This window comes from Leucoraja erinacea, unplaced genomic scaffold, assembly GCF_028641065.1.
Source record: "Leucoraja erinacea ecotype New England unplaced genomic scaffold, Leri_hhj_1 Leri_815S, whole genome shotgun sequence".
NCBI lineage: Eukaryota > Metazoa > Chordata > Chondrichthyes > Rajiformes > Rajidae > Leucoraja > Leucoraja erinaceus.
Window position 1 is genome coordinate 21 of NW_026576746.1, and position 72,089 is coordinate 72,109.

Sequence of the window (72,089 nt, forward strand, 5' to 3'; positions counted from 1 at the left end):
CTCATCCACCTTATTACGAATACTCCTTGCATTGAGACACAACGCCTTCAGGCTTGTTTTTACAACGCTCTTACCCCTTATACAATTATGTTGAAAAGTGTCCCTTTTTGATTTTTGCCCTGGTTTTGTCTGCCTGCCACTTTTACTTTTCACCTTGCTACCTATTTGCTTCTACCTTCATTTTACACCCCCCTGCCCCTCTGCTCTTGTACCCATCCCCCTGCCACATTAGTTTAAATCCTCCCCGACAGCACTAGCAAACACCCCCCAAGGACATTGGTTCCATTCCAGCCCAGGTGCAGACCGTCCTGTTTGTACTGGTCCCACCTCCCCCAGAACTGGTTCCAATGCCCTAAAAATTTGAATCCCTCCCCCTTGCACCATTTTTCAAGCCACGTATTCATCTGCAATATCCTCCTATTTCTGCTCTGACTGGCCCGTGGTACTGGTAGTAATCCAGAGATTATTACCTTTGAGGTCCTACTTTTAAGCTTATCTCCTAGCTCCCTAAATTCATCCTGTAGGACCTCATCCTTTTTTTTACCTATATCGTTGGTGCCAATATGCACCACGACAACTGGCTGTTCACCCTCCCCCTCCAGAATGTTCTGCAGCCGTTCAGTGACATCCCTGACCCTTGCACCAGGGAGGCAACATACCATCCTGGAGTCTCTTTTGCGGCCGCAGAAACGCCTATCTATTCCCCTGACAATTGAATCCCCTATTACTATTGCCCTTCCACTCTTTTTCCCCCCCTCATGTGCCGCAGAGCCACCCATGGTGCCATGAACTTGGCTGCTGCTGCCTTCCCCTGATGAGCAATCTCCCTCAACAGTTTCCAAAATGGTATACCTGTTTAGGAGGGAGATGACCGCAGGGGACTCCTGCACTACCTGCCTGCTGCTTTGCTGACTATTGGCCACCCGTTCCCCTTCTGTCCTCTTACCTTTTACCTGCGGTGTGACCAACTCACTGTACGTGCTGTCCACGACTTTCTCAGCGTCGTGGATGCTCCAGTATGAATCCAACCGCAGCTCCAATCGTTCAATGCGGTCTGCCAGGAGCTGTAGCTGGACACACTTCCTGCAAACGTAGTCACCAGGGACACCGACCATATCCCTGATCTCCCACATGTTGCAGGCTGAGCAACCCACGGGGCCAATCTCCGCCGACATATCCTACTCCCAATTTAACTATATTAAATATTAAAAAAACACAAAACTTTATCCGTTAAACTTTACTAATAAATACTGTACCCTTAACTCCCAGAATCCTTAACTCCCAGAATCCTTAACCTAAAGGCAGAAATGTAAAAATGTAAACCAATCAGAGGCTTCCCCCAGACTCCTTCTCTGGAACGTTGGCGATTTGGTCGCAGGTACTCCTCCCCTCTCACCAACGGCTCCCTGGGCCTCTGTGGAAACAAGCCCCGCGGTGTATTTTATACTTACAGCGCAGGTACTCTCCTCCCCTCTCACCAACGGCTCCCTGGGCCTCTGTGGAAACAAGCCCCGCGGTGTATTTTATACTTACAGCGCAGGTACTCCTCCCCTCTCACCAACGGCTCCCTGGGCCTCTGTGGAAACAAGCCCCGCGGTGTATTTTATACTTACAGCGCAGGTACTCCTCCCCTCTCACCAACGGCTCCCTGGGCCTCTGTGGAAACAAGCCCCGCGGTGTATTTTATACTTACAGCGCAGGTACTCCTCCCCTCTCACCAACGGCTCCCTGGGCCTATCAATCTTAATACCTGCTGTAATCTCATTTCTTGAGCTCTTACTGCAATGCCCATATACTTCCACACATCTTTGTTAACAGCTGGCACACCTAGCAGAGCACAGTTATGCGGGATTTCATATTTGTTCATAACTTCATCCATTGTTGTATCTTCTGATTGATGGGAAAGCAGGTAATTTATACTCTCTGCTATTTCCTCTGGAAGAGGTTGTACCTTGTGTCTGGGACTATAGAACTTTTGGGCCAGCCCTGGCATTTTTCTTTTTTGCATTGGGTTCTGGCCCTCAACTGGTTCATTATCAGAGTATTCTGGATATTCCTCCTCATAATGGGTTTCACCTGGATATTCATCATCAGGTATTTCATGCAATGGTGTTGGCAGAGGTGCATTGTGCAGCAATTCTTGCAGCCTACCCAGTGCTAGACCGAAGATAATTCAGAGCAGTAAAAAACACAGTGGGGCATCCATCTTGTTCAAACTGGAAGAGAAACTTTATTTACACACTTGCTCACACATCAATTACAGTACCTCTCATTGGCTGTCAATAACAGCACCTCTCTTTGGCTGTTATCATTGTCAGTTACTATTGGCTGCTATCATTGTCAGTCATTCACCACCTGCACCAAGATTGTCTGAGTAACAATACAACATTAAGATTAACTTCTTTACAATTGAGAGCATATTTTTCATATATGTCAACACCCCCACTTGCTCTCGCATTGTTATCTTAACTCAAAATAAAACATCCTAAGGTTTTCTACCTTACATCATGTAGACTTTTACATACATGGTTACTCTCCAAACATAAACTTTGCAAACTCCATCAACTTAAATTTTGTTGCAGGTTTTGTCATCACATCTGCTACCATCTGGTCTGTTGGGCAATACTCCAAACTTATTTTGCCATGATACACAGTGGACCTCACGAAGTGATATTTTATGTCCACATGCTTACACCTCTGTCTACTTACAGGATTCTTTGCTAACGCAATTGTACCCTGGTTATCCTCATAAACCTTGGGTGTTGGGTACTGATGTCCATCAATACCTTCTAGTAATTGTACTAGGTACATACACTCTTGTAGTGTTGCGGCTAACGCCATATACTCAGCCTCACAAGTTGACAGTGCAACGGTGGGCTGCTTTTTGGTTTTCCATGAAATCTCGCAATCTATTGGTGCATGTAGGTAGGCAGTTTTGACATCCATCTGATGTAAAATCAGGTTTTCCTGTGCTGCTTTTTGCATCATCACTCTGATACTGGTCAGGTTAGCAGTAGGAGAAAATGTCTCCTCATAGTCTACACCCAATATTTGACTGTATCCTTTGGCTACATACCGTGCCTTGTATTTATCAGATCCATCCTCATTGTTCTTGATTGCATATACCCATCTACCCCCCACTGCTTTCTTACCCTCAGGCAAGTTGGTTAGGGTAAATGTGTCATTTTCTCTCAGCGACTGCATTTCCTCATGCATTGCGTTAACCCATTCCTTTGAGTTAGTTGAGGTTACAGCTTCCCTGAATGTTAGGGGGATGTTACACATCAATCTGTAGCAATAATCTATGTTAATCATTACATGATCATCACTCGCCTTGCCAGTTACATATTCACTTAAGTAACCTGGTTTCTTCCTCAATCTAGAAGGGTAACGTGCAGGCTCATGCTTGTTTTCACCTATCTGTGCTTGGCTATTCACCTCAGGCCTAGTTACTGGATCTTGGCCCTGAGTATGTCCTGGACTCTCATCAGTATTTTTTCTCATCCTACTGGCCCTATTCTGCACCTCAAAGTCATCGTCACTGGGGGTCATGTCAGTCTGTGTCTGCCTCTCTACAATTGTTTTGGTCACAAACTTCACCAGTCTGTGCTTCTTTACTTTCCCATTGTCAGGATAGTAAACCATGTAAGCTGGGCTATTCTTGTCGTACCCGACAAAGATTCCCTTCTCACACTTTGAGTCCAGTTTTCTCTTGTCCTGTTTATAGGCATAACACTCAGACCCAAACTTTTGCATCCTAGACAGGTTGGGCCGTTTTCTTGTCAGCATCAAGTAAGGAGTCTGCTTTGTGCGCTTGTTAAAGCATCTGTTCCTCACTACAGCTGCTGCCTGCACTGCATAGGTCCAAAACTGTTTAGGTAACTCACTCTCTATTAGCATACACCTGGCCATGTCAAACAGGGTGCGCCAATTTCGCTCAGCAGTACCATTCTGGTGTGGTGAGTATGGCGCTGAGGTCTCATGTCTAATGCAATTTCTGCTGAGTAGTGCCTGGTAATTCTTTCCCATGAATTCAGTACCATTGTCAGACCTCATACATTTAATCTTCCCGTATGGGGCTGTGTCAGCAAGAAACCTCTCGGTGGCTTGCACTGTGTCACTCTTATTCTTTAGAAAGTACACAAACACTGCACTGGAATAATCATCAGTGAATGATAGCGCAAACCTGTACCCCTCTCTGGACTCTGGGTCTATCGGTCCCGCTAAATCTGTGTGTACCAACTTCAAAGCTGCTTTGGCTCTTACATCAGGGTCCCTGTTCCTAGTTTGGATAAACTTTCCCTGAGTACACACTTCACAGTGTAGAGCAGGTTTGTCTGTTTTGCCCTTAATTGCCATACCTTCAACAACATTCTGTAATTTTTTAATATCTTCATAATTACAGTGCCCTAGAATCTCATGCCATGTCTGCATATCATAACTGCTCTTACATTGGTCATCACATTCAACGTTTACCGTGTGCAAGTAGTACAGTCTGTTGTACTCATGAATGTGGAATTTTGTACCGTCCTTGTGTTGTAGGACGTCTTCCCCGTCCCTGAAGATTACGGTTGCTCCGCTGGAAGTAGCTGCTTTTACAGAGAAGATGTCCTGCGGGTATGAGGGGATGTACAATGCCTGCCTCAGTGTTTGTGTTGTGGCGACGCCCTTGGCTGTCGACCAAGCAAACCTCCGCGTCTCCTCTGCGCTCCGCGACTCCATCACACCTTGTGCCGTCAGCCAACTCCACGCAGTGTGTCTCGGACTGGAACATAACGTCGAACTTCTTGAACCTTGCTATATCAGTGATGATATGCGAAGTTGCCCCCGTATCGACCATCAGCCCTTTCAACTCGACTCCACGCTCTGACTGGATCTTCGCGTCCCTTTCACTCACCAGGAATGCATATTCCTTGTTGTTAGTCTCCCCGGAAACTTGTCGTGCGTTGTCCCGCCGCTGTTTCCGTCTGCAGGTTGCGTCCCGATGTGTGGTGCTTTTACAGTGACTACACCACTGCTTGCGTTGACATGCTCTGGCTTTATGTCCTTTTAGGCCACACCTGAAGCACACGATGTCCGCTCTCTCCGCACTTGTACTTGTCGTGTCGGGTCTCACACTCGGTTGCACACGTGCCTTCATGACATTGTCGTCGGATGCTGCTGCACGCATCTTTTCCGTGTCTTCATAGCTCCGTAGTTTAGTTTTAAATTCGGCAAAAGGCATTGCCTGCTCACTTTGCGTGACATGGATAGCAAATGGTTTGAAAGATTCAGGCAGTCCCTTCAGAATCATTGCAATTAACAGTCCGTCACTCAATACCTCACCAGCGTTTCTCAATGCTGTGATGGCTGTCTCTGCCCGTATAACATATTCAGTTACACTCTCGCTGCTCAACTTTTGAAGTGAAGTCAGTTCTGTATACAGACTTATTACACGTGGCTTTCCCTTACCCGCATAATAATCTCTCAAAATAGTTAGCGCTTTCCGCCCCTCGTCTACTGCTTCTCGCATTACCAGCGACAAACTCTTGTCATCCAGAAACTGGATTAGCTCAGCAAATGCCTCTGCATTTTTGGCCTCGTCTCCTTCTTCATTGTCGGTAGGCTCTTCCAAGATAGTATCCTTTAGCCCTTGTAACCGAAGATGGCCCAAAAATTTAGTCTCCCACAGCTCATAGTTCTTTTCATCTCCGTCAAAAACTAGCCGAGACCAGCGGCTACTCGACTGGGTGCTCCGTCTACTCATGGTGCTAGCTTAGCCAGTTAACTCACCGGACATTTCTCTCGGTGGTAAATCCCTGGGTAACTGTCTCTGGGTACCTCTGGGTAACTCTAGGTAAAGCTGGGTAAAGCTGGGCCCATAACCTGTTGGCAGAGGTGCATTTTGCAGCGATTCTTGCAGCCTACCCAGTGCTAGACCGAAGATAATTCAGAGCAGTAAAAAACACAGTGGGGCATCCATCTTGTTCAAACTGGAAGAGAAACTTTATTTACACACTTGCTCACACATCAATTACAGTACCTCTCATTGGCTGTCAATAACAGCACCTCTCTTTGGCTGTTATCATTGTCAGTTACTATTGGCTGCTATCATTGTCAGTCATTCACCACCTGCACCAAGATTGTCTGAGTAACAATACAACATTAAGATTAACTTCTTTACAATTGAGAGCATATTTTTCATATATGTCAACACAGCCCATCATGTCAACTCCACCATTTAATCATGGCTGATCTATCTCTCCCTACTAACCCCATCCCCCTGCCATGTTCCATATCCAGTCTTTTGAGAGGTGCTGGGTGTGATTGGGAAACTTACTGCAGTGAGATGAAAATGGTGAAGTTCCCATGGGATGTGGACATTGTTACGTTTATGCAAGCCTTTTAAAGAGACGTTAATTAAATATGGAAGCAATTCTTTAGTATATTAATGGAGGAAAAGAACTCCATGGGGTGGCAAAACACTTTAACTCCCCTTTCCATACCCACACTGACCTTTCTGTACTAGGCCTCCTCCACTGACAGAGTAAGGCCCAGCGCTAATTGGTGGAACAGCGCCTCATATTTCGCTTGGGCAGCTTACACCCCAGTGGCATGAACCTTGACTTCTCCACTCCACTGGGCTGGAATGGAACCAATGTGCTTGGGGGAGTGTTTGCTAGTGCTGTCGGGGAGGATTTAAACTAATGTGGCAGGGGGATGGGGGCAAGAGCAGAGAGGCAGAGGGATGTAAAACGAGGGTAAAAGCAATAGGTAGCAAGGTGAAAAGTAAAAGTGGCAGGCAGACAAATCCAGGGCAAAAATCAAAAAGGGCCACGTTTCAACATAATTGTATAAGGGGTAAGAGTGTTGTAAAAACAAGTCTGAAGGCTTTGTGTCTCAATGCAAGGAGCATTCGTAATAAGGTGGACGAGTTAAATGTGCAGATAGTTATTAATGAATATGATATAGTTGGGATCACGGAGACATGGCTCCAGGGTGACCAAGGCTGGGAGCTAAACATCCAGGGATATTCAATATTCAGGAGGGATCGACAGAAAGGAAAAGGAGACGGGGTAGCGTTGCTGGTTAGAGAGGAGATTAACGCAATAGAAAGGAAGGATATTAGCTTGGAGGATGTGGAATCGATATGGGTAGAGCTGCAAAACACTAAGGGGCAGAAAACGCTAAAACTTTGCTAACGCTTGGAACTGAGTGAAATCCAGGTTAGCCGAGAAGTGGTGTTAGGTAAATTGAATGGATTAAAGGCCGATAAATCCCCAGGGCCTGATACGTTGCATCCCAGAGTACTTAAGGAAGTAACCGCAGAAATAGTGGATGCATTAGTGATAATTCCTCAAAACTCTTTAGATTCTGGAGTAGTTCCTGAGGACTGGAGGGTAGCTAATGTAACCCCACTTTTTAAAAAGAGAGGGAGAGAGAAAACGGGGAATTACAGATCAGTTAGTCTAACATCGGTGGTGGGTAAAATTCGGGGGTCAGTTATTAAAGATGGGATAGCAGCACATTTGGAAAGTTGTGAATTCATTGGACAAAGTCAGCATGGATTTATGAAAGGTAAATCATGTCTGACGAATCTTATAGGATTTTTCGAGGATGTAACTAGTAGAGTGGATAAGGGAGAACCAGTGGATGTGTTATATCTGGTCTTTCAGAAGGCTTTCGACAAGGTCCCACATAAGAGATTAGTATACAAACTTAAAGCACACAGTATTGGTGGTTCAGTATTGATGTGGATAGAGAACTGGCTGGCAGACAGGAAGCAAAGAGTAGGAGTAAACGGGTCCTTTTCACAATGCCAGGCAGTGACTAGTGGGGTACCGCAAGGCTCAGTGCTGGCACCCCAGCTATTTACAATATATATTAATGATCTGGATGAGTGAAATGAAAGCAACATCTCCAAGTTTACGGATGACATGAAGCTGGGGGGCAGTGTTAGCTCTGAGGAGGATGCTAGGAGGCTGCAAGGTGACTTGGATAGGTTGGGTGAGTGGGCAAATGCATGGCAGAATCAGTATAATGTGGATAAATGTGAGTTTATCCACTTTGGTGGCAAAAACAGGAAAGTAGACTATTATCTGAATGGTGGCCGATTAGGAAAAGGGGAGATGCAACGAGACCTGGGTGTCATGGTACACAAGTCATTGAAAATAGGAATGCAGGTGCAGCAGGCAGTGAAGAAAGCAAATGGTATGTTAGCATTCATAGCAAAAGGATTTGAGTATAAGAGCAGGGAGGTTCTCTTGCAGTTGTACAGTGTCTTGGTGAGACCACACTTGGAGTATTGCGTCCAGTTTTGGTCTCCTAATCTGAGGAAAAAAACATTCTTGCCATAGAGGGAGTACAGAGAAGGTTCACCAGACTGATTCCTGGGATGGCAGGACTTTCATATGAAGAAAGAGTGGATAGACTCGGTTTGTACACGCTAGAATTTAGAAGATTGTGGGGGATCTTATAGAAACTTTAAAAAATTCTTAAGGGGTTGGACAGGCTAGATACAGGAAGATTATTCCCGATGTTGGGGAAGTCCAGAACAAGGGGTCACAGTTTAAGGATAAGAGGGAAGTCTTTTAGGACCAAGATGAGAAAATCATTTTTTACACAGAGAGTGGTGAATCTGTGGAATTCTCTGCCACAGAAGATTGTTGAGGCCAGTTCATTGGCTATATTTAAGAGGGAGTTAGATGTGGCTCTTGTGGCTAAAGGGATCAGGGGGTATGGAGAGAAGGCAGGTACGGGATACTGAGTTGGATGTTCAGCCATGATCATATCGAATGGTGGTGCAGGCTCGAACGGCTGAATGGCCTACTCCTGCACCTAATTTCTATGTTTCTATGTTTAAAGTAACCCTTGCTTGCCCTCACTCTCCATCCATCCCCTTCCCAGTTGTCTTGCTGTCTCCGACTATATTTTATCTCTGTTTGCTTTGTTGTTACCTTCTCCCAACAAACAATGATCTATTCTATATGTTCCTTCATCTCTATTCCCTTTGTCCTGTTTTCACACCTTACACTTCCTTACCTATGTATCTCACTCTCCCCAGAAGAAGGGTCTCGACCCTGCGGTGTAATCTCCGTAGTTTACACCCCAGCAGTATGAACATTGACTTCTCCAATTTCAGGTAGTCCTCGCTTTCTCCCTCTTTCCCCCTCCCCTTCCCAGCTCTCCCACAGCCCAAAGTCTCCGCCTCTTCCTTTCTTCTTCCCGACCCCCCACCCCACATCAGACTGAAGAAGAGTCTCGACCCAAAACATCACCTATTCGTTCTCTCCATAGATGCTGCCTCACCCGCTCAGTTTCTCCAGCATTTTTTGTCTACAATCGGTTTTTCCAGCATCTGCAGTTCCTTCTTAGTAAGTGTACAGATCGTGTTATGCTGCACCCAGAAGTGGCATTGAAACGCAGCGTCTCAACTCGAAACATCGACCATTCTTCTGCTTCCACAGATGCTGCCTGACCCACAGAATTCTTCCAGCAGTTTAACCTTTGCTCGGGATTCCAGCATCTGCAGTCTCCACAGTCAGGCTCAGCTGCAGGTCCACACTCTGAAACTGCATGACACCGCCATCACTTGGTTAGATAGCAGTACTACAAGCAGGGTAGAAACAGTGACCCAGATAATAAAAAACGCACTCTCAATGTTGATAAATGCATCTCCAATAGGCCCAGACACATTAGCCTTGGCCATTATTCTGCATTCAGTGGACCAGAGTACTCTGTAAATACTACACTGTTTTGCCTGACTCTTCTGAATACTTTTTGTTTCTCTCTAACTTCTTTTGACATGGAACTGGAAGCAGAATATATGTGTGAGAGGGAACTGCAGATTCGAACCGAAGATAGACACAAAAAGCTGGAGTAACTCAGCGGGGCAGGCAGCATCTCTGGAGAGAAGGAATCAGTGACGTTTCTAATCAAGACCCTTCTTCAGACTGGTTAAGGATTAGGGAAAAGAGAGATATAGACGGTGATGTGGAGAGATGAGGAACAATGAATGAAAGATATGCAAAAAAGTAACGATGATAAAGGAAACTGGCCACTGGTGGCTGTTTGTTGAGTGAAAACGAGAAGCTGGTGCTGCTTGGGTGGGGGAGGGATGGAGAGAGAGGTCATGCCGGGGCTACCTGAAGTTAGAGAAATCAATATTCATACTACTTGGCTGTAAGCTGTCCAAGCGGAATATGAGTTGCTGTTCCTCCCATTTACAATTAGCCTCACTCTGACAATGGAGGAGACCTAGGACAGAAAGGTCTGTGTAGCAACCAGGTCAGCTCCCGATGTAACTGTCATCAGGGCCCATACGCAGTCGGCCCACCTTTACGCATCATGGATATAAGCGCACGCTTATTTTGCACAATTTCGTAGAGAAAACTACATGGTGAACACCAAAATATACTAAACCGGAAGGTGCAAAAGTGAATTGCTGCTTCACTTGCAATGACTGCTTGGGTCCCCGGATTGTGGGGAAGGAAGAGGTTAAAAAGACAAATATTGTATCTCCTACAGCTGGATGAACGAACCACAAGGGGTGCAGTTGGTAGAAATGGAAGAGATACTGCCTGACCCACTAAATTACTCCAGTACTTTGTGTCTTTTTAAGTAGATCAGCATCTGCAGTTCCTTCCTTCTACTCTATAAACTGTTAGTTATTGGAGTCGACCCTACCCTGTCCACCCAGATCATGGCTGCCTTTAATATCCAGGCGTTCCACATAATGCCTTTATTATCCAGAAGTTCTACAACTTCTACTTTGTGCAACATGTTTATTTACCCAGCCTTAAATTCAATGCTCTAACAATTTGCAATTGGCTCTGGTGAAAATCCAGGGGCTATCAAATTTGAGGTTTTGCTTTCTAATTTTGCCTTAAATTATTCTCAATCCCTCAGTGGAACACTCTTCCTGGCCTTTAGTGTTCACGTGGACATAACGAGTTGATTATTTCCTTCTTATTCCAAGTTCTTCTCTATCCCAGAAGAGTTTGCCTTAAATAAAACACACAGAGCTGGAGTAACTCAGCGGGTCAGGCAGCCGGTCTGGAGAACATGGATGGGCAACGTTTGGGGTCAGCATTCTTCTATGGATGCTGCCTGACCCGCTGAGTTATTTCAGCACGTTGTGTTGTGCTCATGATTCCATCAACTGTCATTCCTTTTTTTCCACATGGTGCAGTTGCTCCCTGTCTCTGCTGCAGAGAGCAGCGTCCGTTCCATCGATCATGCCACCCTCTGTCGCCACTGCATTACTCTTTTCACCCTGTACTTGAATGGTCACATGTGTCATGGACAGTGTGCACACATTCTGTGTTATCCTCGCCCTTATCCAAACATGAGAAAGAACCGGGTACCCGAGGGACGAGTATTCTCCAACAACCCTCAGCATCTCTCCACCTGGTTCTTTATCAGTAATATCATCATGACCCCCACTGACCCTTTGCCCGTCTTTGAATCCTATTATCCCTGTTTTCACCTGCCTCTTTCACAACTGTTTCTTCTGGAGATTGCTATAACTGGCTGCTTAATTACAGCTATGTCCACCATAATGTCCATGTAACGTATTATTTTAGAGAAATCAAATGATTTATTTTGCTAGTGGAGAGGAATCAACAACCAGACACTGGTATTGAGAGCGTCAAGCATTTTATTTCATTTTATGAATCATTTATTATTTGATTACTGAACATCTACAAAGTAAATCAGGGGAAGAGATTACTTGGTTTTGGAAGAAATGTGTAGTTCGGATCTGTACTAAATCTTCTGTTTCCCTCTTTTGACTCCATCGGGCACCTCTCCCATTGCCCCACTGTGTCACCTCTCCCATTGCCCCACTGTGTCACCTCTCCCATTGCCCCACTGTGTCACCTCTCCCATTGCCCCACTGTGTCACCTCTCCCATTGCTCCACCGTCACCAATCCCATTGCCCCACTCTCTGTCACATATCCAATTTCCTCACTCCCTGTTGCCTCTCCCATTGCCACACTTCATGTTGCCTATCTCCTCCTCTGTTAGCGTCACCACATCCCTGACTCTCTCGATCACCGCTACCCACCCCCACCCCCTCCGTGATCTCTCTACCACTTTCTCTGCTCCTCTCCATTGCCTCTCTCTGTTCTTTACTCTGCTCACTTCTCTTCTTCACCATCGCACTCCCCTCTCCCCGTTGGCTCTGCCTCATTTCTGTCACCTCTCACCCTCTCGTCGTCTCTCTCCATCGTCTTTCCTCCTCACCAACACTTCCCTCTTTCCCTAATGTTTCTCCCATTCCCTGACACATGTGGTTCAGACGTCTCTCTCTCTGACTCCTTTCCCTCTATTCCTGTTTAACACCCTCCTCTGTTGAGTCGCTTACTCTTCTTTATTTCACCATCAACTTTTTCTCCTTCTGTTGTCACTCTTTCTGTCTCTGTCTTCTCGTCACCTTTCCCTTAGTTGTATTCCCTGATGGATATACTTACTTTGTTCTGTCTCCCAGTTGTCAGATATCCTGATCAATACTCAATAGGGTGTGTTGATTTGTAGCTTCTGATGAGCCTACACATTTGTCCCAGAGCACGAACCTAACTTCCCAACGAATCATCAAAGTTTGTACACATTAATCAAACCCAGCGCATCTATAATTGTTAATTTAAAAAATAGCTTATTTGGATTAAGCCATATATTCATTACAATGCAATGTCTACCAGTTATACATGCTTGAATATGCAGTAGCATCAACGTAATATAATAAGATCATTGAACATTTACACGTTACTTTTAAAAGGATAATGAGTCGAACAATAACTGCTGGAGTAACTCCGCAGGTCAAGCAGCATCTCAGTGGGACGTGGATAGACGATGTTTCATAATAGGAGGGAAAAAGGTTGATGATGGAATGGGGCGGGACAAAGTCTGTTGAGTGTCTCTCCCCATTTTCTCTCCATATTTCTCACCCCTACTACATTACTTTGAAGAAGGGAGCTATTGATGTTCCACATTTATCCTATTGCTTTTGGAAGACAAATGTTGTCAAGGAATGAAGAAAAGGGAGAATATGGAATAAAAAAATGAGTATTGGACAATACGTAAAAAATGCTTACAAAACAAATGGGGGCACAGAATATCACTGCTGACATGATTAAGGATTACACCAAAGCATTTAGGATGTAGCCAACAAATGGATAGGACCCATTGGGGACCAATCTCTTTCTGTAACCATGGGATGTGGATGAAATCTGAAATGGATAATTATCCTCTGAAAGGATTCCTCTTCACTTCCCACACTGACCTTTCCATCCTCAGCCACCTCCGTTGTCAGAGTGAAGCCAATCGCAAATTGGAGGAACAGCATCTCATATTTGACTTGGGCAGCTTCCAAATCAGTGGTATGAACTTTTATTTCGCGAACTTCAAGTAACCCCTGCATTCCCTCTCTCTCTCCACCCTTCCCCGACCCATGTCGCACAAGGTTCTCGTTCTCTCCTGTTCCATTTATCGTCATTACTTTTTAAAATATCTTTAATTTATTGTTCATTTTACATTTCTCCATATCAGCTGTCTATATCTCTTGTATTTTTCCCTTTCCCCTGACTAGTCTGAAGAAGGGTCTGGACCCGCATCATTACCCATTCCCCACTCCAGAGATGCTGCCTGTCCCGCTTAGTTTCTCCAGTACTTTTTGTCTTTCTTCGGTTTAAAGCAACATCTGCAATTCTTTCCTACACCTCAGTTTCATCGATGCTTGTATCCCTTGTCCCGGAGGTAGAACAAGACATCTGTAATGGAATATCCATGGAACCGGAAGCTCACGTCAAGGTGAAGTAGGACTCAAAGCTCAAGAACCGGTCTGGTGCAGTCCAGGATAGCCACAGCACAGGAGAAGCCATTCAGTCCATCGTGTCTGTGGAAGGACAGAGTCCACTGGGGTCCAACTAAGGTTTTCCTTTACCAGTTAGCTGGCCACCTAAAATGTACCAGTGCCATGGAATCTGTACTGAACCACATTCAAATGACGGCGATATTGAGGTAGATGCCACACCCCACTCTATATTGATCAGTCTGGTGCCTTAGGGTCTGCCCCACTTGCAGATGGTTTCAGTGCTGATCAGGGGGGCATCTGGTTGGCTTTTCCCTGAGGCTGGTTCTCCATGGTGAAGGTCGATCGTCCCATCTGGTGATGGTGCCGAGGACATGGAAGATGCTCACTTCCCCCTGAGTGGTGAGCACACGGAGAGTGAAGTGAGGGAGCTCGCTGGTGTCTTGCTCCATATTAATGGTCCTTCTCATGCTGTTGGTGAGCCCAAAAATCTCAACCTGCCCTGTATCCCCCCTCTGTGTCAGTCCTTTGGAGAAGTTCCTCTGAGTGTTTACCGTCACAGTGGCGAGTCCAGGCGAGGTCTGAGCGCACTTTATCTCTTGGCTAGAGGCTGGAGAGGCTGATCAGATTCCAAGCGAATCATGTGTGGGAATACTTTGCCTCCCAACAGCTCATGGGATAGACTCCGACTGTGACTAATGAGGGGGATAGAGCTGGGAGAAGTTTCTCCACTACTTTGTGTCTTTCTTCGGTTTAAAGCAACATCTGCAATTCCTTCCTACACCTCAGTTTCATCGATGCTTTTATCCCTTGTCCCGGAGGTAGAACAAGACCTCTGGAATCAGACCGCACGGGGAGAGTGGGTGGTTAAGGAGGGGGTAAGGGGTGGAGGTCGTGGCATCGTGTGTACTGAGGATACATGCTCTCTGATCCAGCTGAGCCTGCCGAGTGGGGGGGGGGGGGGGGGGGGGGGGGGGGGGGGGGGGTGGGTAGATAGATGTGAATAGATATTTGGTGCGGTCCAGAAGCAACGGCGTGGGACTGGGATGACAAGCAAGGGCATGTGACCCTCAAGTGGTGATTGACGCAGAGCGAGGGGAGTGACTCCCAGCTGGGTGAAGTTGGGGTACCATTGAGGAAGGAAGCTGTGGTGTGTAAGGATGTGGGCAGGTGGGGGAGGAGAAAGAGTGGGTCTGAGAACGGGGTTGATCCGTTGGATAAGTGTAACGGCTGTTTCCCAACTAACGAACGGCTGAAATGTTTGTCAGCTACTTATAGAGTGAACCAGTTCAACACATTAGAAAAGATTTGTTTAGCTGCAATTCGTATTGAATCTTCCTTCGGCTGCTCTGTTAACAACTCATTTTTCGCTACTTTTTCCTGTAACTCAGCCATATTCTTTACAGTCGTCAATGCCTCAATTCGACCCATGTAGCCAGGATTCGCATAATTTTTCTCATCCAGAATCATGAGGTCAATGTAGGCTGGGGTGGATAATGGGTTTGGTCTCAGAGCTATTTCATTAAGTCGTTTACGGCTCCTGGATAATTGTTGAATCAGCTCCATCACTTTGCCTCCAACCTCATCAAACTCCTGCTCAAGTGACTCCTTGACTTTCTGTTGGGTCATCTTCACTCCATGGGCCTTCTCATACCTTTCTTTCAGCTCACTGTATGCCTTTTTTTCCTTTTTTGTTTTGCAGACAACCCTGCTAAATTGTCTTTTGTGATCGGCCCAGCCACATTTCAGTGGACAGACTGTGCAGTTTCGCGATGAGTCCATCGATGTGCACCACTTCCCAAGTGACTTGACAGCAACTAAACAAGGAGCGTCGCATGTGAAGTCACATTGCTCACAGTTGTTTGAAAGGTAAGGAATCCATTTCCTTTCTTTAACAACAACATTAACTTCATACTCAAAATCTTTATTTGCATCCAGATTGACCTGGTTTTGATCCAAAACCTGTTGCGTCTTCCTGAGTTCGTCCAGTTTTGTCAGTCCTGCTTTGACCTGAATCTGCAATCCCTCCACAATAGCCTCCAACTGCTTACGTTCCTTCAGAACCTCCCTGGTCAAACGTAAGCTTTTTGCTTCCATCGTGTTCAGAGCTGTGAAGAATTTCTTCATATTGTTTGCTCCCATATTCCAATTCATTGCAGCAAAGTTATTATTATCATCTTCCTCTCTCCTGCTGTAACCGGATGTCCCCAAATTGCCCGTGTTTTCAGATATTGGACGCTGTGCAAAAATGGCTGAATTGTTAAACTTGAAGTACATTGGCATACCTGACTCGTCTTTGGGACACGGTACATCAGCTACATTCAAGGCATCCAGAATGGGGGGGCGCTCTCCATCTGCGAATGTCACAAAGATCCTAATGTTCTCTGCAATATCTTTGCCAAAGATAGCAAGAATCGAATCAAAGACATATTTCTGTGTGTGAGTCAGGCGAGCCAGGGCGGCCTGAACAACAAAACAGACAGCGTTGACCTGATCAATACCCTGTGTGGAAGTGAAGAACTCGCGGATATCATCAGTGATCTGTTTATCCCGGATGATGCCCCTAGTGTCCCCGAATCCTGGCGTGTCAATAATGGTCAGAGAGTAATCGATGTTAAATCCTTCCTGATGGTGGAGCTGGTAGGCAGTGATGGAGGATGTCTGACTCTCAGCCTGGGATTTTCCTGTCTCTTCCGCTATTAACTTGTATCTGAAGTTGTCTCCCCATTCCACGCCCAAGATGTAGTTGATCATCCCGTTGATGAGGGTTGTCTTTCCTGACCCAGTTGCTCCCAGAACCATAAAGGTTTTCATTTTGTGTGCTGTTGTGTGTTTTCCGAAGTCGAATTTCACAAACTGTCTGGAATCATTAACCACCTCCTTCTGCAGGTTTAGATTGTAAATGGAGGGGTTTCCTACGGATATTAATTGCGTTTCTCCTAGAAGATCCACGGCTATTCTGTTTTGGGGCAATTTCTATTTCTATTAAAGCCTCCTCACTTTCGGCACTAGATCCCGCTCCTCCACATTCAGCAGACACTCGGACTCTGTAGATGGTCTTGGGTTTCAATCCCACTAAGCGATAGTGGCATTGTGTGTCGGATGACTTAACCTTTTCCCATAACTTGACTTCCATGTTTGTTTTAACTGACGGTTCTTCTCTATATTCAATTCTGTACCAAAATATTTCAACATCAGCTCCAATCTGATTTGGTTCATTCCAGTGCAGTGTTGGGCTGGGTGAACAATCCTGGAAGACTGGTTTACCAGGTGGACTTGCTGGCCGGGTGATGCCCCTGTAGCTCTCACTAGCCTTGCTGACCCCTACCTTGGTCACTGCTCTGAATCGGAAGTGATACTCCTGGTGTGGCTGTAACCCAGGTATTGTGAAGGAGTGGCATTGATCAGGTGTATCCAGAATTGTCCATTCCTCCTGCTGGCTACCTCTGTACTCTACCTTGTAGCCCACAATCTCACCGGTACCACATCTTGGTGGCTGTAACTGCAGCGTTACACTGTCATGTGTCGTTCCACTAAGTGTAGGTATCTCCGGCTGTGACGGAGGAACAAAGCTCTCGTTCTCCAGAAACTCTCCCTCATACAGGTAAATGGATGCTCCCAAGATGCTGTCATTCTGCACAGAACTAACAAGGAATTTTACTTTTTCATCTGCTTTATTAACTGTGGCAAAATCTAGGAATGATTGGGATTGCGCCTTCATTTTCTGGGAGACAGACCGTGAGTTAAACCAGTGCTCGCTGTTTCCTGTTGCACAGGCTCCGTCAGCAGAAGGTGGTAGCTGCATTTTTGTAGCTGTGATAGATCGGAGGTAGTTGTTTGCCTCTGACAGGTAGACGTCCTCCCGATGTAATGTTGTAAACGTGAAGCAGACAACATAATCTGTTGCTAGTTCCATCAATTTGTCATCCAACTCGCCCTTTGATTTCACAATAGGTACATCTTTAAATACGCTGAGGTAACGTCTCACTACCTTCATCTCTCGTTCCTCGTCATCCAGCCACGTGGCCAGTGACCGGTGTTTGAATGGTGACTTATCCGTGTTATTTAGTATATTCGCTAGTAACCCTTCCTCCTCCCTGCCGCCCCTAATCGACGGCAATACTCCCGCTATATTTTCCTGGAAACCCTGTGTGTACTCCAGACACATCTCTCGGACTTGCTGTAACATTTGCCTGATCTCAGGAAACTGAGTGGCGACGCTGTCTTTCATCAGGTCATTGCACCTCCTGACGGCCTCACTGAGCTGTTCTAGGACACACTGGCAGCGATTGACCAGTCCCACGCTGATCCCTCTCACCAGCTGGGCAGCTTTTGAGTCGAGTTTATTGAGAGGATAGAGCCAGACTGTGATGGGCACTGAATGTTCTCCACCTGAGCCCAGGAGGTTTGGAAGTTTTGCGTAGATATTGATGGCGTCTTTGAAGGTGGTGGGATTGTTCTTTAGTGAGAAATCGCCATAAAACGTGCAGCTAAATTTCTCGGCATGTGAATTTTGTTCTTCTGTCATTTCTAGCGAGTCCTCCCCCTGCGTCGCAGTGCTAGGGAGACGTTTAATCATTGCCTCCATGTTACCCTGAATATCATGCATCTTCTCTGATGATGAAGCCATTTGGTCAAACACAAAGAAGGCCTGGGCCCCATACAGCACTGCTGTAACAACATGGGTGGCTGAGCCCTCATCAAACACACTCGGGTAGGTAATATTCTGTCTCCCTAAGTGATTCATCGTCAGTTGTTCAAACCTGGTTGTTGTTTTGTACTGAAGGGTAACTCGTGCTTGTTGCTTTGATTCCTTTGTGTCATTGAGATATTTTGCCGACCCATTCACCTCCACTAACCCACCCAGGAAACTCGCCTTCAGTGACCCTGACACATTGAGGGCAGCGGATTTGCTCTCCATGGAGTCTGATGCAATGATGTGAAACTCAGTGCTGGGCTGGTCACGACGATCAAGGTTGCTCTGCAGCGTCTGTAAATCCCACAATGTGACGCCTACAGAATAAAACAACAATCAAAACTAAAACTGAGGGAAATTGTGCAAATTAATCAAAGTGAGTAATGCTTATTCATTTTGTTCTCATTGGATAGATTCTCTGCATTAACTCCCACATTAAATTTTTGCAGCCATCTTATCAATCACCGCCATCTACCACCAAACTGATCAAAAAGGCGCAGCAGCGCCTCTACTTTCTGAGGAGGCTCAAGAAAGTTCACCTGTCCCCCCAGATCCTGTCCAACATCTACCGATGTACCATTGAAAGCATCCTGACCACCTGCTTCACGGTATAGTACAGCAGCTGCACCACAGCTGACAGGAAGGCACTGCAACGGTTGGTGAAAACCGCTCAGCACATCATCGGTGCCCGCGCTCCCTGACATGGATGACCTTCCACCGCCAACGGTGTCTGAGACGGGCCGGGAAAATCATTAAGGACCCCTCACACCCTAACCATGGACTATTTGCCCTGCTCCCATCAGGGAGGCGGTACAGGAGCCTCAGGTCTCCTACAAGCAGGCTGAGGAACAGCTTCTTCCAAAATACCATTACCCTGCTGAACTCACATAGCTTTTATACTCTTTTATCTGTATATATTTATTTGCCTATGTACTAGTTTAATTCATCCACATTGTACATATTGTTTTAACCAGTATTTTTACTACTTTGCACTCTGATTAGATGCTAAACTGCATTTCGTTTTACCTGTACTCGTATTTGTGCAATGACTATAAAGTTGAATCTAATCTAATCTAATCTAATCTAATCTAATCTGAGTTATTCCCCTTTTCATTTCCATCCCGCTCACACTTTCTCTGCGACTAAATTGTTTCCCCTCGTTCTTAAATGTGACGAGGATTTTCTGATCTGGAACATTTCCGGATTCTCTCTTGTAAGATGCTGCCTGATCCACTGAGGCTGACACCTCGTGTGTGATCTCTGTCTGGGACGCCGCTGCCTCCTCCCTGATCTCCCAGTGCCATCACCGATACATCAACTGGCCTTTCGAGCCACCTACATTAATGCGCATCATGTCATTCTTCTCACAATAACATGGCTCAGTTTTCACTGTCAGGAGAACTTTCTTCCCAGAAATAGTTTGTAAACCAACTTTGTTTTTTCAAGTTCACCTCTCACTACCTTTTAGACGCTCTGGAGGGAAATTCTCCGTCACTCTTGTTGAAGGTGTCAAATACTGTAAACCTTCACTATTCCTTGTTATCCAGGGTATTTTGGAATTGCTGTATTTACTTTCCCCCGTCATGGGAACAGTTTGGCCCTGAATGACTCCCACTGGGACTATAGTGCTAACCAGCCCAATGCCTCCCTACAGCTCAGGCCCTCGTGTCGTGGCAACGTCTTTGTCAATCTTCGCTGCCCGCTTTCCAACTTCATGGTACAATTCGTGTGGCACAGTGACCAACATTGAACACAATATTCCAAATGTGGCCTCGCCAATATCTTGTATAACTGTAACACGATGCCCCAACATCTTTAATCCTTACACTGACTGATGCAAGCCAATGAACCAAAAGCCTTTCAGGTATCTATGGCGGGAGGTCACAGCTGGTCACCAGAGGTCACCGGCTTCTGAATCCTTTCTGTATCCCCCGCCCGATGGTAGAACATGGTTGCTCCTGTCTCTCTCTCTCCCCCTCCCTCTCTCTCTCTCTCTCACTCTATCTATCTCTCTCTTTCTCCCCCCCTCTCTCTCTCTCTCTCCCACCCTCTCTGTCTCTCTCTCTCTCACCCTCTCTCTCTCTCTCTCTCTCTCTCGCGCTCTCTCTCTCGCGTGTCTGTCTCGTCCGCTCTGGGTGTCACTGTCTCTCTCTCTCTCACTGTCTCTCTCTCCCCCTCTCTGTCTCTCTCTCCCCCCCTCTCTCTCCCCCCTCCTTTCTCCTCTCCCCCCCTGTCTCCCTCTCCCCTGTCTCTCTCTCCCCCTCCTGTCTCTCTCCTCCCCTCCTGTCTCTCTCCTCTCCCCTGTCTCTCTCTCCCCTCCTGTCTCTCTCTCTCTCCCCCTGTCTCTCTCTCCCCTCCTGTCTCTCTCTCTCTCCCCTGTCTCTCTCCACTCCCCCTCCTGTCTCTCTCTCTCTCCCCTGTCTCTGTCCTCTCTCTCCCCCTCCTGTCTCTCTCCCCCCCTCCTGTCCTCTCTCTCTCCTCCCCCTCCTGTCTCTCTCTCTCTCCCCTGTCTCTCTCTCTCCCCCCTGTCTCTCTCTCTCCCCTGTCTCTCTCTCTCCCCTGTCTCTCTCTCCCCCTCCTGTCTCTCTCTCCCCCTCCTGTCTCTCTCTCCCCTCCCCTGTCTCTCTCCTCCCCCCTCCTGTCTCTCTCTCCCCCCTCCTGTCCTGTCTCTCTCTCTCTCTCCCCCTCCCTCTGTCTCTCTCTATCTCTCTCTCCTCTCTCCCCCTCTCTCTCTCTCTCCCCCCCTCTCTCTCTCTCCCTCTCTCTCTCCCTCTCTCACCCCCTCTCTCTCGCCCTCTCTCCTCTCTCTCTCCCCTTCTCTCTCTCATCTCTCACTCCCCTCAGTCTCTCCTCTCCTGTCTCTCTCTCTCTCTCCCCTGTCCCTCTCTCTCTCTCTCTCCGTCTCTCTCTCGCCCCTCCTGTCTCTCTCTCTCCCTCCCCTCTCTGTCTCTCTCCTCTCTTCCTCTCTCTCTCTCTCTCTCTCTCTCTCTCTCCCCCTCTCTATCTCTCTCTCTCTCCCCTCTCTCTCTCCTCCCCTGTCTCTCTAATCTCTCCCCTGTCTCTCTCTCTCCCTGTCTCTCTCTCCCCCCCTGTCTCTCTCTCCCCCCCTGTCTCTCTCTCTCTCCCCCCTGTCTCTCTCTCTCTCCCCCCTCCTGTCTCTCTCTCCCCCCCTCCTGTCTCTCTCTCCCCCCTCCTGTTTCTCCCCCCCTGTCTCTCTCTCCTCCCCCTGTCTCTCTCTCCCCCTGTCCTCTCTCCTCTCCCCCCCTGTTCTCTCCCCGTCTCTCTCTCTCTCCCTGTCTATCTCTTACTCTCTCTCTCTCTCTCTCCCCCTGTCTCTCTCTCCCTGTCTCTCTCTCCCTCCCTGTCTCTCTCTCCCCCTGTCTCTCGTTCTCTATCTCTCTCTCTCTCCCCCTGTCTCTCTCCCCTCTCTCTCTCTCTCTCTCTCTCTCTCTCTCTCTCTCTGTTCTCTGTCTCCCCCCCTGTCTCGTCCCTGTCTCTCTCTCCCTCCCTATCTCTCTCTCCCCCTCTCTCTCTTTCTCCCTCTTTCTCTCTCGCTTTCTCTGTCTCTCTCCCTCTGTCTCTCTCTCCCCCTGTCTCTCTCTCCGTCTCTCTCTCTCTCTCTCTCTCTCCCTCCCTCTCTCTCTCTCCTCTCTCTCTCTCTCTCTCCCCCTCCCTCTCTCTCTCTCCCCTCCTCTCTCTCTCTCTCTCCCCCCCTGTCTCTCTCTCTCCCTGTCTCTCTCTCCCCCTCTGTCTCTCTCCCCCCTGTGACTCTATCTGTCCCTCCCTCTCCCTGCCTGCCTGTCACTCCCCCCTCTGTCACTCTCTCTCCCACACACACACGTACGCGCACACACACACACCCCCCCTCCCCTCCTGTCTCTCTCTCTCTCCTGTCTCTCTCTCTCTCCCCTTTCTCTCTCCCCCCTGTTTTCTCCTCTCCCCCCTGTCCTGTCTCTCTCTCCCCCCTCCTGTCTCTCTCTCTCCCCCTGCTGTCTCTCTCCCCCTCCTGTCTCTCTCTACACCACCTCCTATCTCTCCCCCCACCTCCTCTCTCTCTGTCTCCCCCCCACTTCCTTTCCTCTCCCCTTGCCTCCCCCCCCCACCTCTCCTCCCCCCCCCCACCTCTCTCTCTCCCCCTCTCTCTCTCTCTCCCTCACCTCTCAATGTCTCCATCTCTCTCCATCTCTCTCTCTCTCTCTCTCTCCCTCCACCTCTCTCTCTCTCTCCCCCCCCCCCCCTCCATGTTTCTCCCCTCCCTGTTTCTCCCCTCCATGTTCCTCCCCCTCCCTCCTGACCTCCTCCCCCCATCTCTCTCTGCCCTCACTATCAACTCCCCTCCCTCTCTAGACGCCCCAGTTGGGGGCTATGCGTCAGTAGATGGGGTGATTATGGGGTAATAGGAGCAAATTAATATCATTAATATATTGACAAGGGGGGTAGTTAGCGCATGTGCGGGGGGAGGAGGTCATTAGTGTATGGGAGTGGTTAATGTTTATGTCGCCCCCCCCCCCCCCCCCCAACCGCACGTTGGGGGAACAAACCCAACGGGTCTGCACTTGGTCTAGTTCTCCTTAATTCTACCACAACCAAAGAAGAAGCTGCTAAACTATTGCCAACCTCTCAGATGCTCAGAAGCTGTACCTCATACAGAATCACTTTAAACTGGGTCCACATACAAATATTGTGCCTTCTATAAGAATGGATGCTGGCGAAGATTTAACCCTGACTGGTTACGAGCATACCCCTGTCATGTATATAGTAGTCATGTGGATGGCGTCTTTCGCCTACATAGAAACATAGAAAATAGGTGCAGGAGTCGGACATTCGGCCCTTCGAGCCTGCACCACCATTCATTTTGATCATGGCTGATCATCCAACTCGGTATCCCGTACCTGCCTTCTCTCCATACCCCCTGATCCCTTTAGCCACAAGGGCCACATCTAACTTCCTCTTAAATATAGCCAATGAACTGGCATCAACTACCCTCTGTGGCAGAGAATTCCAGAGATTCACCACTTTCTGTGTGAAAAGTGTTTTTCTCATCTCAGTCCTAAAGTATTTCCCCCTTATCCTTAAACTGTGTGACCCCTTGTTCTGGACTTGCCCAACATCGGGAACAATCTTCCTGCATCTAGCCTTTCCAACCCCTTAAGAATTGTGTACGTTTCTATAAGATCCCCTCTCAATCTCCTAAATTCTAGTGAGTACAAGACGAGTCATCCAGTTTTTTTCATATGAAAATCCTGACATCCCAGGAATCAGTCTGGTGAACCTTCTCTGCACTCCCACTATGGCCATAATGTCCTTCCTCAGATTTGGAGACCCAAACTGTACGCAATACTACAGGTGTGGTCTCACCAACACCCTGGAGAACTACAGTAGAACCTCCCTGCTCTTATACTCAAATCCTTTTGCTATGAATGCTAACATACCATTCGCTTTCTTCACTGCCTGCTGCACCTGCATGCCTACTGTAAATGACTGGTGTACCAAGAAACCCTGGTCTCGTTGCATCTCCCCTTTTCCCAATCGGCCACCATTCAGATAATAACCTGCTTTCCTGTTTTTGCCACCAAAGTGGATAACCTCACATTCATCCACATTATGCCGCATCTGCCATGCAATTGCCCACTCACCCAACCTATCCAAGTCACCTTGCAGACTCCTAGCATCCTCCTCACAGCTAAACACTGCCCCCCCCCCCCCCCCCCCCCCCCCCCCCCCCCCCCCCCCCCCCAACAACAGGAAATAATTTGTCGTCAAGTCAAGGTAAGTCAAGTCTATTTGTCACATACACACACACACAAGATGTGCAGCAAAATGAAAGTGGCAATGCCTGCGGATTGTGCAAAACAACGGAACAGGTGCTCCTGAATGTATATTGCCATTTACCACGACTACTACTAATGCAATGGCATTCGTTGGCCTTGCCCTGTAAACCAACTCTGGTTCCGCAAATCCTGTCATGCCATCCCCCTTTTTGAAAAGCTTCGTACGGGCCTGTATGTACCTGTACTCCTGTGCGCTCCCAAAGGCCGTACCATTCACTGTGATGTTCCTGCCTTGGAATGCAGCAACTCGTAATAATGTTGAAATGTTCCTTATTGCAGTTCAGTGACTTAGTTCACCAATCATCTTTATCCTACCGCAAGAATGCACTGAATCTAACAGTTGTAGTTACTATAGTCAAATAGGTAACCTAAACGGATGACACCACATTAACCATCACTGATTTCGTCTGGTGACATTCCAGTACCTGGGATCAGAGTGTCTGAGCGGCAGTCGTACAGCATTCCCAGCTGGAAAGGCCGGCCCAGAGCGGCCAGTTGCAAGGTTTCACTCATCACTGCACCGGGATTGGAGACACAGGAACGCCAGTGACCTGAAACAGAGAGTGGAATGAAGTATATGATGCACTATCAGAGAGAGCCCAGAATCAGTGAAACTCCGGTAATTTAGTACCGACACCCTTTTTAGTTAATTAAATTCCCTCTGTCTCCAAATATTTGGTGAGGCCGCATTCGGAATATTGTGTGCGGTTCTGGCCCCCCCATTACGGGAATGATGTGAAGGCTTTAGAGGGTACAAAGGAGGTTTCCAGAATGATGCATAGATCAGGAGTTATTAGATACAGGGAGAGGTGGAACGGAGTAGGACTGTTTTATTTGGAAAGCCGGAGGTTCCGGGGAGACGGGGTATAATTTAGCACCACGTTTGTTTTCTACATATGGTGTAGAATTCTGAAGAGTGTAAAATTATGTAAATAAAGTTAAAACACTCGCCCACCAATGTCTGCAAGTTTCAATCTCTTGTAACTCTACACCACCGCAGCTCTGGGCTCCCAGTTACATCAGCACAAGTAAATCAATGCCGGCACACCCAGCAACTTGTTCTGTGAAGCGTTAAGAGCAGATACCAAGGCAGGGTGTGTTCTATCCGGAAATGTATTTCGATGGCGAAAACAACATGAAACATGTTGCAACATGTATCCTCAGATATCCCAGCCCTGCTGTTCACAGCTGTAAAAAGCAAACGCCTGCAGTCCCCGTTTGATCTGCTTGTGTGGAGATATGTTCAGCCAGTTATATTGCCAAATTCTGATCATGTTGTCACAACGCGGAGTTACTGCGCACTGAGTGGAGGGAACATGGTCAGTACTGTGATGGCGGCGAATCCCTACATTCAGCAGTTAAATTCCAACATACACAGAGCTGGATACACACACGCATGACATAGATAGCCCCGTAAATGCGCAGAGCACAAAGTGCTGAAGGAACAGGGAGCAGGGCATGAACAGATGACGTACACAGTTTCCCCAGGGATATTATTTACATTAATCCCATAGATTTATTTTTGTGTTTCCCGGGATCACGCATCTGATTCACTCACCGGTCGAGGAAGCGTCCGTCTGTAGCTGTAGGGGGGTTGCAGCGTTGACGATGGGCCGAACTGTCTCGCCGGGAGCCCCCTCCTGCACTGTCAGTGCTGAAGTCAGACGCTGACCCTCACCGGACTGACACAAGCACCGCGCCGGGAGCTCTGATGTGCCGCCGCCTTGAACAAATCCCTGAGTCGACTCCAATGCCAGCGGTGATATCTGTGGGGGGACGATATTCTGAACCTGTTCAAGTGCTGCCGCGGGTTCCTCTCCGGAAACTGGACTGGAATGCGGAAATTATTCTATGAGTTTCAGTCTTACTGACTGGAGAGACCGAGGAACTACTCACGGCGCATCAAGCCACAAACGGCGACAAACAATGTCATAAGGTGGTAGAAGCAGAATTAGGCCATTCGGCCGATCACAATCTCCGCCATTCAATCATGGCTGGTCTATCTCTCCCTCCTAACCCAATTCCCAGGACATTGGTACTAATTAAGAATCTATATATTTCTGCCTATAAAATATACATGGACTTGGCGTCCACAACTTTCTGTGGCATTGATTTCCACAGTTTCACCACCCTCTGACTAAATACATTCTTAGGCTATAATTTTGAGGCTATAACCTCACGTCCTAGAATGTCCCGCCAGCGGAAACATCCTCCCCACATCAACTCTGGATGGCGATAGCAATGAGAAATCAACTGAAATAAATTATAACATGCCTCCTCAGACGGCGCCGTAGTAGAGGTGGTTCAAAACTTTAAATTCCAAGGAGAATTTCCTGCCTCTGGACAGGCTAGAGTTCACGATGTTGGGGGAGTCCAGACCCAGGGGCTACAGTTTAAGAATAAGGGGTAAGCCATTTAGAACGGAGACGATGAAACACTTTTTCACACAAGGAATTGTGAGTGTGGAATTCTCTGCTTCTGAGGGCGGTGGAGGCTGGTTCTCTGGATGTTTTTAAAAGAGAGCTAGGCAGAGCTCCTAAAGACAGCCGAGTCAAGGGATATGGAGAGAAGGCAGGAACTGGTGCTGATTGGGGATGATCAGCCATGATCACATTGAATGGCAGTGCTGGCTGGAGAGGCCGAATGGCTTCCTCCTGCACCTATAGTCTATTGTCTATTGAGAAGATATCACCAACCACTTCTCACACCACGCAATGGACAAGAAATATAGAAACATATAAATTAGGTGCAGGAGTAGGCCATTCGGCCCTTCGAGCCTGCACCGCCATTCAATATGATCATGACTGATCATCCAACTCTGTATCCTATACCTGCCTTCTCTCCATACCCCCTGATCCCTTTAGCCACATGTAACTCCCTCTTAAATACAGCCAATGAACTGGCCTCAACTACCTTCTGTGGCAGAGAATTCCAGAGATTCACCACCCTGTGCGTGAAAAAAAAAATTCTCATCTCGGTCTTAAAAGATTTTCCCCTTATTCTTAAACTGTGACCCCTTGTTCTGGACTTCCCCAACATCGAGATCAATCTTCCTGCATCTCTCCTGTCCAACCCCTTAAGAATTTTGTAGGTTTCTATAAGATCCCCCCTCAATCTTCTAAATTTTAACGAACACAAGCCGAGTCTATCCAGTCTTTCTTCATATGAAAGTCCTGACTTCCCAGGAATCAGTCTGGTGAACCTTCTCTGTACTCCCTCTATGGCAAGAATGTCTTTCCTCAGATTAGGAGACCGCAGTTGTACGCAATACTCCAGGTGTGGCCTCACCAAAACCCTGTACAACTGCAGTAGAACCTCCCTGCTCATATACTCAAAGCCTGTTGCTATGAATGCTAACATACCATTCGCTTTATTCACTGCCTGCTGCACCTGCATGCCTACTTTCAATGACTGGTGTACCATGACACCCAGGTCTCGTTGCATCTCCCCTTTTCCTAATCGGCCACCATTCAGATAATAAACTGCTTTCCTGTTTTTTGCCACCAAAGTGGATAACCTCACATCTATCCACATTATAATGCATCTGCCAAACATTTGCCCACTCACCCAGCCTATCCAAGTCACCTTGCAGCCTCCTAGCATCCTCCTCACAGCTAACACTGCCCCCCAGCTTCGTGTCATCCACAAACTTGGAGATGTTGCATTCAATTCCCTCGTCCAAATCATTAATATATATTGTAAATAGCTGGGGTCCTAGTACTGAGCCTTGCGGTACCCCACTAGTCACTGCCTGCCATTGTGAAAAGGACCCGTTTACTCCTACTCTTTGCTTCCTGTTTGCCAGCCAGTTCTCTATCCACATTAATACTGAACCCCCAATGCCATGTGCTTTAAGTTTGTATACTAATCTCTTATGTGGGACCTTGTCGAAAGCCTTCTGGAAGTCCAGATACACCACATCCACTGGTTCTCCTCTATCCACGCTACTAGTTACATCCTCAAAAAATTCTATAAGATTCGTCAGACATGATTTACCTTTCGTAAATCCATGCTGACTTTGTCCAATGATTTCACCACTTTCCAAATGTGCTGCTATCCCATCTTTAATAACTGACTCTAGCAGTTTCCCCACTTCCGATGTTAGACTAACTGGTCTGTAATTCCCCGTTTTCTCTCTCCCTCCCTTCTTAAAAAGTGGGGTTACGTTTGCTACCCGCCAATCCTCTGGAACTACTCCAGAATCTAAAGAGTTTTGAAAGATTATTACTAATGCATCCACTATTTCTGGAGCTACTTCCTTAAGTACTCTGGGATGCAGCCTATCTGGCCCTGGGGATTTATCGGCCTTTAATCCATTCAATTTACCCAACACCACTTCCCGACTAACCTGGATTTCACTCAATTCCTCCACCTCCTTTGACCCGCGGGCCCCTGCTATTTCCGGCAGATCATTTATGTCTTCTTTAGTGAAGACGGAACCAAAGTAGTTATTCAATTGGTCCGCCATATCCTGGTTCCCCATGATCAACTCCCCTGTTTCTGACTGCAAGGGACCTACATTTGTTTTAACTTTTGGTTACACCACAGGAAACTTTTGGTTACGCCACAGGAAACCCACCCTATTGAGGATGCCGGGTACCTGAGCCCAGAAAGGTGAGGCAATTCACCGAAGCTATGGGCATGAGGGAGCACGAAAATGGTCGGTGACTCTAAAAGACAATGGCGCTCAAACTGGCATCTCTAAATGTGCACAGTGTGAAGAGCACTGCGCGATGTGTTAATGCCTTACAGTACCTGGCCAAGGTCAAGGCAGATGTGACTTTTCTCTAGGAGTGCTGGTTGCCACACCTCCGCTGCTATCGGAGGTGGTCGCGATGGTGGCCCCACGGACTGTCGGTGTGGTCGGGGGGCAATGACTGTCGTGCTTCCGGCCTGGGGATCTTGCTGCGGGGAGGGAACTTCGCCATCACTGAGGTCAGGGAGGTGGTTGCGGGGCGTCTCCTCGTGGTGGATGTTATGTACCGTGGTTCTCCGCTCCGGCTGATAAATGTGTATGCCCCACCCGTGCGGAGCGAGCGGCTGGCCGTTCTCCAGCAGCTCCCAGTGCTGTTGGCCACGTCCCGGCAGCTCGTTCTGGCCGGTGACTTCAACTGCATCATTGATGCGGCTGGACGATCCGGCAGTGCCGACAACAGACTGGACATCACGTCCAAGTTCCTGATGGAAACGGTAAAAGACGCAAAGCTGCACGACGCCTTCAGCGACCCTGCAGGCGGGTCACAGCCGCGGTTCACCTGGTCGAGATCGGACGGTTCAGCCCGATCCCGGATAGACTTCGTCTTCACCACGAAGGCCATCACGGTGAGACACACCGACATCACGCCGGTGTTCTTCTCTGACCACTGCCTCCTTCAGGCTTCCTGTCACCTACAGGAGGACCGGAAGGCAGGCAGATGGACGTGGAAGTTAAATGTGAAGCTGTTGACCCCAGAGAACGTTGAGGAGCTAAAGAGGAACTATGCACGTTGGAGAACGGTGAAGCCCCTCTTTGACTTCCTGACACTCTGGTGGGAAGCAACCAAGGAGAACATTAAGAGGTTCTTCATAGTTAAAGGGGTTCAGAGAGCAAGACAGAGTCAGAGGGAATTGTGCCAACTCCAGACAGATTTGCAACAACTGCTCCTTCTGCAGTCGAGGGGGGTGGATGTGAGAGAGGAACTTAGAGAGGTGAAGGACCGGCAAGCTCGGCTCTTTAACTCTGAATCCTCCAAGATCATCTTCCAATCCAGGGTCCGCCATGTGGAGCAGGATGAGACGTGCTCACGTTTCTTCTTCCATAAGGTTCACAGGGGGAGCTCTGTGATCAACAGCCTTAGGGAGGAGGATGGCTCGGTAGCATCCTTGCAGACAGACATGCTGAGGGTCTGCAAATCCTTTTACACGGATTTGTTTGACAGAAAGGCCACAGACAGCACCGCCTCCCAGAACTTCCTGTCCTCTATCACGGAGGTCTTGGAGGACAGCAAGCGGGAGAGTCTGGACCAACCACTGACCCTAGAGGAGCTGACTGGCTCCATCCGCTCCTTTGACTCGAGTAAAACTCCCGGAAGCGATGGCTTACCGGCTGAGTTGTACTTGGCTCTGTGGGACTGGGTGGGCCCGGACCTGCTGGAAGTGTACACCGACATGCTTCTAGCAGGCAGCATGTCGGACTCCATGAGGAAGGGCAGCAACACCCTAATCTACAAGCTGAAGGGGGAGATGAAGGATATGCATAATTGGAGACCCATAACATTGTTGAATGTAATTACAAGATCCTGTCTAAGGCCATCGCCAACCGGGTCAAGTCTGCTCTGGGACGGGTAATCCACCCGGACCAAACCTGTGCTGTACCTGGCAGGAAAATCTCAGACAGCCTAGCGCTGCTGAGAGATACCATCACCTATGTGCAGAACAGACGGGTGGATGCCTGCCTAGTCAGCTTGGACCAGGAGAAGGCCTTCGACAGGATATCGCACACGTACATGAGGGACGTGCTCTCCAAAATGGGTTTTGGGGAGGGAATCCGAAATTGGATCAAACTGCTCTACACCAATATCCGTAGTGCAGTCCAAATCAATGGGTGGGAATCAGACAGTTTCCCTGTAAGGTCTGGAGTCAGGCAGGGTTGCCCTCTCTCTCCTATCTTGTTTGTCTGTTGTATTGAACCTTTTGCCAAGTCCATCAGGAAGGATGCGAGCATAAGAGGAGTGACATTGCCAGGCAGTGGGGGCATTCAAGTCAAAACCTCCCTGTACATGGATGATGTCGCCGTCTTCTGCTCGGATCCAGGGTCGGTCCGCAGATTGATCAGTATCTGCGACCAGTTTGAGTCGGCCACGGGAGCCAGGGTGAACCGCAGGAAGAGCGAGGCCATGCTCTTTGGCAACTGGCCCGACCGATCTTCCATCCCCTTCACCATCAAGCCTGACTTCTTGAAGGTGCTGGGGATCTGGTTCGGGGGGGCTGAGGCGTGCAACAAGAATTGGCTGGAGCGGATAGCCAAGGTGGGGAGGAAGCTGGAGCTGTGGAGGCAACGCTCCCTCTCCATAACCGGGAAAAATCTGGTCATCAGGTGTGAGGTGCTCTCGGGCTGCTGTACTTGGGGCAAGTGTGGCCTGTCCCTCCCCCCTACACCACAGGGATCACCCGGACCACATGGCGGACCCTGGATTGGAAGATGATCTTGGAGGATTCAGAGGTAAAGAGCCGAGCTTGCCGGTCCTTCACCTCTCTAAGTTCCTCCCTCACATCCACCCCCCTCGACTGCAGAAGGAGCAGTTGTTGCAAATCTGTCTGGAGTTGGCACAATTCCCTCTGACTCTGTCTTGCTCTCTGAACCCCTTTAACTATGAAGAACCTCTTAATGTTCTCCTTGGTTGCTTCCTCATACATTTGACATGTAAATCGGCATGGCATTCACAAAATGTAGTGGTGGCTCTGGGTTCATCCCAAAACTTCAACACTCTTGTAGGCCTGAGTGTGGTGAACACAGTTCAGAGGGCAAAGATAGGGTATATAGTAGGAAGCACTCTGTCTTCCCATTTTCTCTATCCATTGTCCTTGTTTTCGACGTGATTGTATTTTAGCTTAGCATTAACTGATCTGTTTTGATAACCTGCAAATCAATGATTTCACTGTAGCTCATGCCAATATTAAACCCCAACCTAAACTCTGTCGACGTGATAGAGGTATGGACCCCACTGCGCTGGCCAATAAAGGCAAGCAAAGGGTAACATGGTGGGGCAATGGGAGAGTTGTAGCGCCGGAGACCCGGGTTCTTGTTAGTATGGAGTTTGTACGTTCTCCCAATGATCCTGTGGGTTTTCTCCGAGATATTCAGTTTCCTCCCAGACTCCAAAGGCGTGTAGGTTTTACGTTAATTGGCTTGGTATAAATGTAAATTGTCCCTAGTGTGTGTATGATAAAGTTAGCTTGTGGGGATCGCTGGTTGGCGCGGACTCGGTGAGCAGATGGGCCTGTTTCTACGCAGCATCTCTAAACTAAACTGAACTAGACTGGAATGGAGCTGTGACGCGTTAAATTGCCACAGCTCTGAAAAAAAACTATCATGATCACAATCACTCAAAATATTTACAGGTGCGTGCTGGTGGTTGTCAGGAGGTGGACAGTCTTGTGATCACACAGAACCATCATCTCGCCGAAGACACTCGGTGAGTCATTGAGAACCCCCAACACAGACTGTCCTTCTGGCACCTGCCGCCCCGGGGAACAGTTTGTGAAGTCAAATGCTGCTCACGGGAGAAGTTGTGGTAAGAGACTGAACTCGAAACTAATTTCAGTAGGAATTTGCTTGGTGAGACACGTTCTTTTATCTTTCGCGTGGGCGTGTGGCTCCTCATGTTGCTGATCAACATCGCTCAGTCCGCCTGGATCAACCTGATCTCCCGGTTGCTAAAGACTTTAATTCTCCCTCCACATTAACTTTTCAGAGAAGGGCAATGCTAACCGCAAACTGGATTAACAGCATCTCATAAACTGGATTAACAGCATCTCATATTTCGCTTGGGCAGCTGACTGCGCAGTGGTATGAATATTGTTTTCAATAACATCAAGTAACCCCGGCATTTCCTCTCTCTCTATCCCTCCCCCACCCAAGTCGCACTAGCTTCTATGGCCTGTTTCCTTGATCATAATTACATTTTTGCATATCTTTCATTGGTTGTTCTTTCTCTCCACATCACTGCTTCTTAAACTATTTCAGTCTCATTCACCCTTGAGTTTTTAGCACCAAATTCAATTCACGCGTGACTACATTTTCTTACGTTTTTGGTAATTTTCGTCGTGCATAATTTTAGATGTCATTTATTTTGTCACATTAGCAAAAAACATGAATTAACTAATTTCTTAATGTTTATTTTATTCAACGTTTTGAACATCCTAAAAGCACGTAAAGAAAACTAGGAGTGAAAAAAAAGTTCAATTACCGCTGGAGTTACAAATTCATTCGATTAGAGTGATACAAACACATTCTAATGTGTAAACACTAAGCTTCAGCCCCATCCTACCATTTTGGGCTTTGATTACAGCAGTTTTTTACTTGAAAAACTAGCTCAAAAAAACATGGTCTTCCCTGAAAGGTTATATTACAGTAAATGTGGGAAATATCCTGCTATTTTGAAATTAATAAATCATAGGTAGAGAGAAAAAAACGATCAGAATTCCAGCTCCACTGCTATTAAAACCAATAAGAGCTAAGTAACCTCCTTAATGCCTATACCTTCATTTAAGTACAGAAAATATAAAAAAATATCTGAATACATAGATCCATACAGTGGCTTGCAAAAGTATTCATACCTCTTGAATTTTTCCACATTTTGTCACGTTACAACCACAAACGTAAACGTATTTTATTGGGATTTTAAGTGATAGACCAACTCAAAGTAGTGCATAATTGTGAAGTGGAAGGACAATGATACATGGTTTTCAAATTTCTTTAGAAATAAAACTGTGTCTTCCCATTTCCACTTGTTCTTTACTTTGTTCTTCCCATTGTTCTTGACTTTGACGTTCTGTGAAAAAAAATCATGATCACAATCTCTCAAAATGTTGACAGATGATAGGGGGACAGTCTTGTGATCACACAGACCCATCATCTCGCCGGGGACACTCTGTGAGTCATTGAGAGCCCCCCCCCCACACACACACAGAAAGGTCTTCAAGTAAACGGGAGAAGTTGTGGCAAGAGACTGAACTCGAAACCACTTTCAGTAGGGATTTACTCGGTGAGACATTTTCGCTTATCTTTCGTGTGCGCGTGTGGCTGTCCAAACTCCAAAATACTTGCCAAGACACTGCTTTTAAAGCACAGCAGAAATACAAACTTTCCGATGTTCAAAATGCTTATTGCTGAACTTAACCCTTTCAGTAGAACGACTGCTTACACTTATGTTAATACATTTTACCACCCACTTAACATGAGTAAGAAAAGCAATACAATGCATGTTGATCTGATCAAACCGCAGAAACCCATGAAAGCATAAAAACTGTGGGGAAGTTTCATTTACACGTCAAATCATAGCATGATGTCCGCTAAAGGACATCTATTGATTAATATTTTCTTTATTGTTGAAGAAAAACAGTAAACTATTCATCCAACCTTCTTCTCTGACTCGTACACTTTAATCCACGCCAAACTCCAGCATATCACTTTTAAACGTTAGACAACTCCTCATGTCTCGGCAAAACTCCACATGGTCGAAAAATGTTCCTTCTAGCCATGTTGATCTATAAAACTAAACTAATTAGAAAACAGCTTCTGCGCAAGAGAACCCAGCAGCAAACACACACTCGACCACGTAATAAATCTCACCCACATAATCACGGGCAGACTAAAATTTAAAAGCAAATGCCATAATTAATGACACACAAACTAAAGCCAAATGGCCACTACAGTTGGTTCAGTTGCCGGATAATAGCTGGGAAGAAACTATCCCTGAATGTGGAAGTGTGCCGTTTCATACTTCTATGCCTTTTGCCCGATGGGAGATGGGAGAGGATAGAAGGACAAGGGTGCGACTCGTTCTTGATCAAGCTACTGGCCTCGCTGAGGTAGTGTGAGGTGTGAATGGAGTCAATGGAAAGGAGGTTGGTTTGTGTGATGGGCTGGGCTGTCCATAATTATCTGCAATTTCCTTGCGGTCAAGGGTGGGGCTGTTCCCAAACCATGCTGTTACGCATCCCGACAAAATACTTTCAACCACGTGTGTTTTCCGGGAAGTGGTGTTAGGTAAATTGAATGGATTAAAGGCCGATAAATCCCCAGGGCCAGATAGGCTGCATCCCAGAGTACTTAAGGAAGTAGCCCCAGAAATAGTGGATGCATTTTAGATTCAAAACTCTGGAGTAGTTCCTGAGGATTGGAGGGTAGCTAATGTAACCCCACTTTTTAAAAAGGGAGGGAGAGAGAAAACGGGGAAGTACAGACCAGTTAGTCTAACATCGGTAGTGGAGAAACTGCTAGAGTCAGTTATTAAAGATGGGATAGCAGCACATTTGGAAAGCGGTGAAATCATTGGACAAAGTCAGCATGGATTTATGAAAGGTAAATCATGTCTGACGAACCTTATAGAATTTTTCGAGGATGTAACTAGTAGAGTGGATAAGGGAGAACCAGTGGATGTGTTATATCTGGACTTTCAGAAGGCTTTCAACAAGGTCCCACATGGTATTGGGGGTTCAGTATTGATGTGGATAGAGAACTGGCTGGCAGATTGGAAGCAAAGGGCAGGAGTATACGGGCAGGCAGTGACTAGTGGGGGTACCGCAAGGCTCAGTGCTGGGACCCCAGCTATTTACAATATATATTAATGATTTGGACGAGGGAATTGAATGCAACATCTCCAAGTTTGTGGATGACACGAAGCTGGAGGGCAGTGTTAGCTGTGAGGGGGATGCTAGGAGGCTGCAAGGTGACTTGGATAGGCTGGGAGAGTGGGAAAATGCATGGCAGATGCATTATAATGTGGATAACTGTAAGGTTATCCACTTTGGTGGCAAAAACAGGAAAGCAGTTTATTATCTGAATGGTGGCCGATTAGGAAAAGGGGAGATGCAACGAGACCCGGGTGTCATGGTACATCAGTCATTGAAGGTAGGCATGCAGGTGCAGCAGGCAGTAAAGAAAGCGAATGGTATGTTAGCATTCATAGCAACAGGCTTTGAGTATATGAGCAGGGAGGTTCTACTGCAGTTGTACAGGGTCTTGGTGAGGCCACATCTGGTGTATTGCGTACAACTGCGGTCTCCTAATCTGAGGAAAGACATTCTTGCCATAGAGGGAGTACATAGAAGGTTCACCAGACTGATTCCTGGGATGTCAGGACTTTCATATGAAGAAAGACTGGATAGACTCGGCTTGTGTTCATTAAAATTTAGAAGATTGAGGTGGGTTCTTATAGAAACTTACAAAATTCTTAAGGGGTTGGACAGGAGAGATACAGGAAGATTGATCTCGATGTTGGGGCAGTCCAGAACAAGGGGTCACACAGTTTAAGAATAAGGGGAAAATATTTTAAGACCGAGATGAGAATTTTTTTTTTCACGCACAGGGTGGTGAATCTCTGGAATTATCTGCCACAGAAGGTAGTTGAGGTCAGTTCATTGGCTGTATTTAAGAGGGAGTTAGATGTGGCCCTAGTGGCTAAAGGGATCAGGGGGTATGGAGAGAAGGCAGGTACAGGATACAGAGTTGGATGATCAGTCATGATCATATTGAATGGCGGTGCAGGCTCGAAGGGCCGATTGGCCTACTCCTGCACCTAATTTATATGTTTCTATATTTCTTGGTCATTGCGTGGTGTGAGAAGTGGTTGGTGATATCTTCTCAATAGACAATAGACTATAGGTGCAGGAGGAAGCCATTCGGCCTCTCCAGCCAGCACTGCCATTCAATGTGATCATGGCTGATCATCCCCAATCAGAACCAGTTCCTGCCTCCTGCCTAAAATCATAAAGTTCGCGGACGACACTACAGTGGTGGGACTCATCAGTGGAGATGACGAAACAAGGTACAGGGAGGAAGTAGAACAACTGGTGGACTGGTGCGGCAAAAATAACCTGGAATTGAATGTCGACAAAACTAAGGAGATGGTTGTCGACTTCAGGAGGGCGCAGCCAGAGCATACACCGCTCAACATTAGTGGCACTGCAGTGGAGAGAGTGGAGAGCATAAAGTTCCTCGGTGTGCAGATAACGGACAACCTCACCTGGTCCAGGAACACCACTGGGACCGTCAAACGGGCCCATCAGCGACTGCACTTCCTGAGGAAACTAAAACAGGCCTCACTCCCCACCAACATCTTCAGGACTTTCTACAGGGGCACGGTGGAGTCTGTACTCACGTACTGCATCAATACGTGGTACTGCACCTGCAACTGTTCGGACAGGAAGGCTCTGCAGATGGTAGTAAGGGGAGCAGAGAGGATTATTGGCGTCTCCCTACCCTCGGTACAAGAGCTGTTCCAGAGCCGCTGTCTGAAGAAAGCACAGAGAATTGCCAAGGACAAACTGCACCCCCTCCACACACACCTGGATCTCTTGCCATCAGGCAAGAGATATCGAAGCATCAAAGCCCGGACTACGAGGCTGCTAAACAGCTTCCTACCACAGGCTGTGAGGCTGCTAAACAGTCACTCTGCACTCACAGTCACTTGACTTGACTCTGCGGCTGGCACGGACACTTTAATAACTGGCACTGGCCACTCAAATCAGCGGCCCCGGACATTTTTTTATGATTGGTTTACTGTATTTTAACATTGTGTTTTTTACCTGATTTTAACTATTTATTCTGTTCCATCAGGGACTGGATTGTTTTTTTTTTTTTTTTAGTGTTATTATGTGAGAAGTGTTTTAAATTTCATGTGCGAGGCTCCGCTATTCACTGGGAAACGTCTTTTCATTTTGCACTGTACTTGTTGCTTGCAAGATGACAATAAAGGTTGATTGATTGATTGATTGATTCTCTCCATATCCCTTGACTCGGCTGTCTTTAAGAGCTCTGCCTAGCTCTCTTTTAAAAACATCCAGAGAACCAGCCTCCACCGCCCTCAGAAGCAGAGAATTCCACACTCACAATTCCTTGTGTGAAAAAGTGTTTCATCGTCTCCGTTCTAAATGGCTTACCCCTTATTCTTAAACTGTAGCCCCTGGGTCTGGACTCCCCCAACATCGTGAACTCTAGCCTGTCCAGAGGCAGGAAATTCTCCTTGGAATTTAAAGTTTTGAACCACCTCTATTACGGCGCCGTCTGAGGAGGCATGTTATAATTTATTTCAGTTGATTTCTCATTGCTATCGCCATCCAGAGTTGATGTGGGGAGGATGTTTCCGCTGGTGGGACATTCTAGGACGTGAGGTTATAGCCTCAAAATTATAGCCTAAGAATGTATTTAGTCAGAGGGTGGTGAAACTGTGGAAATCAATGCCACAGAAAGTTGTGGACGCCAAGTCCATGTATATTTTATAGGCAGAAATATATAGATTCTTAATTAGTACCAATGTCCTGGGAATTGGGTTAGGAGGGAGAGATAGACCAGCCATGACTGAATGGCGGAGATTGTGATCGGCCGAATGGCCTAATTCTGCTTCTACCACCTTATGACATTGTTTGTCGCCGTTTGTGGCTTGATGCGCCGTGAGTAGTTCCTCGGTCTCTCCAGTCAGTAACACTGAAACTCATAGAATAATTTCCGCATTCCAGTCCAGTTTCCGGAGAGGAACCCGCGGCAGCACTTGAACAGGTTCAGAATATCGTTCCCCCACAGATATCACCGCTGGCATTGGAGTCGACTCTGGGATTTGTTCAAGGCGGCGGCACATCAGAGCTCCCGGCGCGGTGCTTGTGTCAGTCCGGCGAGGGTCAGCGTCTGACTTCAGCACTGACAGTGCAGGAGGGGGCTCCCGGCGAGACAGTTCGGCCCATCGTCAACGCTGCAACCCCCCTACAGCTACAGACGGACGCTTCCTCGACCGGTGAGTGAATCAGATGCGTGATCCCGGGAAACAAAAAAATAAATCTGCGGGATTCTTGTAAATAATAACCCTGGAGAAACTGTGTACGTCATCTGTTCATGTCCTGCTCCCTGTTCCTTCAGCACTTTGTGCTCTGCGCATTTACGGGGCTATCTATGTCATGCGTGTGTGTATCCAGCTCTGTGTATGTTGGAATTTAACTGCTGAATGGAGGGATTCGCCGCCACCACAGCACTGACCATGTTCCTTCCACTCAGTGCGCAGTAACTCCGCGTTGTGACAACATGATCAGAGCTTTGCAATATAACTGGCTGAACATATCTCCACACAACCAGATAAAACGGGGACTGCAGGCGTTTGCTTTTTACAGCTGTGAACAGCAGGGCTGGGATATCTGAGGATACATGTTGCAACATGTTTCATGTTGTTTTCGCCATCGAAATACATTTCCGGATAGAACACACCCCTGCCTTGGTATCTGCTCTTAACGCTTCACAGAACAAGTTGCTGGGTGTGCCGGCATTGATTTACTTGTGCTGATGTAACTGGGAGCCCAGAGCTGCGGTCGTGTAGAGTTACAAGAGATTGAAACTTGCAGACATTGGTGGGCGAGTGTTTTACCTTTATTTACATCATTTTACACTCTTCAGAATTCCACACCATATGTAGAAAACAAACGTGGTGCTAAATTATACCCCGTCTCCCCGGAACATCCGGCGTTCCAAAGAAAACGATCCTACTCCGTTCCACCTCTCCCTGTACCTAATAACTCATGATCTAGGCATCATTCTGGAAACCTCCTTTGTACCCTCTAAAGCCTTCACATCATTCCCGTAATGGGGCGACCAGAACCGCACACAATATTCCGAATGCAGCCTCACCAAATATTTGGAGACAGAGGGGATTTATTTAACACAAAGGGTGTCGGTACTAAATTACCGGAGTTTCACTGATTCTGGGCTCTCTCTGATATTGCATCATATATTTCATTCCACTCTCTGTTTCAGGTCACTGGCGTTCCGGTGTCTCCAATCCCGGTGCAGTGATGAGTGGAATCTTGCAACTGGCCTCTCTGGGCCGGCCCTTCCAGTTGGGAATACTGTACGACTGCCGCTCAGACACTCTGGTCCCAGGTACTGGAATGTCACCAGACGAATCAGTGATGGTTAATGTGGTGTCATCCGTTTAGGTTACCTATTTGACTATAGTAACTACAACTGTTAGATTCAGTGCATTCTTGCGGTAGGATAAATATGATTGGTGAACTAAGTCACTGAACTGCAATAAGGAACATTTCAACATTATTACGAGTTGCTGCATTCCAAGGCAGGAACTTCACAGTGAATGGTACGTCCTTTGGGAGCGCACAGGAGTACAGGTAGATACAGGCCCGTACGAAGCTTTTCAAAAAGGGGGATGGCATGACAGGATTTGCGGAACCAGAGTTGGTTTACAGGGCAAGGCCAACGAATGCCATTGCATTAGTAGTAGTCGTGGTAAATGGCAATATACATTCAGGAGCACCTGTTCCGTTGTTTTGCACAATCCGCAGGCATTGCCACTTTCATTTTACTGCACATCTTGTGTGTGTGTGTATGTGACAAATAGACTTGACTTACCTTGACTTGACGACAAATTATTTCCTGTTGTTGGGGGGCAGTGTTAGCTGTGAGGAGGATGCTAGGAGGCTGCAAGGTGACTTGGATAGGCTGGGTGAGTGGGCAATTGCATGGCAGATGCAGTATAATGTGGATGAATGTGAGGTTATCCACTTTGGTGGCAAAAACAGGAAAGCAGACTATTATCTGAATGGTGGCCGATTGGGAAAAGGGGAGATGCAACGAGACCAGGGTGTCTTGGTACACCAGTCATTTACAGTAGGCATGCAGGTGCAGCAGGCAGTGAAGAAAGCGAATGGTATGTTAGCATTCATAGCAAAAGGATTTGAGTATAAGAGCAGGGAGGTTCTACTGTAGTTCTCCAGGGTGTTGGTGAGACCACACCTGGAGTATTGCGTACAGTTTGGGTCTCCAAATCTGAGGAAGGACATTATGGCCATAGTGGGAGTGCAGAGAAGGTTCACCAGACTGATTCCTGGGATGTCAGGATTTTCATATGAAAAAAACTGGATGACTCGTCTTGTACTCACTAGAATTTAGGAGATTGAGGGGGGATCTTATAGAAACGTACACAATTCTTAAGGGGTTGGAAAGGCTAGATGCAGGAAGATTGTTCCCGATGTTGGGCAAGTCCAGAGCAAGTGGTCACACTGTTTAAGGATGGAGGGGAAATCCTTTAGGACCGAGATGAGAAAAACATTTTTCACACACAGAGAGTGGTGAATCTCTGGAATTCTCTGCCACAGAGGGTAGTTGAGGCCAGTTCATTGGCTATATTTAAGAGGAAGTTAGATGTGGCCCTTGTGGCTAAAGGGATCAGGGGCTATGGAGAGAAGGCAGGTACGGGATACTGAGTTGGGTGATCAGCCATGATCAAAATGAATGGCGGTGCAGGCTCGAAGGGCCGAATGTCCGACTCCTGCACCTATTTTCTATGTTTCTATGTAGGCGAAAGACGCCATCCACATGACCACTATATACATGACAGGGGTATGCTCGTAACCAGTCAGGGTTAAATCTTCGCCAGCATCCATTCTTATAGAAGGCACAATATTTGTATGTGGACCCAGTTTAAAGTGATTCTGTATGAGGTACAGCTTCTGAGCATCTGAGAGGTTGGCAATAGTTTAGCAGCTTCTTCTTTGGTTGTGGTAGAATTAAGGAGAACTAGACCAAGTGCAGACCCGTTGGGTTTGTTTCCCCCAACGTGCGTGGGTGGGGGGGGGGGGGGGGGGGGGCGACATAAACATTAACCACTCCCATACACTAATGACCTCCTCCCCCCGCACATGCGCTAACTACCCCCCTTGTCAATATATTAATGATATTAATTTGCTCCTATTACCCCATAATCACCCCCTTTCCTTACTTCTCTTATTTCTATCTTTTTTAAAGCTCAAAAAATGAAGTGGTACAACATAATGTAATAAGATATATGTGATGTATGAATGTAATTTACTGTACTGCTAATACTTTTTTTTTTAAATAAATAAATAAAGACATTACACAAAAAAGCTGGAGAAACTCCTTCTTAACAATTAGTAGACATTGGTAGGCGACAGTTTTTCTTTATTTCAAAGATAAACTTTATTCAAAGAATCCTAAATCTGATCTGTTAACTTGAGTTTAGTTTATCGTCACGTGTACCGTGGTAGAGTGAAACATCGTCCAGTCAGCGGAAAGACTGTATGATTACAATCCAGCAACTCGCAGTGAACAAATACGTGTGAAAGGGAAGAACCTGAAAAATGAATGCTAAATGAAGTCCAGTCGAGTCCATTGAAGCGTATAGCATAGTGAAAGGCTTGGATAGAGTTGATGTGGGGAGGATGTTTCCACTGGTGGGAGATTCTAGGACGTGAGGTTATAACCTCGGAATCATAGCCTGAGAATTTATTTAGTCAGAGGGTGGTGAATCTGTGGAAATATTTGCCATAGAAAATTGTGGACGCCAAGTCCATGTATATTTAAAAAACACAAATCGATAGATTCTTAATTAGTACGAATGTCATGGGAATTGGGTTAGGGGGGGGGAGAGATAGATCAGTCATGATTGAAAGTCGGAAAAGGCGATCAGCCGAATGGCCTAATTCTCCTTTGAGCTTGTTTGTCGATTTTTGTGGCTTGATGCTACGTGAGTACTTCCTCAGTTTCTCCAGTAAGGCTGAAACTAACTTCTGCATTCCAGTCCAGCTTCCGGAGAGGAACCCGCGGCAGCACTTGAACAGGTTCAGAATATCGTTCCCCCACAGATATCACCGCTGGCATTGGAGTCGACTCTGGGATTTGTTCAAGGCGGCGGCACATCAGAGCTCCCGGCGCGGGGCTTGTGTCAGTCCGGTGAGGGTCAGCGTCTGACTTCAGCGCTTACAGTGCAGGAGGGGGCTCCCAGGGAGACAGTTCGGCCCATCGTCAACGCTGCAACCCCCCTACAGCTACAGACGGACGCTTCCTCGACCGGTGAGTGAATCAGATGCGTGTTCCCAGGAAACACAAAAAAGGAAATCTGCGGGATTCTTGTAAATAATATCCCTGGAGAAACTCTGTACGTCATCTGTCCATGTTCTGCTCCCTGTTCCTTTAGCACTTTGTGCTCTGCGCATTTACGGGGCTATCTATGTCATGCGTGTGTGTATCCAGCTCTGTGCATGTTGGAATTTGACTGCTGAATGCAGGGATTGGTCGCCATCACAGCACTGACCATGTTCCTTCCACTCAGTGCGCAGTAACTCCGCGTTGTGACAACATGATCAGAGTTTGGCAATATAACTGGCTGAACATATTTCCACACAACCAGATGAAACGGGGACTGCAGGCGTTTGCTTTTTACAGCTGTGAACAGCAGGGCTGGGCTATCTGAGGATACATGTTGCAACATGTTTCCGTTGGTTTTATGTTGTTTTTCTCATCGAAATACGTTTCCGGATAGAACACAACCCTGCCTTGGTATCTGCTCTTATCGCTTCTGATTGAAGCTTTCTGTTTCAGAACACGTTGCTGGGTGTGCCGGCATTGAGGTACTTGAGCCCATTGAGGTATCTGGGAGCCCAGAGCTGCGGTGGTGTCGAGTTACAAGAGATTGAATCTTGCAGACATTGGTGGACGAGTGTTTTACCTTTATTTACATCATTTTACACTCTTCCGAATTGTACACCATACGTGTAAACAAACGTGGTGCTAAATTATACCCGGTCTCCCCGGAACATCCGGCGTTCCAAAGAAAACAATCCTACTCCGTTCCACCTCTCCCTGTACCTAATAACTCCAGCTCTACGCATCATTCTGGAAACCTACTTTGTATCCTCTAAAGCCTTCACATCGGGAATTGAAGAATGCAGGTGAACATAGGGATATGGGAATAGAATAGAATAGAATAGAATAGTTTATTGTCATTGTAACATGGGCCATGTACAACGAAATTTAAAATGTCAGCCAGTCAGTGCAGCATTCAAACATTTCTAAAGCTAACGAAACATCCACGGTAAAATAATAAAGATAAGCAAATAAATAAATATCACAGACAAAGCACGCATACACACCCAACCCTCCATCCTTCTGTCGATTTCACCGTTACCACAGTCCCTTAGTCTGTATCGCCCCTGCGTTCCTTGGCGGCTACATTTAGTGCTTTTATAGCAGTGGGGTAAAAACTGTTTTTAGTCTATTTGTCCTTGTCCTTGTGGATCTGTACCGTCTGCCTGACGGCAACAGTTCAAACAGGGAGTATCCGGGGTGGGAGATGTCCTTTATTATATTCTGGGTTTTTTTGGTGCAGCGGGAACTGTGTAGGTCCTCCAAGGTAAGGAGAGGGCAGCCGACAATCCTCTGGGCGTTGTCAATGGCCCTCTGGAGCGCTTTCCTCTGAGCCGCTGTGCAGCTGGTGTACCACACGCATACACAGTATGTTAGTATGCTCTCAATGGAGCACCGATAAAAGGACAGCAGCAGCCTCTGAGTGATGTTGTTCTTCCTGAGCACCCTCAGGAAGTGCAGTCTCTGCTGGACCTTTTTCAGCAGCGCAGTGGTGTTCACGCTCCACGTCAGGTCCTCCTCAATGTGGATTCCCAGGAAGCGGAAATCCGCCACCCTCTCTACACAGTCCCCTCTGATGGTCAGTGGTACCATGTCCGTTTTGTTTTTCCTGAAGTCTATTATTACCTCCTTCGTCTTTGAGGTGTTGAGGAGCAGGTTATTTTCTTCGCACCACACTGTCAGCTGCTCCACCTCATCCCGGTAGGCGTACTCGTCCCCCCCGGAGATGAGTCCCACCACTGTAGTGTCATCCGCAAATTTGACAATGGTGTTGCTGTGGTGGGCGGGGGTGCAGTCATGTGTGTAGATGGTGTATAGCAGGGGGCTCAGTACGCAGCCCTGTGGAGAGCCGGTACTGAGGCTGAGGGCCGTGGATGTGTGATGGCCCACTCTGACTCTCTGGCTTCGACCCGACAGGAAGCTATTTATCCACGTACAGGTGGAGTGTGGAAGTCCCAAGTCCCCCAGTTTGTCCACCAGTTTGTGGGGAAGGATAGTATTAAAAGCAGAGCTGTAGTCCACAAAGAGCATCCGCACGTAGCTCCCCCGCTGCTCCAGGTGAGACAGTGCAGCATGGAGAGCTGTGGCTACAGCGTCCTCTGTGGATCTATTCGCTCTGTACGCAAACTGGTGGGGGTCAAAGCTTCGGGGCAGAAGTGATGTGATATGACCCCGGACCAGTTTTTCAAAACACTTCATCACCACTGGTGTGAGTGCGACTGGCCGGTAGTCGTTGAGGCTGGAGATGTTGGTTTTTTTGGGCAAGGGGACTATGGTGGAGGACTTCAGACAGGGTGGGACAGTGGACTGGGCCAGAGACTGGTTAAAAATCCTTGTAAGGACTCCAGCCAGCTGGTCTGCGCAGTCCTTCAACACGCGTCCAGATACGCCGTCCGGACCAGTGGCCTTCCTTGGATTGATGGCCCGCAGAGTGCGCCTCACCTCATGCTCCTCTATCTTGAGGGGTAGGCTGCTGTGGACCATGTGCTGTGATGTGGCTGTCTCGGGTGGCTCCACTTCAAAGCGAGCAAAGAAGTGGTTCAGCTCCTCTGCCAGCGAGGCGTCACCTTCAACAGCTCCAAGGTTGGTCTTATAGTTGGTGAGATACTGGATCCCCTGCCACACCTGCCTGCTGTTATTACTGTCCAGGTGGTCCTCTATCTATTTTGTTGACATCCTTCATATAATTAGGCGACAAAAAAGGCGACAGAATAACTGTGCACTGTTCCCTGAAAGTGGAATATTGTGTAGATAGGGTGGTAAAGAAAGCTTTTGGTGTGCTGGCCTTTATAAATCAGAGCATTGAGTATAGAAGTTGGGATGTAATGTTTAAATTGTACAAGGCATTGGTGAGGCCAATTTTGGAGTATGGTGTACAATTTTTGTCGCCTAATTATATGAAGGATGTCAACAAAATAGAGAGAGTACAGAGGAGATTTACTAGAATGTTGCCTGGGTTTCAGCAACTAAGTTACAGAGAAAGGTTGAACAAGTTAGGGCTTTATTCTTTGGAGCGCAGAAGGTTAAGGGGGGACTTGATAGAGGTCTTTAAAATGATGAGAGGGATAGACAGAGTTGACGTGGATAAGCTTTTCCCACTGAGAGTAGGGAAGATTCAAACAAGGGGACATTTGAGAATTAAGGGACAGAAGTTTAGGGGTAACATGAGGGATAACTTCTTTACTCAGGGAGTGGTGGCTGTGTGGAATGAGCATCCAGTGAAGGTGGTGGAGGCAGGTTCGTTTTTATCATTTAAAAAAAAATTGGATAGTTATATGGACGGGAAAGGTATGGAGGGTTATGGTCTGAGCGCAGGTATATGGGACTAGGGGAGATTATGTGTTCGGCACGGACTAGAAGGGTCGAGATGGCCTGTTTCCGTGCTGTAATTGTTATATGTTATATGGTTATATCATTCCCGCAATGGGACCACCGGAACCGCACATAATATTCCGAATACGGTATCACCAAAGATTTGGAGACAGAGGGGATTTATTTAACAAAAAGGGGTGTCGGTTCTCAATTACCGGAGTTTCACTGATTCTGGGCTCTCTCTGATATTGCATCATATATTTCATTCCACTCTCTGTTTCAGGTCACTGGCGTTCCTGTGTCTCCAATCCTAGTGCAGTGATGAGTGGAACCTTGCAACTGGCCACTCTGGGCCGGCCTTTCCAGCTGGGAATGCTGTACGACTGCCGCTCAGACACTCTGATCCCAGGTACTGGAATGTCGCCAGACGAATCAGTGATGTTTAATGTGGTGTCATACGTTTAGGTTACCTATTTGACTATAGTAACTACAACTGTTAGATTCAGTACATTCTTGCGGTAGTATAAAGAAGATTGTTGAATTAAGTCCCTGATCTGCAGTAAGGAACATTTCAACATTATTACAAGTTGCTGCATTGCAAGGCTGGAACGTAATCCTATATTTAAGAGGGAGTTAGATGTGGCCCTTGCGGCTAAAGGGATCAGGGGGTATGGAGAGAAGGCAGATACGGGATACTGAGTTGGATGATCAGCCATGATCATATTGAATGGCGGTGCATGCTCGAAGGGCTGAATGGACTACTCCTGCACCTATGTTCTAAGTGTCTATATTTCTATGTTATTATGTTTCACAGTGAATGATAGGCCTTTGGGAGTGTTATAGTACGCAGGACTCAAGGAGTACAGGTACATGGATACCTGAAAGGCTTTTGGTACATTGGCTTGCATCAGTCAGTGTAAGGATTATAGATGTTGGGGCATCGTGTTACAGTTATACAAGATATTGACGAGGCCACATTTGGAATACTGTGTTCAATGTTGGTTACTGTGCCACAGGAATTGTACCATGAAGTTGGAAAATGGGCAGCGAAGATTGACACAGACGTTGCCACGACACGAGGGCCTGAGCTGTAGGGAGGCATTGGGCTGGTTAGCACTATAGTCCCAGTGGGATTCATTCAGGGTCAAACTGTTCCCATGACGGGGAATGTAGATACAGCAATTCCAAAATACGCTGGATATCAAGGAATAGCGAAGGTTGAAAATAGGAAAGCATGTAATAGTATTTGACACCTTCGACAGGAGTGACGGGGAATTTCCCTCCAGAGCGTCCAAAAGGTAGTGAGAGGTGAACTTGAAAACGTAATTTGGAAAGCAAAGTGGGGAAGGCGATATGAAGTATTACTGGGAGACAAGGTTAATGACAATCCCAAATAATGTTCGGTTGAAGAAGAGCGGGTGGAGCGGGGGGGGGGGGGGGGGGTGGGGGGAGGGGGGGGGGGGGGGGGGGGGGGGGGGGGGGGGGGGGGGGGGGGGGGGTTGGTGGTAACTAGGCAAACACCATTGGGTGAGAACATATAGGAGATGTCTGAAATTCGCCAATGAGAAGTATATTGCTGGGAAAATCAGTTCTGATAGTGAAAAAAGAGCCATTTTATTGTGAGAAGAATGACATGGTGTGCATTAAAGTAGGTTGCTCTACTGACCACTTGTTGTATCGGTGATGACACTGGGAGATCAGGGAGGAGGCAGCGGCGTCCCAGACGGAGATCACACACGAGGTGTCAGTCGCAGTGAATCAGGCAGCATCTTACAAGAGAGAATCTGGAATTTGCTCCAGATCAGAGAATGCTCGTCACATCTGGGATAGAGGGGAAACAATTTAGTCGCAGAGGAAGTTTGAGCAGGATGGAAACGGTGATGAAGTCGAGTTTTAGTTAAAAATATAAGAAGATATTAAATTGGCTTCTGGGCTAGCTTATAGCTTATATTTAGTGTCAAATTAGGCTTGCCTCAGGTTGCGGTGTGTGTGAGATAATAAATACTATAACATTGTCTCCCAAGTGAAGGAGCTAGAGAGATATCTTTGAAAGTAAGATGCCATAAACCAAATGACCAATGTTTATGGGGGGAGGAGGTGATAGAGGAAGAGAGACATAGGTGGTCACATCTTTGAAGCAAGAGGCAATAAACCTATGTTTATGAAGGACCAAGTGACAAAGAAAAACCAGGGAAGTGGAAATAAAATGATAAAGCAAATGGTCAATGTTTTTAGTATATCTTGTACCATGTAAACAAAAGGCCTTTGATGTGATGCAATCTGTGGAAACCTTTTCCTGTACCTCTGACATGATTAATGTCTGTGGAAGGTGTTAAGGGGACAAAAAAACCCTATTTAAGGCAATGTAATTCTGTTGTTCAGAGAAGGTGGCTGAGCACAGTCAAGTGTCTGTGTTGGCACTTGACTGGAATTCTCGCTCCCTTCCATCGGCCGATGTTAAGTAAAGTTTTGAACTGGTCTACCAAACAGTTTGTGTGGTGTCTGTTTATTAAGAAGCGAACCTGGTTTAGTAGTTAAAATAAGTAGCTTTTTCAACGGCAAGGAGAATAACTCAGATAAGATGGCGGCAAAACGTTAATGTGAGGGTTAATGCAGAGGATTTATCCAATGAGAAAAAAAGTGAATACGCATTACACAATTTCCCTCGTTTTTAGCTTTGATTGTTGTTTCATTCTGTAGGCGTCACATTGTGGGACTTGCAGACGTTGCAGAACAACCTTGATCGCCGTGACCAGCCCAGCACTGAGTTTCGCATCATTGCATCAGACTCCATGGAGAAGAAAGCCGCTGGTCTCAATGTGTCAGGATCACTGAAGGCGAGTTTCCTGGGTGGGTTAGTGGAGGTGAAAGGGTCGGCAAAATATCTCAGCAACACCAAGGAATCAAAGCAACAAGCACGAGTTACCCTTCAGTACAAAGCAACAACCAGGTTTGACCAACTGACGATGAGTCACTTAGGGAGACAGAATATTACCTACCCGAGTGTGTTTGATGAGGGCTCAGCCACCCATGTCATTACAGCAGTGCTGTATGGGGCCCAGGCCTTCTTTGTGTTTGACCAAATGGCTTCATCAACAGAGAAGATGCAGGATATTCAGGGTAACATGGAGGCAACGATTAAACTTCTTCCTCAGATTGCGATTGAGGGCGAGGCCTCCCTAGAAATGACAGAAGAACAAAAGTCACTTGCCGAGAAATTTAGCTGCACGTTTTATGGCGATTTCTCACTAAGCAACAATCCCACCACCTTCAAAGAAGCCATCAATATCTACGCAAAACTTCCAAACCTCCTGGGTCCAGGTGGAGAACATTCAGTGCCCATTAGAGTCTGGCTCTATCCCCTCAATAAACTCGACTCAAAAGCTGCCCAGCTGGTGAGAGGGATCAGCGTGGGACTGGTCAATCGCTGCCAGTGTGTCCTAGAACAGCTCAGTGAGGCCGTCAGGAGGTGCAATGACCTGATGAAAGACAGTGTCGCAGATCAGTTTCCTGAGATCAGGCAAATGTTACAGCAAGTCCGAGAGATGTGTCTGGAGTACACACAGGTTTTCCAGGAAAACGTAGCGGCTGTTTTGCCGTCCATTCGGGGCGGCAGGGAGGAGGAAGGGTTACTAGCAAATATACTAAATAACACGGAAAAGTCACCATTCAAACACCGGTCACTGACCACGTGGCTGGATGACGAGGAACGAGAGATGAAGGTAGTGAGACGCTACCTCAGCTTATTTAAAGATGTACCTATTGTGAAATCAAAGGGCGAGTTGGATGACAAATTGATGGAACTAGCAACAGATTATGTTGTCTGCTTCACGTTTACAACATTACATCGGGAGGACTTCTACCTGTCAGAGGCAAACACCTACCTCCGATCTATCACAGCTACAAAAATGCAGCTACCACCTTCTGCTGACGGAGCCTGTGCAACAGGACACAGCGAGCACTGGTTTAACTCACGGTCTGTCTCCCAGAAAATGAAGGAGCAATCCCAATCATTCCTAGATTTTGCCACAGCCAATAAAGCAGATGAAAAAGTAAAATTCCTTGTTAGTTCTGTGCAGAATGACAGCATCGTGGGAGCATCCATTTACCTGTATGAGGGAGAGTTTCTGGAGAACGAGAGCTTTGTTCCTCCGTCACAGCCCGAGATACCTACACTTAGTGGAACAACACATGACAGTGTTACTCTGCAGTTACAGCCACCAACATTTGGTACCGGTGAGATTGTGGGCTACAAGGTAGAGTACCGAGGTAGCCAGCAGGAGGAATGGACAATTCTGGATACACCTGATCAATGCCACTCCTTCACAATACCTGGGTTAGAGCCACACCAGGAGTATCACTTCCGATACAGAGCAGTGACCAAGGTAGGGGTCAGCAAGGCTAGTGAGAGCTACAGGGGCATCACCCGGCCAGCAAGTCCACCTGGTAAACCAGTCTTCCAGGATTGTTCATCCAGCCCAATACGGCACTGGAATGAACCAAATCAGATTGGAGCTGATGTTGAAATATTTTGGTACAGAATTGAATATAGAGAAGAACCATCAATTAAAACAAACATGGGGGGTAAGTTATGGGAAGAGGTTAAGTCATCCGACACACAATGCCACTATCGCATAGTGGGATTGAAACCCGAGACCATCTACAGAGTCCGAGTGTCTGCTGACTGTGGAGAAGCGGGATCTAGTGCCGAAAGTGAGGAGGCTTTAATAGAAATAGAAATTGCCCCAAACAGAATAGCCGTGGATCTTCTAGGAGAAACGCAATTAATATCCAGAGGAAACCCTTCCGTTTACAAGCTAAACCTGCAGAAGGAGGTGGTTAATGATTCCAGACAGTTTGTTAAATTCTCCTTCGGAAAACACACAACAGCACACAAAATGAAAACCTTTATGGTTCTGGGAGCAACTGGGTCAGGAAAGACGACCCTCATCAATGGGATGATCAACTACATCTTGGGCGTGGAATGGGGAGACAACTTCAGATACAAGTTAATACAGGAAGACACAGGTAAATCCCAGGCTGAGAGTCAGACATCCTCCATCACTGCCTACCAGCTCCACCATCAGGAAGGATTTAACATCGATTACTCTCTGACCATCATTGACACGCCAGGATTCGGGGACACCAGGGGCATCTTCCGGGATAAACAGATCACTGATGATATCCGCGAGTTCTTCACTTCCACACAGGGCGTTGATCAGGTCAACGCTGTCTGTTTTGTTGTTCAGGCCGCCCTGGCTCGCCTGACTCCGACACAGAAATATGTCTTTGATTCGATTCTTTCTATCTTTGGCAAGGATATTGCAGAGAACATTAGGATCTTTGTGACATTCGCAGATGGAGAGCGCCCCCCCATTCTGGATGCCTTGAATGTAGCTGAGGTACCGTGTCCCAAAGACGAGTCAGGTATGCCAATGTACTTCAAGTTTAACAATTCAGCCATTTTTGCACAGCGTCCAATATCTGAAAACACGGGCAATTTGGGGACATCCGGTGACAGCAGGAAAGAGGAAGATGATAATAATAACTTTGCTGCAATGAATTGGAATATGGGAGCAAACAATATGAAGAAATTCTTCACAGCTCTGAACACGATGGAAGCAAAAAGCTTGCGTTTGACCAGGGAGGTTCTGAAGGAACGTAAGCAGTTGGAGGCTATTGTGGAGGGATTGCAGATTCAGGTCAAAGCAGGACTGACCAAACTGGACGAACTCAGGAAGACGCAACAGGTTTTGGATCAAAACCAGGTCAATCTGGATGCAAATAAAGATTTTGAGTATGAAGTTAATGTTGTTGTTAAAGAAAGGAAATGGATTCCTTACCTTTCCAACAACTGTGAGCAATGTGACTTCACCTGCGACGCTCCTTGTTTAGTTGCTGTCCAGTCACTTGGGAATTGGTGCACATCGATGGACTCATCGGGAAACTGCACAGTCTGTCCACTGAAATGTGGCTGGGCCGATCACAAAACACAATTTAGCAGGGTTATCTGCAAAACAAAAAAGGAAACAAAGACATACAATGAGCTGAAAGAAAGGTATGAGAAGGCCCATGGTGTGAAGATGAACCAACAGAAAGTCAAGCAGTCACTTGTGCGGGAGTTTGATGAGGTTGGAGGCAAAGTGCTGGAGCTGATTCAACAATTACCCAGGAGCCATAAACGACTTAATGAAATAGCTCTGAGACCAAACCCATTATCCACCCCAGCCTACATTGACCTCATGATTCTGGATGAGAAAAATGGTGCGAATCCTGGCTATATGGGTCGAATTGAGGCATTGACGACTGTAAAGAATATGGCTGAGTTACAGGAAAAAGTAGCGAAAAATGAGAAGTTGTTACCAGAGCAGCCGAAGGAAGATTCAGTACGAATGACAAGTGCTGCAACTAAACAAATCTTTTCTAATGTGTTGAACTGGTTCACTCTATAAGTAGCTGACAAACATTTCAGCCGTTCGTTAGTTGGGAAACAGCCGTTTCACTTATCCAACGGATCAACCCCGTTCTCAGACCCACTCTTTCTCCTCCCCCACCTGCCCACATCCTTACACAGCACAGCTTCCTTCCTCAATAGCACCCCAACCTCACCCAGCTGGGTGCCACTCCCCTCGCTCTGCGTCAATCACCACTTGAGGGTCACATGCCCTTGCTTGTCATCCCAGTCCCACGCCGTTGCTTCTGGACCGCACCAAATATCTATTCACATCTACCACCCCCCCCCCCCCCCCCCCCCCCCCCCCCCCCCCCCCCCCACCACTCGGCAGACTCAGCTGGATCAGAGAGCATGTATCCTCAGTACACACGATGCCACGACCTCCACCCCTTACCCCCTCCTTAATCACCCACTCTCTCCGTGCGGTCTGACGGCACATATCCCCCTCCAGGGACATAGGAGGAGAAACATTCTCCCAGCTCTATCCCCCTCATTAGTCATAGTCGGAGTCTATCCCATGAGCTGTTGGGAGGTAAAGTATTCCCACACATGATCCGCTGGGAATCTGACCAGCCCCGTCCAGCCTCAAGCCAAGAGATAAAGTGCGGTCAGACCTCGCCTGGAGTCGCCATTGTGACGGTAAACACTCAGAGGAACTTCTCCAACTCACTGACACATATTCCCGGGCAGGTTGAGATTTGGGGCTCACCAACAGCATGAGAAGGACCATTAATATGGAGCAAGACATCAGCGAGCTCCCTCCTTCACTCTCCGTGTGCTCACCACTCAGGGGTCAGCATCTTCCATGTCCTCGGCACCATCACCAGATGGACGATCGACCTTCACCATGGAGAACCAGCCTCAGGGAAAAGCCAACCATATGCCCCCATCAGCACTGAAACCATCTGCAAGTGGGACCCTAAGGCACCAGACATCAATATAGAGTGGGTGGCATCTACTCAATATCGCCGTCATTTGAATGTGATTCAGTACAGATTACATTGTGGTGTTTATAGGGGGCCAGGCCAACTGGTTAAAGGAAAACATTAGTTGGACCAGTGGACTACCCTTCCACAGACACAATGGACTGAATGGCCTTCTCCCGCGTGGTGGCTATCCCGGACTGCACCAGACCTGTTCTTGAGCTTTTAGTCCTACTTCACCTTGACGTGAGCTTCCGGTTCCATGGATATTCCATTACAGATGTCTTGTTCTACCTCCGGGACAAGGGATACAAGCATCGATGAAACAGAGGTGTAGGAAGGAATTGCAGATGTTGCTTTAAACCGAAGAAAGACACAAAATGCTGGAGTAGCTCAGTGGGACAGGCGGCATCTCTGGAGTGGGGAATGGGTAATGTTGCTGGTCCAGACCCTTCTTCAGACTAGTCAGGGGAAAGGGAAACGAGATATATAGACAGTGATATGGAGATATATAGAACAGTAAATTAAAGATATTTTAAAAAGTAATGACGATAAATGGAACAGGAGAGAACGAGAACCTTGTGCGACATGTGTCGGGGAAGGGTGGAGAGAGAGAGGGAATGCAGGGGTTACTTGAAGTTCGAGAAATCAAAATTGATACCACTGATTTGGAAGCTGCCCAAGTCAAATATGAGATGCTGTTCCTCCAATTTGCGATTGGCTTCACTCTGACAACGGAGGTGGCTGAGGATGGAAAGGTCAGTGTGGGAAGTGAAGAGGAATCCCTTCAGAGGATAATTATCCATTTCAGATTCCATCCACATCCCATGGTTACAGAAAGAGATTGGTCCCCAATGGGTCCTATCCATTTGTTGGCTACATCCTAAATGCTTTGGTGTAATCCTTAATCATGTCAGCAGTGATATTCTGTGCCCCCATTTGGTTTGTAAGCATTTTTTACGTATTGTCCAATACTCATTTTTTATTCCATATTCTCCCTTTTCTTCATTCCTTGTCAACATTTGTCTTCCAAAAGCAATAGGATAAATGTCGAACATCAATAGCTCCCTTCTTCAAAGTAATGTAGTAGGGGTGAGAAATATGGAGAGAAAGTGGGGGGAGACACTCAATAGACTTTGTCCCGCCCCATTCCTTCATCAACCTTTTTCCCTCCTATTATGAAACATCGTCTATCCACGTCCCACTGAGATGCTGCTTGACCTGCGGAGTTACTCCAGCAGTTATTGTTCGACTCATTATCCTTTCAAAAGTAACGTGTAAATGTTCAATGATCTTATTATATTCCGTTGATGCTACTGCATATTCAAGCATGTATCGCTGGTAGACATTGCATTGTAATGAATATATGGCTTAATCCAAATAAGCTATTTTTTAAATTAACAATTATAGATGCGCTGGGTTTGATTAATGTGTACAAACTCTGATGATTCGTTGGGAAGTTAGGTTCGTGCTCTGGGACAAATGAGTAGGCTCATCAGAAGCTACAAATCAACACACCCTATTGAGTATTGATCAGGATATCTGACAACTGGGAGATAGAACAAAGTAAATGTATCCATCAGGGAATACAACTAAGGGAAAGGTGACGAGAAGACAGAGACAGAAAGAGTGACAACAGAAGGAGGAAAAGTTGATGGTGAAATAAAGAAGGGCAAGCGACTCAACAGAGGAGGGTGTTAAACAGGAATAGAGGGAAAGGAGTCAGACAGAGAGAGACGTCGGAACCACATGCGTCAGGGAATGGGAGAAACATTAGGGAAAGAGGGAAGTGTTGGTGAGGAGGAAAGACGATGGAGAGAGACAACGAGAGGGTGAGAGGTGACAGAATGGAGGCAGAACCAACGGGGAGATAGGAATGCGATGGTGATGAAAAGAAGTGAGCAGAGTAAAGGACAGCGAGAGGCAATGGAGAGGAGCAGAGAAAGTGGTAGAGAGATCACGGAGGGGGTGGGGGTGGGTAGCGGTGATCGAGAGAGTCAGGGATGTGGTGACGCTAACAGAGGAGGAGATAGGCAACATGAAGTGGGGCAATGGGAGAGGCAACAGGGAGTGAGGAAATGGGATATGTGACAGAGAGTGGGGCAATGGGATTGGTGACAGTGGGGCAATGGGAGAGGTGACACAGTGGGGCAATGGGAGAGGTGACACAGTGGGGCAATGGGAGAGGTGACACAGTGGGGCAATGGGAGAGGTGACACAGTGGGGCAATGGGAGAGGTGACACAGTGGGGCAATGGGAGAGGTGACACAGTGGGGCAATGGGAGAGGTGACACAGTGGGGCAACGGGAGAGGTGACACAGTGGGGCAATGGGAGAGGTGACACAGTGGGGCAATGGGAGAGGTGACACAGTGGGGCAATGGGAGAGGTGACACAGTGGGGCAATGGGAGAGGTGACACAGTGGGGCAATGGGAGAGGTGACACAGTGGGGCAATGGGAGAGGTGACACAGTGGGGCAATGGGAGAGGTGACAGTGGGGCAATGGGAGAGGTGACACAGTGGGGCAATGGGAAAGGTGACACAGTGGGGCAATGGGAGAGGTGACACAGTGGGGCAATGGGAGAGGTGACAGTGGGGGCAATGGGAGAGGTGACAGTGGGGCAATGGGAGAGGTGACAGTGGGGCAATGGGAGAGGTGACACAGTGGGGCAATGGGAGAGGTGACACAGTGGGGCAATGGGAGAGGTGACACAGTGGGGCAATGGGAGAGGTGACACAGTGGGGCAATGGGAGAGGTGACACAGTGGGGCAATGGGAGAGGTGACACAGTGGGGCAATGGGAGAGGTGACACAGTGGGGCAATGGGAGAGGTGACACAGTGGGGCAATGGGAGAGGTGACACAGTGGGGCAATGGGAGAGGTGACACAGTGGGGCAATGGGAGAGGTGCCCGATGGAGTCAAAAGAGGGAAATAGAAGATGTAGTACAGACCCGAACTACACATTTCTTCCAGAACCAAGTAATCTCTTCCCCTGATTTACTTTGTAGTTGTGCAGTAATCAAATAATAAATGATTCATAAAATGAAATAAAATGCTTGACGCTCTCAATACCAGTGTCTTGTTGTTGATTCCTCTCCACTAGCAAAATAAACCATGTGATTTCTCTGAAATACTACATTACATGAAAATTATGGTGAAAGTAGCTGTAAATTAAGCAGCCAGTTATCACAATCTCCAGAAGAAACAGTTGTGAAAGAGGCAGGTGAAAGCAGGGGTAATATGATTCAAAGGGCATAGGTTCAGTGGGGGGTCATGATGGTATGACAGATAAAGAACCAGGTAGAGAGATGCAGAGGGTCGTTGGAGAATACTCGTCCCTCAGGTACCCGGTTCTTACTCATGTTTGTATTAGGGCGAGGATAACAGAGAATGTGTGCACACTGTCCATGGAACATGCGACCATTCATGTGACATTACGTTTTGCGCCCCTAAAATTTGCGCCCCTAAAAATTTAGCGCCCGGGGCAACCGCCCCACTACCCCCCACCCACGCTACGCCACTGGTTGGCAAACAACCTTTTTGGTGCATTACCGCCACCAACTGGCATGGAGTGTGGATCAAACAACACCATTACATATACTAATAAGCTATATCCTTCTGAACAAATTGGTTACCCTAAGAAAAAGCAACAGGATTTGATAGCACTTATTTGAACTCCCTTGCAAAATATCTACCAAATCAAATTGTACTCTTTCTTTTCTAAACTGCTCACTCACTCCGTTCTCTCTCCTCATCATATCTCTCCTCATCATATCTCTCCCAATGTACAATGACATGCTCTATTGCCTCTTCTTGCCCACAGTATTCACATCTGCCTGTATTATGCTTGCCTATTATAAAAAGTGTACTGTTCAGACCAGTGTGTCCAAATCTAATTCTTGAAATGACTGTCCCCTCTTTTCTGTTTTTTCCTGCACATCTCATTTCTCCCACTTTCCTCTGGACTCTGTAGAACCACTGTCCTTTCCGCTCTTCCTCCCATTGCTTTTGCCATCTTTCCTTCAGTCTTTGCTTAATAATGTCTTTGATTTCAGTTTTACCTATGTTAATACTTAAATCAATCTTACTTCTTTTTGTTACCTCTTTTGCTACCTTATCTGCCATTTCATTTCCTCTAATGCCAATGTGTGCTGGTACCCATAAAAATATGACTAAGCCCCATCATTTGAATTCTGAATAGTGTTTGTTGTATTTCAATCAAAATGTCTGATCTACTGTCTGAATGGCTGTGCTGTAAACTCTTTATTGCTAAACTTGAATCTGAACAAATAACTGTCCTTAAAGGCCTAGTATCCTCGACCCACTGTACCGCTAACAATATTGCAATCATTTCACCTGTGTATACTGAGACCTCATTATTGATCCTCTTCCCTACTTTGATGTGAAATTCTGGTACAATAAATGCTACTCCTACTTTATCTACTGAATCTTTTGATGCATCTGTATAAATTTGGACAAAACTGTAGTATCTGTCAATGTATTCCTGTATGATGACTGAAAAGAGTAATGCAGTAGCGACAGAGGGTGGCATGATCGATGGAACGGACGTTGCTTTCTGCAGCAGAGACAGGGCGCAACTGCACGATGTGGAAAAAAAGGAATGACAGATGATGGGCACACATGCGAGGCTTCGGCTGTGGGCCCTGTTGACAGTAACATCGGGAGCTGACCTGGTTGGTGACCGACTCCGAACTCCAGCTATAGCAGCTTCGTCCGCCCCCAATCGTGGGGCTTGAATCGTCCCGTTCACGGGGCCTTTTATTGGCCGGCAGGAGCTCTCCTCCCCCCCCCACACCCCCCCAGGAGTTCCGCCCTTTCTCTCCTAGGTCTCCTCCATTGTCAGAGTGAGGCTAATTGTAAATGGGAGGAACAGCAACTCATATTCCGCTTGGACAGCTTACAGCCCAGTGGTATGAATATTGATTTCTCTAACTTCAGGTAGCCCCGGCATTCCCTCTCTCTCTCCATCCCTCCCCCACCCAGGCCACACCAGCTTCTCGTTTTCACTCAACAAACAGCCACCAGTGGTCAGTTTCCTTTATAATCGTTACTTTTTTGCATATCTTTCATTCATTGTTCCTCACCACTCCACATCACCATCTATATCTCTCGTTTCCCTAATCCCTAACCAGTCTGAAGAAGGGTCGCGACTCGAAACGTCACTGATTCCTTCTCTCCGGAGATGCTGCCTGTCCCGCTGAGTTACTCCAACTATTTGTGTCTATCTTCAGTTTAAACCAACATCTGCAATTCCCTCTCACACAAAGATTCTGCTGCCAGTTCCAGGCCAAAAGAGAACTGTTAGAGAGAAACAAAATGTCTTCAGAAGAGACCGGCAAAATAGTGCAGTATTTACAGCGTACTCTGGTCCACTGAATGTAGAATAATGGCCAAGGCTAATGTGTCTGGGCCTATTTGAGATGCGTTTATCAACATTGACAGTGTGTTAATTATCATCTGGGTCACCGGTTCTACCCTGCTTGTAGTACTGCTATCTAACCAAGTGATGGCGGTGTCGCGCAGTTTCAGAGTGTGGATCTGCAGATGAGCCTGACTGTGGAGACTGCAGATGCTGGAATCCAGAGCAAAGGTTAAACTGCTGGGAGAATTCTGTGGGTCAGGCAGCATCTGCGGAAGCAGAATAATGGTCGATGTGTCGAGTTGAGACGACGCGTTTCAATGCCACTTCTGCGTGCACCAGTACACGATCTGAACACTTGTTTAAGATGGAACTGCAGATGCTGGAAAAACCGATTGTAGACAAAATGCTGGAGAAACTGAGCGGGTGAGGCAGCATCTATGGAGAGAACGAATAGGTGATGTTTTGGGTCGAGACCCTTCTTCAGACTGATGTGGGGTGGGGGGGTCGGGAAGAAGAAAGGAAGAGGCGGAGACAGTGGGCTGTGGGAGAGCTGGGAAGGGGAGGGGAAAGAGGGAGACAGCAAGGACTACCTGAAATTGGAGGTCAATGTTCATACTGCTGGGGTGTAAACTACGGAGATTACACCGCAGGGTCGAGACCCTTCTTCTGGGTAGAGGGAGATACATAGGTAAGGAAGTGTAAGGTGTGAAAACAGGACAAAGTGAATGGAGATGAAGGAAAATGTAGAATAGATCATTGTTTGTTGGGAGAAGGTAACAACAAAGCAAACAGAGATAAAATATAGTCGGAGACAGCAAGAAAACTGGGAAGGGGGTGGATGGAGAGTGAGGGAAAGCAAGGGTTACATTAAACATAGAAACATAGAAAATAGGTGCAGGAGTAGGCCATTCAGCCGTTCGAGCCTGCACCGCCATTCGATATGATCATGCCTGATCATCCAACTCAGTATCCCATCCCTGCCTTCTCTCCATACCCCCTGATCCCTTTAGCCACAAGGGCCACATCCAACTCCCTCTTAAATATACCCAATGAACTGGCCTCAACTACTTTCTGTGGCAGAGAATTCCACATATTCTCCACTCTCTGTGTAAAAGATGATTTTCTCATCTCGGTCCTAAAAGACTTCCCTCTTATCCTTAAACTGTGACCCCTTGTTCTGGACTTCCCCTACATCGGGAATAATCTTCCTGCATCTAGCCTGTCCAACCCCTTAAGAATTTTGTAAGTTTCTATAAGATCCCCCCACAATCTTCTAAATTCTAGCGTGTACAAGCCGAGTCTATCCAGACTTTCTTCATATGAAAGTCCTGCCATCCCAGGAATCAGTCTGGTGAACCTTCTCTGTACTCCCTCTATGGCAAGAATGTTTTTTTCCTCAGATTAGGAGACCAAAACTGGACGCAATACTCCAAGTGTGGTCTCACCAAGACACTGTACAACTGCAAGAGAACCTCCCTGCTCTTATACTCAAATCCTTTTGCTATGAATGCTAACATACCATTTGCTTTCTTCACTGCCTGCTGCACCTGCATTCCTATTTTCAATGACTTGTGTACCATGACACCCAGGTCTCGTTGCATCTCCCCTTTTCCTAATCGGCCACCATTCAGATAATAGTCTACTTTCCTGTTTTTGCCACCAAAGTGGATAAACTCACATTTATCCACATTATACTGATTCTGCCATGCATTTGCCCACTCACCCAACCTATCCAAGTCACCTTGCAGCCTCCTAGCATCCTCCTCAGAGCTAACACTGCCCCCCAGCTTCATGTCATCCGTAAACTTGGAGATGTTGCTTTCAATTCACTCATCCAGATCATTAATATATATTGTAAATAGCTGGGGTCCCAGCACTGAGCATTGCGGTATCCCACTAGTCACTGCCTGGCATTGTGAAAATAACCCGTTTACTCCTACTCTTTGCTTCCTGTCTGCCAGCCAGTTCTCTATCCACATCAATACTGAACCACCAATACTGTGTGCTTTAAGTTTGTATACTAATCTCTTATGTGGGACCTTGTCGAAAGCCTTCTGAAAGACCAGATATAACACATCCACTGGTTCTCCCTTATCCACTCTACTAGTTACATCCTCGAAAAATCCTATAAGATTCGTCAGACATGATTTACCTTTCATACATCCATGCTGACTTTGTCCAATGAATTCACCACTTTCCAAATGTGCTGCTATCCCATCTTTAATAACTGACCCCAGAATTTTACCCACCACCGATGTTAGACTAACTGATCTGTAATTCCCCGTTTTCTCTCTCCCTCTCTTGTTAAAAAGTGGGGTTACATTAGCTACCCTCCAATCCTCAGGAACTACTCCAGAATCTAAAGAGTTTTGAGGAATTATCACTAATGCAGCCACTATTTCTGCGGCTACTTCTTTAAGTACTCTGGGATGCAACGTATCAGGCCCTGGGGATTTATCGGCCTTTAATCCATTCAATTTACCTAACACCACTTCCCGGCTAACCTGGATTTCACTCAGTTCCAAGCGTTAGCAAAGTTTTAACGTTTTCTGCCCCTTAGTGTTTTGCAGCTCTACCCATATCGATTCCACATCCTCAAAGCTAATATCCTTCCTTTCCATTGCGTTAATCTCCTCTCTAACCAGCAACGCTACCCCGTCTCCTTTTCCTTTCTGTCGATCCCTCCTGAATATTGAATATCCCTGGATGTTTAGCTCCCAGCCTTGGTCACCCTGGAGCCATGTCTCCGTGATCCCAACTATATCATATTCATTAATAACTATCTGCACATTTAACTCATCCACCTTATTACGAATGCTCCTTGCATTGAGACACAAAGCCTTCAGGCTTGGTTTTACAACACTCTTACCCCTTATACAATTATGTTGAAAAGTGGCCCTTTTTGATTTTTGCCCTGTATTTGTCTGCCTGCCACTTTTACTTTTCACCTTGCTACCAATTGCTTTTACCCTCGTTTTACATCCCTCTGCCTCTCTGCCCTTGCCCCATCCCCCTGCCACATTAGTTTAAATCCTCCCCGACAGCACTAGCAAACGCTCCCCCAAGGACATGGGTTCCATTCCATCCCAGGTGGAGTGGAGAAGTCCAATATTCATACCACTGGGGTGAAAGCTGCCCAAGCGAAATATGAGGTGCTGTACCTCCAATTTGCGCTGGGTCTCACCCTGACAGTGGAGAAGGCCCAGGACAGAAGGGTCAGTGTGGGAATGGAAAGGGGAGTTAAAGTGTTTTGCCACCCTATGGAGTTCTTTTCCTCCAATAATATACTAAATAATTGCTTCCATAGTTAAAGTCTCTTTAAAAGGCTTGCGTAAACGTAACAATGTCCACATCCCATGGGAACTTCACCATTTTCATCTCACTGTTTGCAGTAAGTTTCTCAATCCCATCCAGCAACTCTCAAAGGCCTAGATAGGGAAGAACGAGGAGAATGGGGTTAGGAGGGAGAGATAGATCAGCCATGATTAAATGGTGGAGTTGACTTGGTGGGCTGAATGGCCGTATTCTGCTCCCAACATTTCTGACTTGATGACCACCCATTGCACCTGTTCCTCTCACACAGGCCCCTTCCAATACAATAATAGTCCTTCAAATTTCACTCCGTCCCACCGGAAGGTTGCTTCCCGACGGTCTGTACCTGAGAACAGGCCTGGCTCACTGTCGCGGCAACGAGAACCATCCCGGAGAGGTTGCCGTTGAGCGCGGCCTCCGAGATAGTTCTACTGAACGCGGCGGGAAGCAGTGCAGGTGGAGAGGGCCACTGGAGGCCCCACAGCAGCCCGGGGGCTCGGCTGTATCCCAGCCGCTGGCCCGGCTCGCCGGGAGAGAGGAGGCCGCCAAGCTCGCCCCGTGGATCGGGAACCGGAGATGGGATGGAGGGAGATGGTGACGGCGGCGGATGCTGGACAAAGGGCCCAGTGAGAGGAACCGTGTGGGGTGTTACTTACCGTGAACGCGTGATCAGCTGCGGGAGGTGCCCTCCCCCGGGGAAGGAGGGGTGAAGAGGGCCGGGCGGGGAGACGGGTACAGGCTGCGGTTGCAACGGGCTCTTTGTGTCCAGCTTCAGTTGGGACTGGGAAATAACGACAGAATTGGTACCTCTTGCACATGGACTCAGTGGGCTGTTCTGTGCCTACTGTACTGACCGGGGTAATTGTACTCATCAGGAGAGATCTTCAGAGATATGCACGCTCGGGAATTTGAAGCTCTTGACCCTTCCACCATCGACCAGTTGATATAAACTGGACTGCGGGTCCCCATCCTACCCTTTCTGAAGTCCACAATCAGTTCCTTGGTTTTGTTGGTGTTGAGAGCCAGGTTATTGTGCTGGCACCATTTGGTCAATCGGTCCATCTCACTTCTATACACATTTCCACACACATTTAAATTAATATGTTAATTGCTGGCACTATCACCACACCCAGGTAGTGTACTCAATAGACAATAGACAATAGGTGCAGGAGTAGTCCATTCGGCCCTTCGAGCCAGCACCACCATTCAATGTGATCATGGCTGATCATCCACAATCTGTACCCCGTTGCTGCCTTCTCTCCATATCCTCTGACTCCGCTATATTTAAGGGCCCTATATAGTTCTCTTTTGAAAGTATCCAGAGAACCGGCCGCCACCAACCTCTGAAGGGATCAGCACCGATGTTAATTCCACGCCCCGCGCTGGGGATCACGACACTCCGAGGAGGCCTCCAGCACCATTGATAGAAGGCTGCAGAGCCCGGAGAATGTGATCCGAAAATTAATCACATCTCCGGGAAGGTAAGAGCTTGAAAAAAATGTTTCCCTGGTCCCCTCCCCCCTCCCTCCACATTAAAACAAACCGAAGAATATTGAAACAAACTTTTAACAAACTAAAAAATAAGAAAAGGAAAGGAAAAACTGTTAGTTGACAGGGCGGCCATCTCCCCGGCGCCCCTGGTGGTCCCTTGGACATCCTACAGAGATTCTTCCATAGTTTTTGTTTATGTATGTATTATTTATTTTGAATAAAGTTTAGTTTTGGAAGACAAAACACACGCTAATATTGGTCAAATGATGACACTGAGAAGTGCTCATTTCAAGGAGATGTCCGAGTAAACCTGTGACCCACTTCACGTACACACACATATAATTTGCTTCATAGAAACATAGAAACATAGAAATTAGGTGCAGGAGTAGGCCATTCGGCCCTTCGAGCCTGCACCGCCATTCAATATGATCATGGCTAATCATCCAACTCAGTATCCCGTACCTGCCTTCTCTCCACACCCTCTGATCCCCTTGGCCACAAGGGCCACATCTAACTCCCTCTTAAATATAGCCAATGAACTGGCCTCAACCTCTGTGGCAGAGAGTTCCAGAGATTCACCACTCTCTGTGTGAAAAAAGTTCTCCGCATCTCGGTTTTAAAGGATTTCCCCCTTATCCTTAAGCTGTGACCCCTTGTCCTGTCCATGTACAATTGCCCTGCTTGTCAATCTGCAGTTTCCTGTTCTGCAGAGCTGGACTAACAGCGGCATCCTTTACTCTGTGGTTTTACAAACAGGAAGCCTTGTTTCAAAGAAATAAATGGCGTTGTGCAGACTGCTCTACACTGTCAGATTTGCAGATGAACAAACTTCTGCAAGAGTCGTCAAAAGTTAACAGTCAAGAGTGTTTCAGTTTGTGTACAAAACCAAATATACATATTTACAGACATACACACATATGTAAGAAATAAGACAAAAATATTAATTGTCTGTATATATACCTATATGTGTGTATCTGTGTATGCATGTGTGTACACCTATACATATATATATATATATATGTATATATACACGTACACATAATAAACAAACAATAATAGTGAAATAATAACAATAGTAGTCTATGTAGTTCAGAGCTTATTTGAGGTTGTATTTTAATAGCCTGATTTCTGTATGGAAGAAACAGGTCCTGATCCTGGGAGTTACAGTGTTCAGGCTCCAAACTTACTCAGTGGATATTCCGTTTAAGAAGGAACTGCAGATGCTGGGAAATCGAAAGTAGACAAAAGTGCTGGAGAAACGCAGCGAGTGAGGCAGCATCCATGGAGCGAAGGAAATAGGCAACGTTTCGGGCCGAAACCCTTCTTCAGACTGAGGAATAGTTTTGGCCCGAAACGTTGCCTATTCCCTTCGCTCCATAGATGCTGCCTCACCCGCTGAGTTTCTCCAGCAATTTTGTCTACCTTCAGTGGATATTCCCATTGGTTTAATGTTGAAGTAAAATACGTTTAGTTTAGTTATTCTGGTCATGTGCACCGAGGTACAGTGAAAAGTTGTTTCGTTGCACGCTATCCAGTGGTGGAACGACTATACATGATGGACGATACATGAGCTGAGCAAGATTAACAACCCAAGCAGTGGTGCACGGTGGCGCAGCGGTAGAGTTGCTGCCTCACAGCGCCAGAGACCCGCTTTCCATCAAACCTCGGGTGCTGTCTGGATGGAGTTTGTACGTTCCGTGACCGCGTGGGTGTTCTGTCAGTGTCCCAGTGACCACCCACATCCCAAAGATGTTCGGGTCTGTAGGTTAATTGGCCTCCATAAATATGTCCCCCAGTGTGCAGGGCAGCACGCTAGCACAGTTGTAGAGTTGCGGCCTTACAGCGCCAGGCGGCCTGGTTCGATCCTGACTGTGGGTGCTGTCTGTACGGAGATTGTACATTCTCCCTATGACCGCGTGGGGTTTATCCTGGTGCTCCAGTTTCCTCCACATTCTAATGAACACTGCAAATTACCCCCAATGTGAAGGATAGAACTACAGTAACGTCAATCGCTGTCAGTGAACTCAGTGGGCTGAAGAATCTGTTTCCATGCTGTATCTCTAAACTAAATCACCTGCAGGGAATGGATGAGATTGAATTCGTGTGAAGGGATGGATAGCGAGCACTTGGTGGGCCGAAGGGCATTTTACATGCTGTTTCTCTATCACTAAACTAAAGTGATCAAGGCATTCAAAAGGGAACTGTGTAAATACTTACAGGTAGAAAGTCATTCAGCACGGAACCCTTTGGCCCGACTCAATTGCCCATCAATCTTTGCACAGTCGTAAAAATTGTAAAGAGCCATGGTTTTCAAGGGAAATTGGACATTTGGTTCGGAAAAAGAGGGAGATCTACAATAATTATAGGCAGCACGGAGTAAATGAGGTGCTTGAGGAGTATAAAGAATGTAAAAAGAATCTTAAGAAAGAAATTAGAAAAGCTAAAAGAAGATACGAGGTTGCTTTGGCAAGTAAGGTAAAAGTAAATCCGAAGGGTTTCTACCGCTATATTAATAGCAAAAGGATAACGAGGGATAAAATTGGTCCATTAGAGAGTCAGAGTGGACAACTATCTGCAGAGCCAAAAGAGATGGGGGAGATATTGAACAGTTTCTTTTCTTCGGTATTCACCAAGGAGAAGGATATTGAATTATGTGAGGTAAGGGAAACAAGTAGAGTAGCTATGGATACTATGAGAATCAAAGAAGAGGACGTACTGACACTTTTGAGAAATATAAAAGTGGATAAGTCTCCAGGTCCGGATAGGATATTCCCTAGGACATTGAGGGAAGTTAGTGTAGAAATAGCAGGGGCTATGGCAGAAATATTTCAAATGTCATTAGAAACGGGAATAGTGCCGGAGGATTTGCGTACTGCGCATGTTGTTCCATTGTTTAAAAAGGGGTCTAAGAGTAAACCTAGCAATTATAGACCTGTTAGTTTGACGTCAGTGGTGGGCAAATTAATGGAAAGAATACTTAGAGATAATATATATAAGCATCTGGATAAACAGGGTCTGATTAGGAACAGTCAACATGGATTTGTGCCTGGAAGGTCTTGTTTAACTAATCTTCTTGAATTTTTTGAAGATGTTACACGGGAAATTGATGAGGGTAACGCAGTGGATGTTGTGTATATGGACTTCAGTAAGGCCTTTGACAAGGTTCCTCATGGAAGGTTGGTTAAGAAGGTTCAATGGTTGGGTATTAATGGTGGAGTAGCAAGATGGATTCAACAGTGGCTGAATGGGAGATGCCAGAGAGTAATGGTGGATGGGTGTTTGTCAGGTTGGAGGCCAGTGACGAGTGGGGTGCCACAGGGATCTGTGTTGGGTCCACTGTTGTTTGTCATGTACATCAATGATCTGGATGATGGTGTGGTAAATTGGATTAGTAAGTATGCAGATGATACTAAGATAGGTGGGGTTGCGGGTAATGAAGTAGAGTTTCAAAGTCTACAGAGAGATTTATGCCAGTTGGAAGAGTGGGCGGAAAGATGGCAGATGGAGTTTAATGCTGATAAGTGTGAGGTGCTACATCTTGGCAGGACAAATCAAAATAGGACGTACATGGTAAATGGTAGGGAATTGAAGAATGTAGGTGAACAGAGGGATCTGGGAATAACTGTGCACAGTTCCCTGAAAGTGGAATCTCATGTAGATAGGGTGGTAAAGAAAGCTTTTGGTGTGCTGGCCTTTATAAATCAGAGCATTGAGTATAGAAGTTGGGATGTAATGTTAAAATTGTACAAGGCATTGGTGAGGCCAATTCTGGAGTATGGTGTACAATTTTGGTCGCCTAATTATAGGAAGGATGTCAACAAAATAGAGAGAGTACAGAGGAGATTTACTAGAATGTTGCCTGGGTTTCAGCAACTAAGTTACAGAGAAAGGTTGAACAAGTTAGGGCTTTATTCTTTGGAGCGCAGAAGGTTAAGGGGGGACTTGATAGAGGTTTTTAAAATGATGGGAGGGATAGACAGAGTTGACGTGGAAAAGCTTTTCCCACTGAGAGTAGGGAAGATTCAAACAAGGGGACATGACATGAGAATTAAGGGACTGAAGTTTTAGGGGTAACATGAGGGGGAACTTCTTTACTCAGAGAGTGGTAGCGGTGTGGAATGAGCTTCCAGTGAAGGTGGTGGAGGCAGGTTCGTTTTTATCATTTAAAAATAAATTGGATAGTTATATGGATGGGAAGGGAATGGAGGGTTATGGTCTGAGCGCAGGTATATGGGACTAGGGGAGATTATGTGTTCGGCACGGACTAGAAGGGTCGAGATGGCCTGTTTCCGTGCAGTAATTGTTATATGGTTATATGGTCTTAGGGCTAACGGAATCAAGGGATATGGGGAGAAAGCAAGAACGGGGTACTGATTGTGGATGATCAGCCATGATCATATTGAATGGTGGTGCTGGATCGTAGGGCCGAATGGCCTACTCCTGCATCTATTTTCTATGTTTCTATATTTCCATTAATGGAAGAGTCTCGGCCTAGAGGTCGTAGCCTCAGAATTAAAGGACGTTATTTTAGGAAGGAGATGAGGAGGAATTTCTTTAGTCAGAGGGTGGTGAATCTGTGGAATTATTTGCCACAGACGGCTGTGGTGGCCACAAGTCAGTGGATATTTTTAAGGCGGGGATAGATAGATTCTTGATTAGTACGGGTGTCAGGGGGTATGGGGAGAAGGCAGGAGAATGGGGTTGAGGGGGAGAGATAGATGATTGAAAGGCGTAGTAGACTTGATGGGCTGAATGGCCTCATTCTGCTCCTACTCCTTATGAAGGACACAAAAAGCTGGAGTAACACAGGCAGCATCCCTGGAGTGAAGGAATCGGCGACGATTTGGGCCGAGACCCTTCTTCAGACCGAGTCAGAAGGAGGAGACACAGAGAGATGGAAGGGCAAGGTGTGAAAAGGATAGATCAAAGGGGATGGTGATCAAGGAAAATGTAGATTGGATCATCGTTAGAAACATAGAAAACATAGAAATTAGGTGCAGGAGTAGGCCATTCGGCCCTTCGAGCCTGCACCGCCATTCAATATGATCATGGCTGATCATCCAACTCAGTATCCCGTACCTGCCTTCTCTCCATACCCCCTGATCCCCTTGGCCACAAGGGCCACATCTAACTCCCTCTTAAATATAGCCAATGAACTGTGGCCTCAACTACCCTCTGTGGCAGAGAGTTCCAGAGATTCACCACTCTCTGTGTGAAAAAATGATTTTCTCATCTCGGTCCTAAAAGACTTCCCTCTTATCCTTAAACTGTGACCCCTTGTTCTGGACTTCCCCTACATCGGGAATAATCTTCCTGCATCTAGCCTGTCCAACCCCTTAAGAATTTTGTAAGTTTCTATAAGATCCCCCCACAATCTTCTAAATTCTAGCGTGTACAAACCGAGTCTATCCACTCTTTCTTCATATGAAAGTCCTGCCATCCCAGGAATCAGTCTGGTGAACCTTCTCTGTACTCCCTCTATGGCAAGAATGTTTTTTTTCCTCAGATTAGGAGACCAAAACTGTACGCAATACTCCAGGTGTGGTCTCACCAAGACACTGTACAACTGCAAGAGAACCTCCCTGCTCTTATACTCAAATCCTTTTGCTATGAATGCTAACATACCATTTGCTTTCTTCACTGCCTGCTGCACCTGCATTCCTATTTTCAATGACTTGTGTACCATGACACCCAGGTCTCGTTGCATCTCCCCTTTTCCTAACCGGCCACCATTCAGATAATAGTCTACTTTCCTGTTTTGCCACCAAAGTGGATAAACTCACATTTATCCACATTATACTGATTCTGCCATGCATTTGCCCACTCACCCAACCTATCCAAGTCACCTTGCAGCCTCCTAGCATCCTCCTCAGAGCTAACACTGCCCCCCAGCTTCATGTCATCCGTAAACTTGGAGATGTTGCTTTCAATTCACTCATCCAGATCATTAATATATATTGTAAATAGCTGGGGTCCCAGCACTGAGCCTTGCGGTACTCCACTAGTCACTGCCTGGCATTGTGAAAAGGACCCGTTTACTCCTACTCTTTGCTTCCTGTTGGCCAGCCAGTTCTCTATCCACATCAATACTGAACCACCAATACTGTGTGCTTTAAGTTTGTATACTAATCTCTTATGTGGGACCTTGTCGAAAGCCTTCTGAAAGACCAGATATAACACATCCACTGGTTCTCCCTTATCCACTCTACTAGTTACATCCTCGAAAAATCCTATAAGATTCGTCAGACATGATTTACCTTTCATACATCCATGCTGACTTTGTCCAATGAATTCACCACTTTCCAAATGTGCTGCTATCCCATCTTTAATAACTGACCCCAGAATTTTACCCACCACCGATGTTAGACTAACTGATATGTAATTCCCCGTTTTCTCTCTCCCTCTCTTTTTAAAAAGTGGGGTTATATTAGCTACCCTCCAGTCCTCAGGAACTACTCCAGAATCTAAAGAGTTTTGAGGAATTATCACTAATGCAGCCACTATTTCTGCGGCTACTTATTTAAGTACTCTGGGATGCAACGTATCTGGCCCTGGGGATTTATCGGCCTTTAATCCATTCAATTTACCCAACACCACTTCCCGGCTAACCTGGATTTCACTCAGTTCCAAGCGTTAGCAAAGTTTTAACGTTGTCTGCCCCTTAGTGTTTTGCAGCTCTAACCATATCGATTCCACATCCTCAAAGCTAATATCCTTCCTTTCTATTACATTAATCTCCTCTCTAACCAGCAACGCTACCCCGTCTCCTTTTCCTTTCTGTCGATCCCTCCTGAATATTGAATATCCCTGGATGTTCAGCTCCCAGCCTTGGTCACCCTGGAGCCATGTTTCCGTGATCCCAACTATATCATATTCATTAATAACTATCTGCACATTCAACTCATCCACCTTATTACGAATGCTCCTTGCATTAAGATACAAAGCCTTCAGGCTTGTTTTTACAACACTCTAACCCCTTATACAATTATGTTGAAACGTGGCCCTTTTTGATTTTTTGCCCTGGATTTGTCTGCCTGCCACTTTTACTCTTCACCTTGCTACCTATTGCTTTTACCCTCGTTTTACATTCCCTCTGCCTCTCTGCTCTTGCCCCCATCCCCCTGCCACATTAGTTTAAATCCTCCCCCGACAGCACTAGCAAACACTCCCCAAGCACATTGGTTCCATTCCAGCCCAGTGGAGTGGAGAAGTCAAGGGTTCATGCCACTGGGGTGAAAGCTGCCCTAGCGAAATATGAGGCGCTTTGCCACCATTTAGCGCTGGGCCTTACTCTGTCAGTGGGAGGAGGCCTAGTACAGAAAGGTCAGTGTGGGGATGGAAAGGGGAGTTAAAGTGTTTTGGCCACCCCATGGAGTTCTTTTCCTCCATTAATATACTAAAGACTTGCTTCCATATTTAGTTAACGTCTCTTTAAAAGGCTTGCATAAACGTAAACAAAGTCCACCATCCCATGGGAACCTCCACCATTTTGCATCTCACTGTTTGCAGTAAGTTTCTCAATCCCACCCAGCACTTCTCAAAGGGCTGGATGTGGAACACGGAAGGAGAATGGGGTTAGGAGGGAGAGATAGATCAGCCATGATTAAATGTGGAGTTAACTTGATGGGCTGAATGGCCGAATTCGGCTCCCAACATTTCTGACTTTGATGACCACCCATTGCACCTGTTCCCTCTCACACAGGCTCTCCCAATGTGATAGTCCGTCACGTTTCACGCCGTCCCACCGGAAGATTGCTTCCCGACGGTCTGTACCTGAGAACAGGTCTGGCTCACTGTCGCGGCAACGAGAACCATCCGGGGAGGTTGCCGCTGAGCGCGGTGCTCCGAGATAGTTTCAACAGAACGCGGCGGGAAGCAGTGCAGGTGTGAGAGGGCCATTGGAGGCCCCCAGCAGCCCGGGGGCTCGGCTGTATTCCCAGCCGCTGGCCCGGCTCGCCGGGAGAGTGGCGGCCTCCAAGCTCGCCCCCGTGGATCGGGAACCGGAGATGGGATTTAGGGGGATTGGTGACGGCGGCGGATGCTGGACAAAGGGCCCAGTGAGAGGAACCGGTTGGGTTTACTTAAACCGTGAAGCGTGCTCAGCTGCGGGAGGTGGCCCTACCCCCGGTGAAGGAGGGGGGAATATGGGCCGGGTGCGGGAGAGGGGTACAGGCCTTCGTTTTGCAACGTGCTCTCTTTGTGTCCCAGTTCAGTTTGGGACTGGGAAATGACGAATAATTTGCACCCTCTTTCA

General features: G+C 46.9%; 3 protein-coding genes across 3 annotated transcripts; 1 reads left to right on the forward strand and 2 right to left on the reverse strand.

Moving 5' to 3' along the window:
* Positions 1–15,062: 15,062 nt before the first annotated feature.
* LOC129694828 (uncharacterized) lies at positions 15,063–16,689 on the reverse strand. The gene has a single exon (XM_055631589.1). It carries the CDS (start codon positions 16,602–16,604, stop codon positions 15,063–15,065), a length of 1,542 nt encoding a protein of 513 aa, XP_055487564.1. The 5' UTR covers positions 16,605–16,689.
* A 3-nt stretch (positions 16,690–16,692) lies between these two features.
* Positions 16,693–26,220, reverse strand: LOC129694830 (neoverrucotoxin subunit alpha-like; the record flags this gene model as incomplete). The annotated part of the gene is made up of 3 exons (XM_055631591.1): positions 25,876–26,220; positions 24,743–24,868; positions 16,693–18,803 (listed from the first exon to the last, which is right to left on the reverse strand). Coding segments are annotated over exons 2-3 (2,199 nt in total), but the record flags the coding sequence as incomplete, so codon positions are not given.
* Positions 26,221–41,884: 15,664 nt separating this feature from the next.
* Positions 41,885–56,718, forward strand: LOC129694829 (uncharacterized). Its single transcript, XM_055631590.1, has 3 exons — positions 41,885–42,888; positions 46,556–46,681; positions 48,973–56,718. The coding sequence occupies exons 2-3, from the start codon at positions 46,594–46,596 to the stop codon at positions 52,722–52,724; spliced, it is 3,840 nt and encodes a 1,279-aa protein (XP_055487565.1). The 5' UTR covers positions 41,885–42,888; positions 46,556–46,593; the 3' UTR covers positions 52,725–56,718.
* Positions 56,719–72,089: the final 15,371 nt, after the last annotated feature.

Coding starts and splice junctions, on each gene's coding strand:
- LOC129694828 (XM_055631589.1), bottom strand. CDS start 16,604: ATGAAAACCTTTATGGTTCTGGGAGCAACTGGGTCAGGAAAGACAACC.
- LOC129694829 (XM_055631590.1), top strand. CDS start 46,594: ATGAGTGGAACCTTGCAACTGGCCACTCTGGGCCGGCCTTTCCAGCTG. Junction 46,682..48,972: donor CTCAGACACTCTGATCCCAG/GTACTGGAATGT, acceptor TTCATTCTGTAG/GCGTCACATTGTGGGACTTG.